General features: G+C 43.7%; 4 protein-coding genes across 6 annotated transcripts; 3 read left to right on the top strand and 1 right to left on the bottom strand.

Moving 5' to 3' along the window:
• Window positions 1-20,212: 20,212 nt before the first annotated feature.
• Window positions 20,213-24,089, bottom strand: htr7a (5-hydroxytryptamine (serotonin) receptor 7a). The gene is made up of 2 exons (XM_063192210.1): window positions 23,258-24,089; window positions 20,213-22,990 (listed from the first exon to the last, which is right to left on the bottom strand). Exons 1-2 carry the CDS (start codon window positions 23,872-23,874, stop codon window positions 22,189-22,191), a joined length of 1,419 nt encoding a protein of 472 aa, XP_063048280.1. The 5' UTR covers window positions 23,875-24,089; the 3' UTR covers window positions 20,213-22,188.
• A 1,191-nt stretch (window positions 24,090-25,280) lies between these two features.
• Window positions 25,281-28,162, top strand: zgc:65997 (uncharacterized protein LOC794398 homolog). Its single transcript, XM_063192260.1, has 3 exons — window positions 25,281-25,645; window positions 26,275-26,452; window positions 27,414-28,162. Exons 1-3 carry the CDS (start codon window positions 25,322-25,324, stop codon window positions 27,698-27,700), a joined length of 789 nt encoding a protein of 262 aa, XP_063048330.1. The 5' UTR covers window positions 25,281-25,321; the 3' UTR covers window positions 27,701-28,162.
• A 1,987-nt stretch (window positions 28,163-30,149) lies between these two features.
• On the top strand, window positions 30,150-57,740 carry pank1a (pantothenate kinase 1a). Of its 2 annotated transcripts, none has more exons than XM_063191610.1 (7): window positions 30,150-30,710; window positions 38,275-38,627; window positions 39,189-39,442; window positions 43,543-43,719; window positions 48,662-48,785; window positions 52,292-52,417; window positions 53,177-57,740. In XM_063191610.1, exons 1-7 carry the CDS (start codon window positions 30,467-30,469, stop codon window positions 53,234-53,236), a joined length of 1,338 nt encoding a protein of 445 aa, XP_063047680.1. In that variant the 5' UTR covers window positions 30,150-30,466; the 3' UTR covers window positions 53,237-57,740. The 2 variants fall into 2 exon arrangements, with proteins under 2 accessions (XP_063047680.1, XP_063047681.1); XM_063191611.1 differs by lacking the exon at window positions 30,150-30,710 and adding an exon at window positions 31,389-31,578.
• A 241-nt stretch (window positions 57,741-57,981) lies between these two features.
• Window positions 57,982-70,613, top strand: slc16a12a (solute carrier family 16 member 12a). 2 transcript variants are annotated; one of them, XM_063191609.1, is made up of 7 exons: window positions 57,982-58,068; window positions 61,162-61,709; window positions 63,033-63,136; window positions 63,957-64,100; window positions 64,684-65,890; window positions 68,706-68,965; window positions 69,468-70,613. In XM_063191609.1, the coding sequence occupies exons 2-7, from the start codon at window positions 61,567-61,569 to the stop codon at window positions 69,671-69,673; spliced, it is 2,064 nt and encodes a 687-aa protein (XP_063047679.1). In that variant the 5' UTR covers window positions 57,982-58,068; window positions 61,162-61,566; the 3' UTR covers window positions 69,674-70,613. The 2 variants fall into 2 exon arrangements, with proteins under 2 accessions (XP_063047679.1, XP_063047678.1); XM_063191608.1 differs by lacking the exon at window positions 57,982-58,068 and adding an exon at window positions 58,347-58,567.
• The last annotated feature ends 770 nt before the right edge of the window (window positions 70,614-71,383 follow it).

The following is a 71,383-nucleotide window of genomic DNA, read 5'->3' as shown; positions in this document are numbered from 1 at the left end:
AATCCAGTTTAGCCTCACCGTAGCACTACATTAACATTCTGTTGTAATGATTTGTCAGTTCAATTTGGAAATCGCTTTCTCTTCAAAGCCTACAAGCTCACTTTGTCCCCAGGCGGCAGAGATAACGCTCAACTGTGGGACACTCTTTACCCTCAGAGTACTCTCTTCTTTTGTTTGTTTTTCCTTCAGACACATTGCTTGTTTTGTTTACCAAACCGCACCCGCAGAAGCATAACTCCAATATCCAAAAAGACACTGAAGGTCCTTGAGCGTCTGGGAACCTTTTAACCACAGTGCTAAAGATGTTTTTATCATGTTTTTCTAGAGTAACTCCTCCAGACTTGGTTCACCTCCGGGTTCGCAGTATCTTTCTGGCATTCTGTTCTAAATTAGTAATAGACCAGACCAGACTGGCATCATAAAAACAAGGAATGTTATTTTCTAGTGCAGTCCTAGTATACATGGGTTCGCTGTGTTTGTAAACACGATGCTGTGAGGAGGGGCAAGAAACTTAGAACCCATGTATAGTCCTAGTACAGTCCAAGACTAGTGCATTCAGAGTGTTGGTGCAACACATTGTCTTTTTAAGTCGTGGAGGGGAACTCTACTGAAAAGCAGTTTTGTCACATGACCAGGCTCATGTGAGGCAAGTAGTTTTTCCAGCGCTTGTGGCAGATTTCTGTTGCTAAATGCGAAAATGCTAAGTGCTCAGACCAGAACCATCCCTCACCCTAACCTGTCAGTAAAGCAATGTTTCTGGAGCTTTACTTTTGCCATGAACAGTGAAACAAGCAAGGAAATTGGCCCCAGACCAAAACCTCCCCTAGTCCTAACCTGACAGGGAATTATGTGGCATGGAGGAAAATGCAAAAGTGTGGTCCACACGATAGATGGTTCAAATCTGCGTTATATTTATTTCTACGCATTATCATGATGCCATGTTACACGGACATATTTCAGAGCAGTTGACAAGCTACAGTACAGGTGCTATTCACCTATTCATAAATGAAGCACTAAATATCTTCTGAGGTTCAACCTTACAATAATGTTTTTTTAAGGAACATCAAACCTGTCAAGGGACAAAAAATGGAAATTAGCCTCATGGCTATAATCTTGTATATTTAGCATTTTGTTTAAATGCTAGTAATATATGAAGAGCTCTTTTCCAAAACGCTATATCCACCATTTTTTACTTTTTGCATTTTAATATTGGAATTGACTGTTAAAAAGTCCTATCATCTATGTGTGAAATCTTGCCATTGAAATGTTTTGAGAACATACTTTTTAACTTCTATGAAATGCATTTTGCAATGCAATTCAATGGAATGCCCAATACGAAAATGTCAATTTCCCAACATTTTATCAAATGGATATATCTCATTTTGGAAAAGAGCTCTTCATATGCTGTCCCCTTGTTAAATAAATAAACTTGAAACTTGAAACATTCTTTTAGAGGTTCATTGACTTACGACAGTTTGAAAGACCATGACCTGTTAACTCACTATACATGTTTGGAGTGGTCTGTAGTTCTCTGACGATTCCACTTGCAACCTGAAGGTTGACCGAAGGCAAAAATGATGTAGGTGTCTCTTTAATACAGCAGTCCTGTTGACCTGGCCTTGAACTCTTAGGTACCCCTGCACTAGAATAATAGCAGGATACACTCTGCTATTGGTTGTGCGTAAGCATTTGGAACTCTGACAAAAAGGTACGTACTGTGTAGAATTCCCCTCTGTCAGTGGCAGATTAAAAATACATTGAGGGTGCAAGCTGCGCGAAACCCACGTAATCACATTGAAACATCAACGGTGATCTCTGCTCGAGAAACACATGCTTTTGCATGCATGGGTGGTCTCCAAAAACCTGCGTCAATGTGTGTGAATGACAACATTTAATGGATGCAAGCGCAGAGGGCTGACTGCAGATCATATAAAGCACCAATAAAGTTGTCACCACAAGAGCAGCCTTTACCAACACATGGCTTTAATGGACGTGGCGGGCAGATGTGAAAGGGAAAGTAAGGTGGGGGGTTATGCTGGGACTGGGGTTGAGGGAAGACATTGAAGACATTGACATTGAAGATAACAGAGGCAGATAATGAAGACAGAAAGAGGTGTGGAAAGGCAGAAAAAACCCAAAGACAGGCTTGTGTATATGCGTATGAAGTGAGAGGGCCTAACCAGGGGCCGGTTGTACCTAAAGGGGACAGAGAAGATCCACCGATGACAGCTGTGACGCTGGAGTGATGCAGGGCCCGTGGTGTCCTTTGTAATGCTGCGCCATCTCTTTCTTGAAGCCTGACTGTGAGTCACACTGTGTCTGTCACATCACCCTCTTTCCCGAGGAGGTTAGTGCTGCCAGGACTGGACTGGGGGAGAAATAGGACCCGGGCACTTTTGGCATAAAGGGGCCCCTCATAATTAGGGGTGCAGAACGGACTCACCGGTGGGCCCCGTACCCTTGTGGTCTCCTATTATATTTTACATTTCTGAAAATAGGGGCCCACAAGGGTGCGGGGCCCACCGAGAAATGCCCGCTGTGCCAGATGGCCAGTCCAGCCCTGGTTACTGCGAGAGACAACACCAATTCTCATCCTAAGCTACTACAATGGAGTTGGGATAGGGATGTGGTTGAACACTTCAAGGGCTTCATCAAGCAGAAAGCAAGTGGGCGTCAGGATTAGCCTATCTCTAGAGTCTTCCACCGTCGTCATCACCAGCGTCATCATCATCATCATTACCCCATTGCCCCTGTTATCTTCGTTGTATTGTCGCGCAAACTAATTAGGCTGATCTGCTGATCCACATCTAACAAGAGACTGCACTCTGTTAGGTCTAACCTCATCAAGCCTTTTTGTAGTAAGTCTGGTGAACTTTAACTGAAGTCTTATAACTTTTTCAAAAGTCAGTTTTTGTTATTACCATCCAAAAACAATATTGAGCACACCATATCAAATGGATAGGGGGGAGACTTTGCACATTGCCTCCACATCACCTCTGAAATCAAAGTTTCATCCATGCATGCCTGTGGTATTTGTTGCTGATTCACGTGTGTGAGGGGTTAAATAAATGTCGTACACTCACCCTTCATAAATCATACTGTGAGTCAAGGCTGTGAAGTCCCACTATTGCGCAACACAGTTTGCTAATGCGTACAGTACATATTGGGTTGTGGGAGGGTTGGTATTAAGAATTAAGCTTTACACAGAGGCACTGCCTTGTCTTGTCCACAGTTATAGTTTGCTGGGAGGTGTGTTCGGGGAAAAGGTACATTTACTTGCAAGGCGAAAAGTGCAGAGAGAGACGCAAGCCTCTTCAACATCAGAGCTCCTATCTTGGCAATGTCAGTGGCCCTTGAGGGAAACGGAGGAGTGGTGAAGTGGTACGAGGACTCTTTTCTTTACACAGAGGCACTGCCTTGTCTTGTCCACAGTTAGTTTATAGTTTGCTGGGAGAACAGAGATAATTTCCTAGGCCTAGAACAATCATATAATTTGTTGGAGGAGTTAGGGGAGACAGAAACTTTAAAAAGAACAGTCTGTTGTTGACCTCAATTAGTTTGCTCCTAACTTCTTTCCACATATTTTACTGGGACACAGCAGATATTTGTTCCCATTATGAGCACTACTAACCAAATGATTAATAGCACAATTATATTATGGTTTCTGACTTATTCATTAATGAATTAATTAATTTGTTTTTTATTCTAAAAATGTGGAAGGCTTCATAGTGACAGGATTTGAAAAAAGAATTGCAGCCTGCTTGTGTGCTCCCTTTGAATTTGCTAGTAGAATGGACCACCAGCAAATGACATCAGACTCAATGCAATTAGCATGTGTTTAGAACAAAGAATTCAAATTGCTTAATTTTATCATCTTGTGTGTGTCCAATGCCCCATTTAGCCTATTTGTCTTCAGCTGTTGAGTGAATTTGTGTGTGTGTGGGTGTGTTTGTGTGCGTGTGCGTGTGCGTGTGCGTGTGCGTGCTTGTGCTTGTGTGTGTGTGTGTGTGTGTGTGTGTGTAGCCCTCTGTTCTGTTTCCCATATATAATGTGATTGATGTGAGGAAGTCAGTCCACTAATCAGATTTGCAGTGCACATAAAGAAACACACACACACACACACACACACACACACACACACACACACACACACACACACACACGCACAATGAGAAATGGTGTGCTATAATTATATCAGTAACATGGCGCAGAATTGGCCGACAGGGAATATGTTGTGCTGTCATGTCATGCTCCACAGCACGCATCTGCTGTGTGTCTCCTCTTACCGCCACCAAGCACCAAGCAGAACTGCTCTCTCTCTCTCTCTCTCTCTCTCTCTCTCTCTCTCTCTCTCTCTCTCTCTCTCTCTCTCTCTCTCTCTCTCTCTCTCTCTCTCTCTCTCTCTATATATATATATATCTCTCTCTCTCTCTCACTCTATCTCTCACTTACACACACTGTCGCTCTCTCTCTCGCTCTCTCTCTCTCTCTCTCTCTCTCTCTCTCACACACACACACACACACACACACACACACACACACACACACACACACACACACACACACACACACACACACACACACACACACACACACTTTCTCTCGCTCTATCTTATACCCTTTCTCACTCTCTCGCTCTCTCTCTCTCTCTCACACACACACACACACATTCTCTTTTTTTTAATTGAAAACTGATAAATGTATATATTGAAATATGACAAAGTTGTCACGTAGGGCCTACTTTCTGTCATGAAGCGATAATGCATGTACAGTCATGCATAATGGCCTACGTCATAAATAAAACCTGTCAGCTCCAGACAAAAAATGCTCCCCCCTGCAAACCAACTCATCAAATAAACACAAACCCGATGCTAAATCATTGCATAATTAAACCAAAACATTACACCATGTTGTTTTCCTCCTGTGAAGCAATAATGTTTGCTATATATCATATGGACTTTAAAATAAAATCTCTGGTGGTACCTTTTAATCACTGTCGAATAACTCCCTGTAATAAGGCTAATCAGATTCTACACCAGATATCATATTTGATTATAGTAGTGTGACGTTGCGTTCTATTGCTGAGCTGTGTTGCTCTGAGGCAGCTGAAATAGCTGTAGTGATGCAGATCCCAAAGGGGAAGGCAGAGAAACAGAGCGACTATCGCTACGTGTAAGGTTGTTGGATGCAAGGATGTATAGTCAGGAAGGCAGAGTGATGGAGGTTGGGAAGGATGTAAGGGCACAAGGATGGTTATTTAGGACGACAGTGTGATGGAGTGGCCATCGCTAAGGTTGTAAGGAAAGATACAAGGATGTGTATTTGGGAAGGCAATTTGACAGAGCGACCATCACTGAATGTAAGGTTGTAGGGAAGGATGCCAGGATCCCTATTCGATAATGCAGAATGATGGAGCAACTATCACTAACGTTATAGGGAAGGATTCAAGGGCACAAGGATGTTTATTTGGGTAGGCAGTGTGATGGAGTGAGCCTTACTTGGGATGTAGATTGTGGGTGTGCTGTGACTGCCATAACAACGAGCCTGGCCAATTGGTAGTAGCCTGGTTTTTCTATCTCTGACTAATTTCATTGTAGTACTGAGGGTTCTGGACTCACCCAATTGAGAAATGTTTCGTGGAAGAAGGGGGTTGAACTCTACTGAAATTTGAAATACGCATCCTATTCTATTACTGATTCTTGAGAGGAGGCTAAAATGGGTTTTAATTCAGAAAAATAAATTAAAAAAGGTACTTCAAAGTAGATAAAATCCAAAATGTAGTGCTGTATAGACAAAGGTCTTGGCCGTTAAGTAATGTATCGAAACAACCACCCCATATATTTTTTTCATAAATAGGCTCTTCCTTGTTTTTGTCCACACCGTCAGACACAACTAAATGTTAAAAAAAAACACACAGGAAAACTCTTTTACATAATATGCATAGTTTGTTATCTCTCTCTCTCTCTCTCTCTCTCTCTCTCTCTCTCTCTCTCTCTCTCTCTCTCTCTCTCTCTCTCTCTCTCTCTCTCTCTCCACATTCTCTGTCTGTGTTTCCTCTCACATGCTCTCCCTCCTCCATATTGCTCCTACTCTCCTTCTGTGTCTCACCCTCCCCTCTTTCCCCACTCAGTGTAGTGAGCTGCAATCATAGATGGCTTACCGTAAGGTGTGAGAGTAAGGGTGGGTGGGTGTCTCAAGTGTGGACATGCTGTGATACTGTGATTTTGTGCTTGAGGCTACATTAGTGTACTGTGTGTGTGTGTGTGTGTGTGTGTGTGTGTGTGTGTGTGTGTGTGTGTGTGTGTGTGTGTGTGTGTGTGTGTGTGTGTGTGTGTGTGTGTGTGTGTGTGTGTCTGTCTGTCTGTCTGTCTGTCTGTCTGTCTGTCTGTCTGTCTGTCTGTCTGTCTGTCTGTCTGTCTGTCTGTCTGTCTGTCTGTCTGTCTACGTGTGTGTGTATGCATTTGTGCATAAACACATCAATATAGGATTGTGGTTTAGTGTTCACAAGTGTGTGTGTGTGTGCGTGCGTGCGTTTATGAGTGTGTGTTTGTGTGTCCATGTGTGTGCCATGTGCGTGCGTGTGTGCATGTGTCCGTGTGTGTGTGTGTGCATGTGTGTTTGCAATAAAAAAGTGTGACGTCCTCCTGGGTGTCACAGTGGTAATTAGGGAGGACTACATTTGCCTTCTGCAACCCACCATCCCTCCCACCAGGAAAGAGGGCATATGCCATCCCCTCGGGCCCCTGCTGTTGGCACTGTCATCTCCCCCTGTGGTGCTGCCACTCGAAAACTCCCTCTGATTAACCAGCACCCAACGGTGTCACCAACGACAAACACAGGACAGGTGCAAAGCAGCAACCAGCCCCTGATTCCACCGGAAGAGCCACTTGTCTGTGAGGGAGATAGAGAGAGGCCCCGCTGTATTGTAACTGTAGTAGTAGTACTGGACAGGGACAGAGTGTGATATCATGGGCCCCTGAGCACCACCTCACAACAAGAAAGGGCCCCCCTCCATGTTTGTTCAGAAACAATACGAGAGTTTAGCATAGATTTAGATATCCTTTTGTTGGTGGGGGTTCAGGGACTTGTCCACCGAAAAAATAAATAAATGAAAATATGGGTGTTAAAAGTGCCACTTAAATGCAATAGGAGAATACAAATATGGATAAATATCGAATAACAACCAGGTATATCTCTTACATGACAAAGCCTTTTTCTGCAGTACTGCATACAGTACTGTGCTGAATATTGCACTAAGCCTACATGGATTGGAGTAAAGAGCAATATAGAGTATGCCATATTTGTTTCCCCAAATATATTACATTCATTCCTGTGACACTGTGTTATACTGAAGTACAGACATATCATTGCTATTCAGTTGCCAGTTCAAGTGCCCGTTCAGATACCAGCTGACTAGCATTAAGTGCTTTCATGACCCAATATGGTAAATGGCCTAATTGCGGGGCCCTTTGCTAATTGGATAAATGTTCACAGTCTGTGGTTTGGGACCCCTATGACATATTACACACAATACTGTTTCACAGTGGGCCCCTTTTACATAACAGGGATGAATTAGAAAACGTACGATGGAGGGGGCCTATGAAGTCATATTACATAATGCAACAGGATGTTGGGATGCATAAGGTTTCAAAAGTGATATTGAAGTCGTAGTGTGGAAGCTTGGGCTTCAGGGCCCCCTTGGGTCTTGGGCCCCTGGGCCTTGGCCTGGTAGGCCTGTGTAATCTGCCTTTAGTAGTGGAACACTACACAGTGGACTGAGGCATTGTGACATTGCTTTCGATGCACAAGAACTGCACTGCTGCTGATGGGTCTCTGTCAAACTCTGTCTAACAAATGTGACGAAGGAGAGATTGGTAAAATCACTGTAGTGATGGTAAGCAAGTTTTTAAGGCATCTTAATGAAGCTAGATATCAATCCCACACATGATATAAATAAAGTAAAATAGTACAAATATTTTTTGCCCTTTTTGCCTTTATTTGGCAGGATAGTGAAGGTAATGTCAGAGTGGGAAGAGAGAGACTGAGAAGGGTCGGCAAAGGACCCGGACCGGGTTGGCCGCCTAGCAGACGAGTGCCCTACCATTTGCGCCACAGTAGGGCCTCGATTTGCTCTCTCTTTTTTAATGAGTCTTAAGTTGCTAAAACCTCCCTGAAGTTAAAAAGTAATTAAGAGTGTGTTGGATGTGATAAAAAGCCCAACGTACAGTTAAAGCAAAGATACACTGAGCTGCTGACCTCTGCATCAGCTTGAGCTTGGCTTCTCTGCAGATCCCCCAGTAAATAATGATAATTAGCCAGAATCGCTCTGACACATCTTTTTTAATCCGAATTTGCTCTTTGAGTGCAAAGTCAACAGACACACAGAGTTGCTCCTGTGTGAGTTCTGAGCTTGGCTCTGCTGTGGAACCCCCACAAAACCCAACACCATCTCTCCACCCCAGCCCTGTTTAGATGATACCAGCACCCTCTCTCCACCCCACCCTGTTTAGATTAGACCAGCACCATCTCTCCACCCCACCCTGTTTAGATTAGACCAGCACCATCTCTCCACCCCACCCTGTTTAGATTAGACCAGCACCCTCTCTCCACCCCACCCTGTTTAGATTATAGCCTTTTGGCTCCGCATTTTAATAGTACATCTGCTGAGGCTTGTGATTGGCCCATAGATGTTCAGTTCCAGTCACGTTCACTTTCATATGCTGGCCAGCTGAATATGTTTCGTTATTTATTTTCATTATTTATTTTAACAAATTACTCTCTTTAGCCATACACATAACATTATTGCAACATCGCTTGGCCGTAAACCACTTTTTATGACTCATTAAAGTTGCCACGACAGGCCCGCAAGCAAGCCGTGCAAAAAAACACACTTGTTAATCCTCACACAATATCGTCATACACGTTTTTCTTTTTTTTCCTCCCCCTTCTCTCGCCGCGCTGGAGAAAATAAAATCTGTGAAAGTGACCAACCATGGCCACTCCAGCTGTCCTGTCAGCCTGTGCTGGTGGTTGGTCGGTGGTGGTTACTTCCAGACCCAATGTCATGGGTAAGCAGTTAGGGCGTCAGACTTGTAGCCTAAAGGTTGCCGGTTCGACTCCCGACCCGCGAGGTTGGTGAGAGGAGTAATTAACCAGTGCTCTCCCCCATCCTCCATGACTGACGACGTACCCTGAGCATGGTCCCGTCCCGCCGCACTGCTCCCTTGGGGCGTGTAAGAACCCAAAACGTAATAACTGCCCATAACGTAATAACTGCCCATAATGTAATAATTTGGGCCCATTTGAAACGTAATAAAACCCATAATGTAATAACTTGCCCATAACGTAATAACACTTCCCTACCCATAACGTAATAACGTTCTGCCCATAACGTAATAACTTATTACGTTATGGGCAGGTTATTACAATATGGGCCTTACTAAAAAAAAAAGCGTTGATAATGTAATAACGATGCCCATGACATAATAACTGCCAGTAATGTAATAATTTGGGCCCATTTGAAACATAAAAAAGCCAATAGCGTCAAATAGCAACAATAGTAAATGTGTAGCCAAGTGTTTTAAGTTAACATTAGCTAAGGTTGGTTGACAGGTATTGCTAACCATGCTAATAATACTAAATTGTTAACTATCTAAATTTTATTCAGTAAATAAAATTTAACTAGAAGCACTCAGAGAGCGCAAACTTCCGCCAAGGATGCTGCTTGATACATTTGACCATGTTACACCCTAAGTCTTTCTGCCTTGTGTTAGTGCTGTTCTCGCAATTCAATTTCTGGTCACTAGGGAACGACTAGATAAGTCCGTCTTTTGAAAAGTCCTGGTTCCAGTTCGTGATCCGGATCACCACCAGAATTTAATCACTTGTTCCTTGGGTCATTACTAACAGCTCCACAAAGTTTCGTCCAAATCAGTTGATTCGTTTTTGAGTTATCCTGATGACAGTATCTTCCTGGTTCCGGTTCGTGATCCGGATCACCCCCAGAATGTTGTTTTTATGCCCTGATGGAACGGACATCTAGGGGCTGTGACAATGTAGTTTAATGATGATATTAAACTACCAATTATGGTAATATTGCTTATTATGTTATGTTAATGTGATATAATTAAATATATATTTTTATATTGTTTCTAAACTGAAGCAGGTTAGCTGATATGATTACTATACAAACTATCTTAAAAATGCTAATTATGGTACAAAATGAACTGATTAACTACGACTCTAGTCTTATTCAACAAAAGTAGGTTAACAAAGATACTAATAAGTTTAATTATTTTAAGATGTTTTATTGGACTGTCTGTTAGGCTATTTCACTGTTTTCAATGCTATATGCAGTAGCTCAGACCAGATGGTTTATGCTAAATATGCTACTGTAGCACTCAGCACCACACACAGCATTTTTTGCATTTTCTGTGGGAATGCAGTCTAGTTATAACTTGGGAAATTCCATGCTGCCTTGTCCAATCATTCCAACGTGAAAGACCTCATGGAAACACTATACTTGTGTGCAGTTTGTACCATTTTACCAAATTAAATTAACTCGTGACAACATCTGAACATCAAATATTATCTTATTGCGATGCATTGTAAAATACATTTCCTGTAGATTTATTTATTTGAAATAGGCTATATTTTACATTTGAGATTGAAGTGGATTAAGAGAATAGATTCATTAGAATCGAGGGGGCTGTTTTCCAGCAGGGGCCATTTTACTATTTTGCTTGAAAATAAAAATAGAACACACTGAAAAGAGTCTTCACAGGAAGCACAAGAGTCCTAATAGGAAGCACAAGTTCCTTTTCAGTTTTTGTGGGTATATCAAACAGTTCGGTCCGGTCCAACGTATTCAGACCTAAAGGTCTTGGCCGGGGTTCCTGTCACTGTGATTGTTCTCATTGTTTTTGAAATGAGTGTTTCCTATTTTACCATTTGTCCAAGCTGATGGATGAAGAATGTTGATGCAGGTATTTTTTATGTACTGTATACTGCTTTATCATTGCGTCTGGAGATAGTGGCTGATCTATCTGTTCATCCATTACATATGAATTGGAAGGGGCACATCTCTCTGAGTTTATTGAGAAGACCTGGGAGGGATACCTACTGAGAATGGCACAAAACGGCACATATGGGGATCACTTAACTCTCCAGAGAGCATCCCAATTGTTTAATGTTAAATTTGTTATAGTGTTGAGTCTTGGTTTAGATGCCACCTCTGTAATATCACCATCTGGTATTTCTATGAAGACTTGCCCAGTTTAACTCTGACATTTTGCTGAGGGGCAGAGTGAGCATTATGTCAGTTTAGATGGTAGTATTCACCCTTATTCAGTCCTTCAGGACACAGAAATGCACAGACTGTATGGTCAGCTGCCTTAAGGGCCGTACACACACGTCGCTACTAGTTACTCGCTCAGCGAATGAAGTCAATGGAATGTCGATGTGTTCCAGGCGAGTAGGCGAGTACCGTACAAGCGATGCGATGTGGGCGGAAAAAATATTTTATCTTCGAGCGAGGCGAGTAAGCGAGTAACCAATTGGAATGCAGAGTTCGGTACTTCTCGCCTGTTCATTGGCAGTTAAAGCCGCGGGAACTTTCAGCGAACGTTCCATGAAAGAGTGGCGAGTAGGCGAGCAAGCGAAAAGCTAGCTTTGTGTGTGTACGCTGCTTTATGTTCATGGTGCTGAAGCTGCCTCCTTGTCTGATGGTGACTCTGTCTATGTCTCTGATGTTGATCCTGCCCCTGTCCCTGATGGTGACCCTGCCTCTGTCCCTGATGGTAACCCTGCCTCTGCCCCTGATGGTGACCCTGCCTCTGTTCCTGATGGTGACCCTGCCTCTACCCCGGATGTTGATCCTGCCTCTGTTCCTGATGGTGACCCTGCCTCTGTCCCTGATGGTGACCCTGTCTCTGTCTCTGATGTTGATGATGCCTCTGCCCCTGGTGCCGAAAAACCCATGTGTCAAGGTGCTCCCTATTAACTTTCAGAGGTTTTACAGAAAAGTATTGGCTTTGTCCTTGAACAAGATATGGCCATGCTTGGGGCATTTAAAGCGATGGTTCGGAGTAGTTTTCTGCCATGGTGCTGAAGCTGCCTCATTGTCTGATGGTGACTCAGTCTATGTCCCTGATGTTGATCCTGCCTCTGCCCCTGATGGCGAAGCTTTAGCAGGACAGAATCTATTCAGCTTGAGTTGATAATAATAAACTCCTGCACTATTTCCAAACTTCCAAATGCTTAGTTTGGTGAAGAGACCATATTTGTATACTGTAGAAGTTTGGTGTCATGACATGTTCATTTTCTGAGGTAAGTTTGGAGATGTATGTGAATGCCCAATAGCACTTAAGCCAAGCTATTCGGAATAGCCATACAATAACTCGGTAACTCTGCTAATGTTCGCCCAAGCCAGAAAACACTTTGGGTGGACTACTGGATGGATGTCACGGTTCAAATGGCATTAAAAAAAAAAAAAATTGAAAGCCCCATTGGGAAACTCCAACTCCCATTGTCATTGTGACACAGCACTCCACAGCACACAAGTGAACACTGCACACAACGGAATTGCATTTATGCCTCACCCGTGCAAGGGGGCAGCCCTCAGTGGCGCCCCATGGGGAGCAGTGCGGTGGGACGGTACCATGCTCAGGGTACCTCAGTCATGGAGGAGGATGGGGGAGAGCACTGGTTGATTACTCCCCCCACCAACCTGGCGGGTCGGGAGTCGAACCGGAACCCTCTGGGATGCAAGTCTGACGCCCTAACCGCTCACCCATCACCATTAGGGTGAATCTACTCTGAACCATCGCTTTAATAGAGTGTCACACCTGATCCGTCAGCTGTGCACCATGTTTAATCAAAAAATATATATGAGATGCTCTTGTGGAGAGCCTACTTGAAGGCGACAGTGGAGGTGACATAGGCCTATCAATAAGCATCATGAAGCTGTACAAGGCTGCTTGACGCAGCAGCGGTCTCAGCACACGACTGAAAGGCTTATTATGAGAGAACAGCCAATGGATGAAAGCGTGGATACTTCTTAGTCATGTAGGCTATGGAATTTACAAGATCAAGGACATTTACTGGAAAAAGTAACGTCAGTATTACAGTATGTGGATGTTATTCTACCTTATGTTTATGTTGAGTACGCATATTTTGTTTGTTTACATTTTTTACATTTAAAACTTTGAGTCAGAACAAAGCAAGATCACTGCACACTCCAACACTTCAGCCATGATATTTATGGGAAGTAATGCCAATTTTATGTTGTACTCATTTTACCTAATGTTTATGTTGAGGATGCTACAGTATGTGTGTGTTTTTTAAATTTCAATATGATGAAAAGTATTCTGGTAAAACAGAATTTTATACAGAATAGCAGTCTGTCATTTTAATTAATATTATTTTTTTTATAACAAACAAAAGACATTTAATTTCACTATTCGTGTAGTTCATGTATGAAATTTGCAGTTCAAATGTTTGCATTAAAGGAATTGAAATTGTGAATACTGTAGGCTATGTGTTTGTCATTATTATAATAACTAAAAACTTCGTAGTTAGACAATTGGATTGAACACATAGGAAATGCAGAGGATAACAGATTAAAATATCCAGTCACTGTTATTTGCTGCAACAATAGAGGTCAGACGAAATATGAACAGTACAATAGTAAAGTGCATTGCAAATACTGAAGTCATCTGTGCGTTACTGGCAGTTATTATGTTATGGGCATCGTTATTACATTATCAAAGCTTTTTTTTGTGCAAGGCCCATAACGTAATAACATGCCCATAACGTAATAACTTATTACGTAATGGGCAGAACGTTATTACGTTATGGGTAGGGAATTTTTATTACGTTATGGGCAAGTTATTACGTTATGGGTTTTATTACGTTTGAAATGGCCCAAATTACTACGTTATGGGCAGTTATTACGTTATGGGCGGTTATTACGTTTTGGGTTCTTACAGGGCGCCATTGAGGGCTGCCCCCTTGCACGGGTGAGGCATAAATGCAATTTCATTGTGTGCAATGTGCAGTGAAAACTAGTCACAATGACAATGGGAGTTGGAGTTTCCCAATGGGTCTTTCCTTTACATGCCTCTCTCCGCTCTCGATCTGGCTTGCATGGGAGAAGGCTGGACGCATTGACTGGCCAGCGATGGACTTGTATTTCATGTACTCGAGTATTGTCTTTGTATAGGACTTAACCCACACACTCATGTTATTAGTAAGATATCTATTAGTAAAGCAAGCAAGTCATTTACAATTTATAGTACACATGGTATCAGAAACTAATCTCTCTCTCTCTCTCTCTCTCTCTCTCTCTCTCTCTCTCTCTCTCTCTCTCTCTCTCTCTCTCTCTCTCTCTCTCTCACAAAGACACAACACAGTCAAACACACAAATGATTTCTCTAGGGATTCTAACTAACTTAATTACTGGCGTCAGTACATATTTTAAAAGTCTGTACCATAGGACTGCACCATTTTAACGCAATGCCAGCCCAGTTTTGTTGGTTTTACGCATCGTCTTTATGCTAACCCTGACCTACAAATAAATCACAAAGAAGTTTCGCAGCAACATCCGACCAGAAATGATTTCCTTTGGGGAACACCAACACCTCTGCAAAGAAATGTTTAATGTGGTAGATAACTTGCTGTATCATCGAGAAGGATAAATTTAGCAACCCGCACCTCAGAGATTCAGATTAATGTAGCACTACACTGGAACAAACTTTTCTCAGAAACTCTGGGATGCTTTATCACATTTCACCCTCGTCTGTATCCTCATTGGTTTTTTTTACAGTGCTCTTGGGTTCCGTAGGTGTCGCCAGAATGTTTCACAGGTGTGTTCACATTCATCTGTGGATGTGTGGTTGCTTTTGTGTGCATGCATGTGTGCGTGCGTGTGTGTCCGTGTCCATCCACATGTGTGCGTGCATGCGTGCGTGTGCACATGTGTGTTTGTTGATTAATGCGTGTGTGTGTGTGTGTTTGTTGATTAGTGTGTGTGTGTGTGTGTGTGTGTGTGTGTGTGTGTGTGTGTGTGTGTGTGTGTGTGTGTGTGTGTGTGTGTGTGTGTGTGTGTGTGTGTGTGTGTGTGTGTTGGGGTATGCGTGCGGTGTTGACAGCTGGCAGTGCACAGCTGGCCCACAGACCCCCCCCCCCCATGTGGGTCCCATACGCCTCTGTGTTCCCTCTGTCTTCCTCTGCATCACCGGAGCCGCCTAATCCAGCCAGTCTCAGCCTCATGGGCCCCCCTCTGCTCCTGACATCCACAGTGTCAAAACAAGTTAAGCAACTGATCGCTCCCTAGAGATCCGCGGTGGCAGGAGAGGAAGCATCCGAGGTCATTATGGTTCAGGAGAACTGAACTGCTCTCTGATACCATTGCAGTATATTTATAGTCTGTTTTCTAACCCAAAAATGCTGTCAATCTCTGGGAAAGGGAACACTTTTGTCAATGAAGGCTATAGCATTCAATAGCCCCATTGCTGTGAGACATCTACCCAGGAAACTAAACCCAGGAGGAACTCAAACCTTAAACTTAAAACCCAGGACTGTTCTGGTCTTGTTGTAGAAAAACTGTACAGGCCAATATCCCAACATGATGATTCTAAATAAAAAGAGTGGTAGTGGTTTCTTATTCAAAAATGACTCGATTCGCACAGATTCTGTAGGTTCTTTTAACCACCGCTGAGACACATGCTTACTGGTGGCCCTGGGAGTTGAGGTGGAAATGCTGCCTGGTCCAGTAACTCTTCCAGGCACTGAAGTTCAAGAATCAGCTTTGGCCCAGACTATGCCTGAATAGGGTTTTACACTTGTACTTCCACATAATGTGTACAAACGGTCACTGGTTAGGTCACGCTAGTAGGCTAGGTCTTGATGTTATAAAATTAGGCTATGTTTCGATCGCTTCCAGCGTAACCTGCCTGTTTCAGGACTATTATTACTATCTTTGTGTGTGAACATGTGTGTGCATGTGTTTCTCACATGAACACTGGATTCATGGCATTGTATGGCAGCCTCCAGAGCTGGTGTGTGAATGTAGAATTCTGTATGAGTGTATGTGTATTTGGAAAGCGCTTTGAGACAACTTCCTTGTCATGATACTCTTCTATAACAATACATGTAGCATTGTATTGTATTGTATTGTATTGTATTGTATTGTATTGTATTGTATTGTATATCTTACAAATGCTTTATGCCAGCTCATTTATGGTATGATGATATATCCATGGTAAAAGATTAAGAAAGTCTGCTTGCTTTACTTTGACATCTTTGAAGCATCCAAATTAATTGTTAATTGTTAAGTTAAAGCAATTCATAATCTTTTTAACCCTGAACAATTCAAAATATAGATCCATGTGGTGTATGTCCCCAACCTGCTACAGCAACCAACATATTTCAAGATGGAACCCATGTGAAACTACAAACCAAGGAATAGGCTACTTGGAAATGGTTCTACATATTCACAGGTTTGTGAACCGGAAACACATTCATAATAACTGGACCTAGTTTATATTTATTCTAATGAGGTATTTCACATTTTACTATTTTGATATGCTATAGAGAGAGAATGCTTAATACAGTTATACTGTAGATTTTATGTCCATCGTTTGTTTGTTTAATGGTCAATGTAAAAAAAGGCTTATTTTGAGATATGCCAGCATTGTAAAATGTAGGTTCATGGTTATCACTTCAACCAGATAGGCATGCCATTCTCAAATATCACTTTTCAAAAGCATGGCTTTGACAACCTGAGTGTAGAAAATGATACCTGCACAGGCAACACACCAAAACATCTCCAACTGAATAGCAGTGATTTGGTTTAATGAGAGCTGGCACAAAAACGGCACATCTCAGTTTACAACAGCGCATGTGAATGGTGAGAGGTAAATTGATACAGATTGACGGAATCCATGGAGTACTCAGTGCTCTTCTCTGCACAGTTATACACAAACTACAGCATCATAGCCAATCAGCTCCACACAGGCATTACAGAGAGGAACAAGCAGAGGTTGGAACAAAACAGACAATATATATTTCATGTATATGTAATTTATATATAATATAATATATAAATTACATATACATTAAATATAAATAATAATTGTTCCTGCGTTGCTGTTGACTATTTGAGTTTCTTTGTTCATTGGGTCAGAGGTGGGCCCCGAAAATGTGTCAAAATTTCAAGTGGGCCGCAAATTGGAAAAGGTTGGCAACACCTGCTGTAGGTTTATCCTAGAATACAAGGGCGACTGTGAGTGTCAACATTTTACATTCTTGTTTATATCGGCCTTCTTTTGCATCACCAAAAATGGCTTTTCAAAATGATGAGGGAAAAACTGGAGTGTGGAAAATGATACCTGAGCATACACCAAAACATCTGTGAATAGCAGTGATTTTGTTTAGTGAGAGATGGTAAAACGAGATTGAAGATCTCAGTCTACGACAGCACCTGTAATTGGAGTGTGATGAATTGAGGTTTAGAAAATGTTCAGATAGAGTGTGAAGTACTCAGCACCATGGCCGTAACTACCATTGAGGACACAGAGGTCATATCCTCTGTATTTTTTTTCAGTAATGTAAAATGTATCTATTGATGAAAACCGATATATGATCAACAATGATAAATTCAGTCTATATACGCCACCCCCATTTATCCTCAAGGCAGTGATTAATGAAAACAAACGTAAGAGTTTGACTGAGGTGTTTGAAGCATTCTAAATGTACAGTATACAGTAGAGCACGCAGTACTTGACCTCAGTATTTGAACATGTCTGGTTACAGCCCTGCTCAGCACTCTTCACGTTGCACATCACAGACTACAGCATGTCAGCTAATCAGCTCCGCAGTGGCATTACAGACAAACGCAAGCAGAGAGGTTTGGGGAGGAAAACAGACTTAGAACAAAAAAATAATAAAAAATAGCAGCTATACGAAATCGAGAGAGTTTATGGGGTGATCCTGAGGTCATGTTGTAGAGTTTCAGCAGGCCATATTGGGTGTTGCGAGTCCGCAATGTCCAATTAGGATTAATAATGCAGACAAATAAATGAAATTGCTCACATTAAGAACGGAGTCAACACCGCTGTAAACAATCACCAAGAGAGATTATTGGAAACAATAAACTTTTGTTTTTCATTTCTCGAGAAAACATGCAACAGACATATTCTTTTTTCAAAAATAAATGAAAAACAGGCAAAGTATACTTGGGCTTTGTTGTTTTGTATTATAATGAATACATTTAAGTCTGACTTTCATTATCTGCTGCTACTTTGGGTTCTTTCGTAATATGGATAACATTGATATTAAAGAAAGAACAAATAGCACAGCAGATATTCAACCACAACTCCCCTCAACCCTATCCGGGTCCACCCAAATACATTTTTTTGTTTTGTTACAAAAGAATCCATAGGAGGCGTTGGCCGTGGCTTAAAGGACTAGGGCACTGTACTGTTCTGCCGGAGACCGGGGTTCGAGTCCGGGCTGAGGACATTTCATGATTCTCCCTCACTTATTTCCTGTCATGATCTCAAACTGTCCATCATAAAAATAAAAAAAATCAGTATAAATAAATACGTTAAATAAATGAACACACACACACACACACACATGCACACGCACGCACACACACCACACACACACAGTATAAAAAAGGATCTATATGAGGCTAATGGAAAGACATCCTTTGACACCTCTGCATCCTCCTCGTGCAGCCTGCCACACACAATAAAAGCAGCCCTTAATGTCTTTTTGCTTTTGGACTGTGAACACGGCTGAATAGTAGCAAATAAGAACAGCCTGACATTAAAGAAATCATTCAGCGCTGCACTTAAAAGCATAATTTGTTGCAAAAAAATAAATAAATAATGGATTCTACAGTGGTGCTGTGCTACTTTATTGTTCACCGAAGTCTGGCCCTGAATAAATATGCTTTTAAAATGAAAAGATGGCCTGGAATAAAAGAAGGATGTGATTTACATATCCTCTTGCTGAAGCTGGGTAACTTAAACATGTCTTTGAATCGGGCATATTAATGTAGCTGTATGGCAGTGCAAGTAAAATAATGACCTGCTCCTTTCTGCGAAGTGAAAGCACACACTCTCTTTTTTTCCTCCTGTCTGTCTGGCTTAAGGCAGTGCTTAACAAAAACCATTTTTCTTCCTCTCTGACAGGTAAAGTAGCTGTCAGAGAGAACCAGGATGAGGGACTCAGGAATAGACCCCTGGCCCCCAGCCCCCCCAGCTCCCGCGACCTCACCATCCCCCTCCCTCAGGGCGGCTTAAGTGGACAGAGGATTTGAAAAGGTAGCTCTGTGCATCGGACCATAACTGCACACCTAGCCTTCCATCCAATCACACCCGACCCCCTCCACACACACACACACTAGTTTCCTCCTGCCAGGCAACACAGGTGCTGTGTCCATTGGTGGTGGAGGAGGTTTAGTTGCCTGGTTAGCCCCATGGCCAGTCATGGCTAATGGCCTAATGCTTCCAGCCTCTGCTGGCATCTCCCCTGTGCTATCTTTATTTACCCTGTCCAGCGGCACAATTGAGCTGTTTTGTTATCTACTGTGGATGCGCAAATGGGAGGGGGAAAAAAAAACATTTTTTTTTCCTTTCTCTGACACATCGACACTGATAGACATGTTGGACATACTGGTATAAAAAAGATTTTTAGCCATCATTTTTTCCACCTTATTTTTTTAACACCGTCCTTCAAGGTCACTCTCTCAATGGGTATTTAGAATTACACTCTTCCCACAGTCAAAGCAAAAAGATTTCTGGGGTTCTTCAATTTGCCACTGTGGGAGAACTTTGATAAGATCTTTGAGGAACTTGCATGAAAATGTTGGGGTTCCAATCAATGTGCCTTTCTCCTAAAGGTTCTGGCCAAACCCTATAGGTTCAACTTTTATAGGTTTTCCCACAGTGACGAACTGAAGAACCCCCTCAAAGTTCTTATGACGCTTTGTATTTCCACAGTTCACAGCTATAGTTTTCTGCACGACCTTGTCTGAAGATAACAGAATTACTGACACACAGTATTTTCTTGTGGTCTGCTTAATCATATTTATAATAAAGTTTATCTAATACTTCTGTATGATATGAATGATAGAAACACAATTACTGTAAAATGCTTGCTATTAAATGAAAATATTTTATTGTTGCAAATGTGAACATAAATAAATAGAAAAAATACAACAAATAGGTGCTTACATAGAAAATTCATGGAATTTTCCACAATCTCATTTAACACTGAAATGTTTTTTTTCACTATGACTGACATGCTGTACAACAGGCTGTAAACTTCTCAAAATTAAATAGGTACATTGTATGAAAAAATAACAACACGTCACAGTCTATTACAACTTGTGCCTGTACATCTTCCAAAAAAATTAAACAAGAAAAGAAATACTGCTCGCCATGGTTGATAATAAACATTCATGTTTTTAAAGTCTGTTGGTGTGAAGAGCACTCCATTACGTCCTCCAACAGACCTTGTTAGATGCTCCCTCGGGAGACTGCATCTGTGTGTCCTGTGAAGGTTACTGGTAATTCAAGAGTGTAGCCATTAAATGGCCCAGAGAGAGTGTACATGGACAAAATCACAGACACAGATCAGGAATCCAGTTTCGTTCTGCCCTACACTTAACCTCAGTGGGTTGGTGCTAAATACTAGAATGGCCTATGTCGTCACACCCACACAGGGACACTTGGGGGAGAGAGTGACGAGTTTGTTTGGTTGGTACAGAAGTGCTTTGTAGACGTCAAAATGCAATGGACAGATAGTCAAAAGGAAGATGCTTTTGCACAGCCCAACATCAATAAAACCATGTTCATTAAAATGAATAAGTGCTGACACTTGACGAATAAGGGGTATGGGTATGGGTCAATATATGTCCCAGATTGTTACAGTGAGATGTATTCCCTTAAGGAGTTCTTTTTCCATACATTAAAAAAACAGTACATCACTATGACACATCCTGCATACTCTGTGTGTCAAAGTAGGCAAAAAGTACAGAGAAACCCCTTTAAGAGCATCACAGCTGACACGGCTGCCGTGACACACTAAAGTCACGGATGATATTGACAAAAACAGCCTTGCATTCATTTAGCTCAAACTAAAGACTGCTCTGAAAAGATAACAGACCAAGGCCTAGTGACTCACCATACCCAATTCATGCCCCACAGCATGCCTCCCTCAGGAAAGTGGGGGCGGGGTGACAAAGGGGTCAGTTGTCACGACTCACGAGCCTAGGGAGAGGGGGGCTCCAAAATGGGTTCCTCATTACACTTTATGTATTGGTATGGGGGGGGGGCACAGCCAAAGCTGTCAGGGCCCTTGTGCCCACCCTGTGTGTGTTCACAATGCCAGCTGCTGCTAAACAATTTGGGACCAGTATGGATAGAGCATTGGGGCGCTATCTTTTTATCTTCTCAGGAGTCCTGCCCGCAGCGGCGTCGTGAGTGCAAGATGCATTTTAATCAGTGGACGAAAAAAAATGATCTTAACCTTGTCTTGCATCACCATACCTTGATCTTAAGTTTAACGCTGTGCATGAAGTGTTGATGAAACACACAGGCTACAGAAAACCCTGTCCTTTATACATTTCTACATTATCCCTCCTAGGTCTCTTTGGATGAACATATTACAGCCCCATGAGCTGTGGGGATAAATTAGGATGTTATGTCCATGACTTGTCAAAACAGAATGGAGCAGCTTTTCCTTTTGTCCCGCTCTCCTGCTACATCATCAATATAGCATGTTTCAATTTATAACGCTCCACGTCTAGTTATTGAGCTCCACTTCCTAAATGAGCTGTTTTATACGGATATATTCAACCTGCTCCCTGGGGGTTAAACCTGTGTCTCTGCTGGGTGCAAAACTACACCATAATTGAGTGCCTGCAGAGCATCTGTGTAGAAACTGACCACTTCTTCAATTTCTTTGAACCTTGATGTTCAGAAAATGAATCTGTGTAAGCCGGTTACACTCATGAAATGTCACCGTGGAGGGCCAGATAGGCTTCCATCTAGGCAATCCTTAGTACTCTGCCAAGCTTCAACAGTATCTTTCAGTTTAGTCAGAGAAAACTGTTTTCATTTCCATAGGGAACAATGAGAGAATTCACCAGAGGTCACCAACAAGTGTTTTCTTTTAAACCACTAGATCTGGCCTTTCCACTAGCTTGAGGGCCTCGTGCATTCCAGCAGCAGAGAGGCGACGGTTGATATTTCGGTAACGGCACCTTATAAGGTTGTTGTAAGTAGTGCGCAGGTCGCGATTAAAGAAAGCGTAAACGAAAGGGTTGACGAGGGAGTTGGCGTAACCAAGCCACAGCAGCGTGCGCTCCACCCAAAGCGGAACGCAGCTGCACTCGGTGCCGCAGATGAAGGGCCGCGCCGTGGACAGCAGGAAGAAGGGCAGCCAGCAGACAGTGAAGGCGCCCACCACGACACCAAGCGTGGCCGCCGCCTTCTGTTCCCGCTTGAAGATGGAAATGCTCTTGTGGTCGTTGCCACTGGCCGCCCGCAGCAGGCGGGACAGGCGCGCACAGTCTTCCACCTCGCGGTGTAACTTCAGCGCCACAGACACGCAGTCCACACCTCGCTCCTCGCCGTCCGCGTCTGCGTCGGGCCCCTCTTCCTCCACGACTGGCCGAGGGAAGCCGGTGATGGTGTGCTTGGCCGCACTCAGCTTGGCCGCGCGGTATATGCGATAGTACATGACCAGCATCACAGTCATTGGGATGTAGAAGGCTACCGCGGTGGAGTAGATGGTGTAGCCAAAGTCCTGGCTGATGAGACACACTCGGTCGTCATTGACATTCTGAGCCCAGCCGAAGAGAGGGGGGAGGGTGATGGAGGCTGACAGCAGCCACACGGAGAAGATCATTTTCGCCATGCATCTCCCACTCTGCCTCACGGGATAGGTCAGGGGCTTGGTGATGCCGAGGTACCTAAATTGGGGAAAAAAGTGCATTAAAAACAGGGAAATGTGGCGCATTACATGGCACATTGCATTACAGTAAGACATAGTTTTGGAGGATATACGTAGAGTTCAGACACCATGCGTAAACTAACTCCACAGCACACCAAACATACGCAGCGCGTAATCTTCAACACAATATATTTGTTATTAATGACTTGAATAAACAACACAATAATAAACCCATATGATATGTTGTCTATGCAATACAAAGCTATGTGCGAAGTGAGAGACTCACCTGTCAATGCTGATTACGCACAGCGTCATGATGGACGCGGTACAGCACATCACATCCATGGCAATAAAAACATTGCAGAAAAACTGCCCAAAAATCCATCGGCCACCTATGAGGTCCGTGATGCTGACGAAGGGCATGACAGCAAGCGCCACGGAAAGATCTGCCAGAGCGAGGGAGACGATCAAGTAGTTTGAAGGCTGCCTTAACTTCTTCACGAAACACACGGAGATCACCACGAGAAGATTGCCACTTATTGTGATAAGCGTAAGCAGAGTCAACACTATGCCAATAATGGCCTTCTCCACTTTGCCGTGGCTGAGAATCTGCTCACCACAGAGCGAGCCGTTGGTCATCTCCATCAGTAGACTCGGAGAGCCGGAGGGCAGGATGCCGTCGGACCCCGACGATGATGCTGCTGCTGCAGCCGCTACCACAGCACCTCCAGCCTCGTGCGCAATGCTGATGAGCCGTGGCACCAACGCCTCGGATATCAACATGTTGGTACTGGCCGCCGCGCCGGGGTCGGATAGGCGCTCCTCGATCACAATGGACTTCATGCTGCTCCCCGTGCTCAGTGCGCCTCCCGTGCCGGTTCCGTTGGAGTCGCCCAGCACCATGGCGCGCGCCTTTTATCCATGAACTTAACAAGCTCGCCTGATGACAAAAACTCACAGATGTTCTTGCGCGCTGACTAATGCGCATCCTATTATCGCTCTCGCCACACTGCCATTACGCGCGGCCCAATTTTAACCAGGCTATTTTCTGATTCTCTAGTTGCTACATGAATGGGTTCAAAACAGGAGCGAAAGTTGTCATTGTGATGAAAAGAGGCGGTGGGTTCCACTGCTTGCGACTGAGATAACGGCTTCCCACGAACTTGTATATGAGAAAGAAAGAGAATGTGTCTCGCAAGTGACGTCAAACTATCCACCTCCCCTGGAGATGCTGGAAACTGCTCTTCTGCTTCCAATGAAATCCTGAATATCTGACTACTGAAATGAATTATATGTAGCAGCTAGTGGAAATAAAGAAGCCCTGACAATTAAAATAAAACCATCAAGATATGTTTTAATTTCAAGTCTTGCATTTTGGGATATAGCAAGGGTCTTAGGCCCACATTTTAGCGTGCTCGATATACTACAACCGAGATGTAGAACACATTTTCACAAGAAAGGTGTTGTGCTGATGGCTGCAGCAATAGCTGCAGAGTTTACATATTTCCACTTACAAAATTACTTTTCGATACTAAACATTTTAATTAGCAGTGAGACCGCCGTGCAGAAATACAATCACAAGGGGAAAACACTTGCGTAAAGATGATCTGCTTCAAAATATTTCCTGTTTTCCTTCTGTGGTTAGGCCTATTGCATGAAAATGCATCTATAATGTAGTATGTTTAATTGATAACCCTTATCCGTATTCCCATTAGAGCTCAGAGCATATTCTATAGACCTATTGCGTCATCTAGTGGTGTAATAGTAAACCATCGGGCATGCATTTAATTGGAGAGATCAACATTTTCAGGGCTTGGAGTGGACATAAGAAGGGAATGAATATGAAACCAGAATGATCATTATTGCCGTGTAATAACTAATAACAATGTTTTGTTTAACCCCACCCCCACCTCCAATAAATCGACCCTACAATCTGTGTAGGCCAGTGTGAGTTCATGACATAAGTCTCGTTCATATCTAAATGTATCAAGATAGCTAGGATCATCGAAACGTAAAAGATCAGAAACCATCGTACCACATATCGTACTGTTTCCACTCACAACCGTAATTAATTGAGTAGGTGATGCTATCCATTTCATAATGTGTAATGACAATTCCGGTCTGCATAATTGCAATCAATATCTTTCATCAGTGGCAATCGGAAAATATTTCAGGTGAGCATATTCGGTGGACTGTTTGAACATAGGCCTGTACATTGAGTAACAGAGCAAAGTCTAGTTACCAAACAAAAACCACGTGCATTGTATAAGTGTCCTCCGCCACCCTGTAGAGGGCATCATAGTATTCTGTAACCCTCCCCTTCGGCATTCATCCTTTTGCTACTACTGTCATGGCTGCGGTCGCTCTCGTACAAGGAGCGAGCAGAGGGCTCGGTTTAGAGTTTTGCAAACATGTTTTGACACATAAAGCTCCCGCGGCAGTGGTGGCAACATGCAGAAATCCGGAGGGCGCAACGGCTCTTGCGTCCTTGGCCGCACAGTACCCGGGACGAGTCACTGTTTTAAAAGTGGATGCCACACAGGAAGATGACATCAAAGGCGCGGCTGAAGTGGTCAAGAAATCATTTGGAAAAGTGGACTTGATCATCAATGCTGCCGCGATGCTGCATCCCACTGGGAAAGGAGAGACGAGTTTACGGGATGTATCTGCTACGGTAAGGACGACCAAAGCATGACACCCCGTCTATAATGTTGACAAAGTCATTCATTCATCGTTTGCCAGCAATTGTATCTTGGGAAAGTTCCCAAGGAATATGATTCCCTGATTGACGCTCCCAACCCAGGACGCTCCCCTTTCATCTCGCTCCCACTAGCCAGACTATCGGTACCACCGCCATATGACGGAGCTAGTTATGTTGTTGATGTTAGTTTTTTGTTTCTAACCCTAACCCTAACCCTAACCTTAACCCTAAACCTAACCCTAAATTGCTTGTATGTGGCAGTATATGATAATACGTGAAATATAATCGGGTGGGACCGCACGTCCGGGAGTGATAGAAACACCTGGGACCGCACGTCCGGGAGCGATCTCAGTTGGGAGTCTCCATCCCCTTACCAGGAATATGATTACAAAGTGTCTCCCTGTAAAACATGATTTAAAACGTACAAGAACTCAAGTTTCCATATCAGCAAACTAGTCATTGCAGTTTTACTGGAGAGCCCACACACAACCTTCACCTTACCTTGAAGAAACTGTACTGTGCTGTACACTCACATACTCACACATTTGTGCCTCTGTTTTGATCATCCTTCCTTCTCTGTCTTTGCCTTGTATTTTCAACAGGGGACTGTCTCCACACTGATCACGAATACTGTGGGACCTCTGGTTATGGCCAAGTATTTTGCTCCTTTGCTGCAGAAGGGGAGCGGAGCCTTTGGTCAGCAGCCTCCAGAGAAATCCAAACAGCACAGTGGCATCATAGTCAATATGACAGCAAAAGTGGGATCAATTGGGGACAATGGTATGGGTCACTAATTGCATTACATAGACAACCAGGATGAGAATGTTTTTTAAAAAGTATTTTTTGGGCTTTTTGGCCTTTATTACTACTGGATAGTGTGAGAGTGGACAGGAAATGATTGGGAGAGAGAGATTGGGCTGGGCCGGGAAATGACCCTGGCCGGACTCGAACTGGGGTCCCTGTGGGCAATGTTGGTAGCTTAGCATGCTGCACCACATCGCCCCCAGGATGAGCACATTTTGTTGTAGGAGTGATGCTGTGCATGCAAAATACCGTCGGCTTGTGTAGATTGCAAGCTAAGGAATGATCCGTTTTGACAGTCCATGTAGGCTGTCATGGCCTGACTGTGAGTGTTGTTATCAGTGTCAAGAAATTGCACAAGCTGCTTACTGGGAATTGAGGTATGCATGAGCTGAAGTTAACAAAAGCATATGTGCTGTCTGTTCGTTTCGTATTGTACATTGTAGACTTGTAGTTGTGGCCAAACGGACACCGTGTGACTGAAAGTAGGCTACTGCTACTCCTGTTTTCAAGGAATTTCTGTCCTCTCAATTCCTGGGCTTTGAGAGCCAGTTTTTCTCACATAACAGCAACTTCTCATTCTGGCACAAAATTAGTGAATCTGTTTGGGAAAAAAAACCTAATGAAAAACTTATGGTCCAGCTGTGGCGTATTTGGCTGAGCACTGGACTGCTATGCGGGCGACCTGGGTTCGATTCCCGACCCGAGGTCATTTCCCGATCCTACTCCGTTTCTCTCTCCCACTCACTTCCTGTCCCACTCTTCACTGTCCTGTCTAAATAAAGTTGAAAACCCCCCAACAATTATATATGTATATATATATATATATATATATATATATATATATATATATATATATATATATTTTAAATAAAAACAAATAAAAGCCTTTATTAAAACTTAAGTAAACTTATATTGTTTCTGTTTTGTCTCTTGCCAGCACTGGGAGGTTGGTACAGCTACAGGATGTCCAAGGCTGCGTTGAACATGGCCACCAGGAACCTGGCCATCGAGCTGAGCCGAGGGCGACCCAAGGTGCTGTGCGTGTCCCTGCACCCCGGCACGCTGGACACCGACCTCTCGCGGCCTTACCACCGGAACGTGCCAAAAGACAAACTCTTCTCCACAGAGTTCTCCGTGCAACACCTCATGGCTATCATAGATGGCCTCAACATTGAGAAATCTGGCAAGGCGTATGCCTGGGATGGCTCCGAGATACCTTGGTGATGATAAACTGAGACACAAATTATACTCTACTCTCTACTCTACTTGCAAACGTCTGGAATTTCCTGACAGGGTTCACTGTTGTTGAGAGACCTTTGAACTTCCAGGAACTCTGACTCTGCTATCAAATAGTACGAAATTGTTTTGTGTACAAAACTTGTGGGAATAATGTGTTGTGTTGAAGAAATGTCAGACTTCTTGGCATGTCAGAACAGATAATCTTCATGTCTGTTGTAGACACAACAATATACAGACAAAAGTGTTAAAGCTGTGAAAGAGAAGAAAAATCTTCATCGTTGACGCAACAGAGTTAACCTTGAGAAATAATACTACATGGGATGTAACACTGTCACAGCCAAGTTCACTGCCAAAGCAGTGCGTAAAGCAAACACACTTGACAGCTCATTTGACATTATCAATGAATAAAATGTTCTTACAGATAAAAGCGAATATGTCAAAAGGGAACGACTCAATATGTTTCTCTGGTTAATTTGTACTGTAAATATCACAAGAAATACATGAAAAAACAAACAAACAAGTAAACTACACAACACTGCCATTTAGGTACTGCAGTTCAGTGTAGCATTTTCCATATCAACTCAAATTGTTATTCCATGTTCACGTGCACATTCAAAACAATCAGATGGCAACCTGGCCCCTGCACATGATATGTCTTTGGCGACACCCACAGGCGAGGCGACACAAAACACTGGCCAAACACACAGGGTGCATTCCAATATGCGACCTTACGTCCTCCACTTGTGCTTGTGGCCTTGTACCAGGAAGTAATATGACATGATGACGTCACTGATATCAGCATTATATCAATATCTTGCAAAAGCCATTTTCTCATTTGTAAGCTAGATGGTGAATGAAGAACAGTCCCCCAAAAATTGTTGTGGCTAATTGTTTTCTCCACGGAGGCGGGGCATTAGCAAAGCATGAGGCCACAAGCACAAGTGGAAAGGGTGCATATTGGTACACACACACACACAGACAGGGTAATTGAGAGTTTAGCTTACCTGGCTGGCTCAGCCACTTGCAGGGGGCCAGGTAACAACCAAGGACAGATCATGACTCCGTGGGCCACCTTGGCCAGACAGCAAGAAAGGTCCCCCCTCCATGGGTGTTGCAAAAGAGATTTAGGGCTTTATACCAGATATTGGAGACCACATAATGTTGGGGATTCAGGGTTTTTCCCCCTGAGAACATTTGAAAATACATTTGTTAAAAGTGTGATTTTTATTGGAATATGCAGGAAAATACAGGCTTGGGCTTCAGGGGCACCTTGACTCTTTGGCCTCTGTGCATGGGCCCGGTAGGCCAGGCGTGTGGTAATCCATTCTTGGTGACAAGTTGGTTGAACATTCAGGCTGTGTCCTTGTGATTCCATTGATTGCCAAGCAGTAGGCTGTCGACCTAAACTGACCAGTCTAGAGCAGGGGTTACCAATCTTCACCTTGACAACGCCCTCCATATACCAGTAGATTCCAGTCAAGACCCCCCTTAGCCTACATGGATCGCGCCACACTATTTTTCTGTGTACCCTCTTTCACACCCGGAGTCTAGGTTTGTCAGTCAGTGCCCTACTGGGATATATAAAATAACAATAACAGTAGTATCTCAGAGATGTAGAACTAGGCAACAGGGATGCAATATAATAATGCAGCTATACTAATGGGAATACTGTTAAGCTTATTTTTGGTGTGCATTAGTTTTTTCATTCATTAAAATATTAATTTTGTTTTGCTATAGGCCCTAGGCTTTTCCTGCCAACCTGCCATGGCCCCCCAGCAACCCCTCACGCCCCCACTTTGAAAACCACTGGGCTATAGTATCTGTTCAGGGCACTCAGTGGCCTACAGGTAATTGACTGGCAATCAGTATGACAAATAGTTTCAGTGAAAGAGATATGTGACAGAAAGTAGGCCTAATAGCATTAATAGTTAAACCGCTGCCTCAAACCATGAAACCATAGGCTACACCCACACTCACAATTATTTTCCCGTTCAGATTGAGACACAAAAGACAAGACAGCTGATTCCAAACAGCACAGAATCCGTGGATGAGGGGTTGGCCAAATCAATTGTAGGCTATTCTATAGTCTGCAAATTGACTGCGTGATAGCGGTTGGATGTAGGGCATGGTCCAAAAGTAGAAGAGGTCTGTGTTGAATATGTAGGCCTATTGATAACAAAACCTAGCACAATGACATGAAGGTATTGCAGAGGGGGAAAACAATATGTTATCTTATCAGAACTCAAAACACTGCACTACACAGACGCACAGAGGACCGATAGGCCTACAATGCTGTGACTGCATTTAATCGGTCTTCTGTGCGTCTGTGTGCAGCCGTCCTAAGCTCGCCATATAGTACTTCACTGCCTCCGAAAGAAGGCGAACGGGTTTAGTGAGCGTATCAGTGACGTAGGCACCGGCTGTCTGACCGAGAAGCTGCAGTAGCAGGCTTGTGGTAGGTAGTGTGCTAGTAGTGCAAGGCTACAGAAAGTAGGAAAATGACCGACAGTGACCTCAACGAAATGATGTGATAGTTCTTGTGTCTAGCCGTCGTATTTGGTGCCAAGATTTGCCACAGAATTAACAAATTAACGTGGCCTTCGTTCATAGTCTGTGTCGAACGTTTAGCAAGAGCTCGCCATTTATACGGGAAGCTTTTCCCTCCGGCGAAGGCTGATCACTGGTTTGCAGTCAGTCAACTAGCAACGTGCAAGCAATCTAGGTTAGCCAGTCAGTCAGATAGCTATAGCTATGGATAAAGCGAAATCAAAAATGGAGCAGAAGGGTTCTGGTGCATGCTATTCGAATGGATTGAAGACATTAAGGTCTCACTTTAGTGACAGCGGCTGCAACCCCCACAGCCCAAACGGCGGTTGCAGTACCAATGGAACTGACAGCTTCCACCATCTTTATTATGATCCAGAAACTAATGGTTCGCCTGCGAAGAGATGTCGACTCAGGAGACGAACGGAGTCGATTAAAAAGAACAGACCACGTAAGTGAATAAATTACCATGTTTTCCCATTGCAGACCAAGCACTAGGGTGTGTGTGTGCATAGTGTCATTGGGTCAATATGACATTTTATTTCTTGACAGGGAAACCCAACTAGTAACACGAGTATACTGCTGACACTCGTCCAGTGACTGTCAGTTTGTCTTTGCTGTTACTTTTGAGGTTAATTCATGTGCATTCACGGAAGACCTTTACAAGAATACTGATGCGAATAATTTTGCAAGATTACCACCACTTGCTACAATCTCCAGGACAGCGTTTTGACTGGCTGGAATGCTATGCATGGTGTCCTTGTCAATGGCGGAAGAGCAGTGTCAGTCGGTGACACTTAAAAAAAGTATTTCGCCTGTTTATCAGATAACGTAACATACTGATATGTCTTCGGTGTTTTGTTTTGAAGGTTGTTGCGTGAATAAGAAGAACCACCATGCCCTTTTGTTTTTGTGGAATCTGAGAGATTGTTCAGGACTTTCTGTGATTGGACAGCAGAGAGTCAGGAGGTGTGCTGAAATCACTTGTGTCAGAAAGGCTTGACTTGTTCCAGCCAATGAGGTGCCTGAGCTGGGCTGCGCGAGGCTGTGTTAAAGGGGGCAATGAACTACCTATTGTAAATATGCAGAATATCCCCCTTTCCTGCTACTTTCCCCTAAGTTAGTAACATAACCTGTGGATGCTCCTGAACACTTCACGGAAACTTCCCTGAGGCGAAAAACTACTTTTTATTGCCAGATTTAAGGATTTATTCATTAGAATTTACTACAGACTAAACACTGGGTAGTTTGGATCTACTGTAACATTGTTGGCTCACCTGAGCATCCCACAATGAAACTAATTAGCATCAAGAAACCAGGTAAGTCCTGCAAGATCAACTGTGTACAGGTGCCACATTCTTATCGCACCTGACAGCCAGCACACTTCAGTGGAATGCAGCTCAAATACACTTTGGTGATAAAAATGAGCTCTAGGGCATACAATATAGCTGAGTTAGTGTACAAGTGCATCTGTCGCTGTGTGTTGATACTGGAAACAACACCAAGCTTTGTGCAGAAGGATTTACAGTGACTTCTGTGCCTTGCCAATTTATTAATTTGCCCCAGCCTGTTCGCTGGGATTCCGTGTATTCATCTCCTAATTGTGTTGGGTTACTAGGAGTTAGCTGAGATGGAGGCTGCACAGTACTGTAGCCTACTTCCCGCTACTTCCATCAGGATTGGGTTGCACTGTTATTGTTCAATGCGCTTATTTTTTCTGATGCATTTCAGACCCGGCACCTGTCTGTCAGTAGCCTACATTACCCTTGGCACCTGTTTCATTCCAAGTGGACTTACATGAACTTGGTGTACTTGGAGGATATCAATGAAGAATATTTAGGCTTCTGGGATGGGGAAACATTTCTATTTTCTATGTCCAAATGTTTTTCGTTTTTCTTGTCTCACTTGCGTTGCCATACCTAGAGAAGGATCATATCAGATTGTACGTGCAATGTCCGTTCGCTTATTCAGTAATTAACATTGCTCAATTTGCACTTTTGAAATCGCACCCATCAGTTCAGCAGCTCTAGTGTGTAAAACAGCTCTGTCCGCTTCGCTTCGTTCTTACAACATGATGTTAAACATTCAGGCAAAGGTTGCATTCTTGTCACGGTGACCCCCATCTAAAGAATGAATTCTGCTGGTGAACTACAGTTAAGCCTGTCACGATATACGATAAGTCAATAAATCGGACGATAACTTTTTACAAGAACGATCACTTTTCTGGCCCCGATAAGTAACGATAAGTTATTTGCGTGATGTTTTGTTTTCCCTCTCTCCCTTTCTCTACCGTAGCCATAAGACTACTGATGGCGCGTTATAGGCCAACGCAGCGCAATGGCGCTTAAATGTTGGTGTAATTTTAAGTTTCAGTACAGTTCTGGTTGGAAAAAAGTGCATTGATCTGGCTACTTGCGTCTTTTAAATAGAACGCTGGTGTTCCCGCGCGTCGCTTATAAGCCTCGACAAAGAATCAGCGCTAGAGGAGCGCAATATTCTTCCAGTCTCGGTCAGCGCATCTGCAACGTTCCTCAGAGAGGGGAATGAACAGCTCCAACACGGAGGCAAATGTTCATTTTGAAACATGCGCAGCAACCCAATATCCACGACGAAGACGTGTTTGTGCAAACATGAAATAGTGGTGCCGTCGCGACAAACTTGCTCTGAGGCTGTTATTTTAAACCTCGCCGAGTTTCCACTATCATTTCAATGCGCCTCCTACCCCGACGTTCGTTGTCTGTTCTTTTTGTGATTTTCGCTATATTTCTTGTTTATTTAGACCTAACAATATGAGTAGGCAGTCCGCAAGCAAATCATGAAGATAAGATTTGTGGATTTAAATCTGTCAGGAGAATGTGAACGGTTGAGCGCGCTACAGGGGAAACAGAGGCGTGGCGACTCATAACTCATAAGAATCAATGTATGGGCGTTCATAAAGGACTTTAAAGTGCGCAGAATTGCAACTTCTTCCAGTCGAGGGTATCGGAGAGAGAGAGAGAGAGAGAGAGAGAGAGAGAGAGAGAGAGAGAGAGAGAGAGAGAGAGAGAGAGAGAGAGAGAGAGAGAGCTGGAACTTGCATCTGTTCATGCTCTTTTGCTTTTTGCTGATGTTGAAATGCCTTCAACAGGGCTGATTTGGGTTTTGACTGACAATTAGCCAGTAACAACGTGCATTTGTTTGAAATAAGCTGTAATAGCCTAATTTGTGAATTAACAATACCCCACCAGTAGGTTATTTTACATCACACCATGGATAGGCCTATAAGCCATTCAGTGTGCTTGAGAAAGATAAATAACAGAAAATGTTAAAGAAAGACTATATAACTTACCTTAATAATACATAGGCTACAAAAAAGCCTATTTAGAGTCTATTATGCTCCATGAGGATGTATTTAAAAACATATATATATCCCCCGCCGTGATGCTTTAAAAATGTGAAGGGGTGTAGTCACATTTTTATTGCATTTTTACGTCATTATATTGTTTGACACATTTCTTCTTGGAGCAGGCGTCAATCTTAATTATTTAAACCTCTGAGTCTGCTGGCCCAAATGTTACATTCAATGTTTCAAGAAGGAGGCCGCACCTTGCATAGCAGTGTTTTTTATTGCAAATTATATTGTTTGAAAATGGCGAGAGAGACAATATTATCGATTATCGCAATAATTTCTTGTTATCGTTATCGTCTGGCAAAAATTGTTATCGTGACAGGCCTAACTACAGTAAACTTTGGCTTGGTCTACCTCAGTAGTTGCGTATGTGTGCAGACAGGGACGGGCACACACAGAATCCCCAGCCGATTCCTCATGCTGCACCACACTTATGGAATTTGAGTGGACAAACACATTGAATAGAATGGGGATTAGATTTCGGGCCAAAGTGTTTTGTGTGTCCGGTTGGTTCGGTCTTTTCCTTCAACTTCTTTTTTTTCCTTCTTTAATCTCTCTCTCTCTCTCTCTCTCTCTCTCTCTCTCTCTCTCTCTCTCTCTCTCTCTCTCTCTCTCTCTCTCTCTGTCTCTCTCTCTCTCTCTCTCTCTCTCTCTCTCACTCTCTCTCTCAACCATTGTCCTCTCCCTAATTATGCGTTGGTTTCTTTGTTTTATGTGAACCTCCCGGTTTGGCCTGCTCCACCAACACCCTCTTCTCTCACACCCTCCATCCTGTCCAGTCCCATTCAGTTTACTCCAGTTTTTTGTGCTTCCCTCTTTCTGTCTTGTCCCTTGTAACATTTAAATATAAAAGTGATATTCTAAGATGAAACCGATCTTATTTCAGGCCATCTCGATTACTTTTAAGTTCTTTGAATAATTTAATGAAATGTGGAAAAAAATGGATTGAATTTGAATGATTCTCATCCCAGCCTTCCTAATACACCTCAGATGACTGGACCGCCTTCTCCACTGTGGCTGCTTTCAGTCAGTAAAAGGAGCATAGCATTCTGGGGTTATCAGACTTTTGGGTGTTGGTCATCGGTCCTCAGTGGACATTGCATAAGTACACCTGTGCAATTGTAAAACAAAGGCCAGATGATAGGTTGTTACTATTTCAGTGATAAGGTTTTACAGTACTGATATGAGACTGTTAACCAGATCATTGCCTTATAAAAGAAATAGGCCTTCCATGAGCCTTGTCAGGTGAACTTTAAAGTAGGGGTGGACGATATGACGATATGAAATCATGAATCGTGAAATCAAGTGAAAGATCGTCTTGAATCTGCCAAAGTGGAGAAAACGTATAGATCCTCTTGCAGTGAGGATGTTCACTATCAGTATTAGAGTGATGTCTACTTAGTGTTATTGTCTTCACTTTTATTCTTTAGATTATTGTATATCAATTGTGCACTTCATGATTGTCGTCATTGTGTGTTTACATTGAATTAATTGCTAATTATAAATTGCAAGAATATAAAATGCCTGTTTTTTTCTGTCTTTATTTTTTTGATGGAAGATAGTGATAGAAAATCGGAATCGAGATTTTATGTTAAAAAATCGTGATATGACATTTTTGCCATGTCACCCACCCCTACTTTAAAGTGTAGTGTGCATGCAACAAGACACATTGTGATGCATGTGATGTAAGTATCCCGTTTATCTATGCCATATCATATCACAAATTCAAGGGATGCGTTTTGCCATGCATCTTTACACATAACCACAGCCGAAGCATAGAGATCAGTAGCATTGTCGCTGCGTACGTGTCAACTATCTAAGCCCCCTGACTCGCCATCCAGTGGCCTGTTGCATGGCAATAATAGCCAGGTGGACTTGTCATTACTTCTATTGGAAAAGGTAATCCTAAATGGCGTCATCATCCTCCTTCATCTAACTCCTTTTCATCCTCTTCATTTCCTGTCGTTGCTCTCTTTTGCCTGGGTTTCCTCCCTCTCTCCCCATTTACACTTCCGCCCAGTCAGTCTGTTGCACATTCATGTCATAGGCTTAAGCAATTCCACGGTTCAGGTTATTGTTCCAGGTCGAGGCAGACATTACCAGGGAGCTAAGGTACATGGTTTAATCTTTGCCATGAAACAAGGAAATTACTTTTTTGTGGAATGAGGAAGAAACTACTTTCCTTGGATGTTGGCCCAGTGGGTGCGTGCGTGCGTGTGTGTTATGCCACTAAATGGTCAAACATTTGGTCTAGTCATCGTTCCTCAGCGTTTTCAGGCTGTGCTGTTAAGTTAAATGTGTTGCAACCTGCCTGTGCCTTAAAGGGACAGTTTGGTCAATTTCAACATGCAGTTGTAATGCTCACACTACCCTGGACTTGTCAGTGCCTGAGATTTTTTTTTCTTCTTCTTCAGCCGTTTCCGAGATCCTGGTCATTGTAATGGGGGCAGCTCTTTGTTTACATTTCAAAAAAACATTTTTATTTATTCCCAAAAACATCCAAAAGGTTGTAAAACATCAGCAGACAACTAGCAAACAGCAGTACCTTTTGGGAAAATATTTGGAGTTGGCCTATGTTTCATTTTTTAAAAATGTAAACAAACGCTGCCCCCATTAGAATTGCTCATATCTCGGAAAGGGCTGAGCCGAAAAATGTGGCATCACCAGGTACTGACAAGTCAAGGGTAGCGTGAGCAATACAACTGCATGTTGAAATTGACCAAACTGTCCCTTTAAGGCAAAAGTCAAGTCAAGTCAAGTCAAGTCAAGTCAAGTCAAGTCAAGTCAAGTTTATTGTCAATTTCTTTACATGCACTGGTCATACAAAGAATTTGAAATTGCGTTTCTTGCTCTCCCATGCAGACATAGACTAATCTAGGTAAGGACATAGACAGTATAGACATAGACAGTACTCATACATGGACATAGACAGTATGGACGTAGACATTGCTCATACAGACATTTAAAGTGCAAGACTGGACAACAGAAGACTTGTAGAGAACATACATTAAGAGGAGGTATTTTGTTGTGCTTTTTCTAAAAGTCCTTTATAGCGTTCTGACATAGTAATAGTAGCATTTGAAGAAATAAATAATTAAAAAAGGTTTTTATTAAATACACCAGCAGCAGTATGTGTGTGTGTGTGTGTGTGTGTGTGTGTGTGTGTGTGTGTGTGTGTGTGTGTGTGTGTGTGTGTGTGTGTGTGTGTGTGTGTGTGTGTGTGTGTGTGTGTGTGTGTGTTTAGTGCAGGTAGAAAGTGCGGTGTGCGTCTGTGTGTGTGTACCTGTGTATGTGTGTGTGTGTGTGTGTGTGTGTGTGTATGTGTGTGAGTATGAGTTGTGTGTCAGTGTGTGTATGTTTGGGTTTAGTGCAGAAAGTGCAGTGTGCTTGTGTGTGTGTGTGTGTGTGTGTGTGTGTGTGTGTGTGTGTGTGTGTGTGTGTGTGTGTGTGTGTGTGTGTGTGTGTGTGTGTGTGTGTGTGTGCATGTGTATGTTTTGAGTTAGTGCAGGTTGAAAGTTCAGTCACAGATGTAGTAGTGCAGGTGGAATGTTCAGTCGCAGATATGGTGGTGGGGATGAGGGGGGGGCGCGTTGTCAGTGGCCTGGCTGGCTAGAGGCTGACAGTGAAGGGAGAGTGGGTTGAGTGTTCAGTATCTTGATTGCTTGATGCATCGTGCTGCTTGCAAGCCTGGTGGTACGGGAACGGAGGCGCCTGTACCTCTTTCCAGAGGGCAGGAGGCTGAACAGTTTGTGTGCAGGGTGGCTTGTGTCTTTGATGATCATCAGTGCTTTTCGGGTGAGGCGTGCGGTGTAAATGTCCTGCAGGGAGGGGAGTGGCAGTTATTATCTGCTTATTACCTCACAGCTCCCTCAAATATTACAGTATTAAGCAAGATCAAACACAAACAGCAGCAATCACATTCTATAGTGCTTGTGTGGCACTTACAACAATGTTCAGCTCTTGACTGAAAGGGAAAGAGCTGTCAGACATTGAAGACAGACGGCTGGTCTGACGTCAGACATGGTTTTAAATGTATTGTTGTGAAGCTCTGGGTATTCCCCAGCTTACCCCTTTATGGTTCTTACTAATCTATAAAGCTGGTGCTGTTTACTTCCTAAAGGTCGGTGCTAAAAAAAAGGCTAACAAGCTGAGGGTTCCTGTTAATCTGACATTGGTGGATTGAAATAATTTATGGTCAGAAAATGTAGTTTTGCAATTTGATGTGTGTGTGTGTGTGTGTGTGTTTACGCACTGTGTGTAAACTGTGAGGGAACTATGAGACATTGTTGGATTGAAGTAAGTTACTATCTCCCCGCGACCCACCCCCTCAACGTTCCTGTGGTTTGGTATGGGCATGGGGGGCAGTCAGAAAGGGTTAATTTAATGAACTCACTCATGTTTCTGTCGCTGTTTCCACAGCGATCCCGTGCTTTGGCATGGACATCAGAGGCAGTCATAAAGTGAAATTAATCAATTCATATGTGTTCACACCTGTTCTCTCTTACACATCTAGCTAGCATTCTCCTGGTTCATCATGGACATCGGTGGCAGTCAGAAAGTGTAATTTATCCATTCATATTCATAATTAATTCACACCTGTTGCCTCTGACCCACCCCTCCTCTCCAGCGTTCCCGTGGTTCGGCATGGACATCGGGGGCACGCTGGTGAAGCTGGTGTACTTCGAGCCCAAGGACATCACGGCGGAGGAGGAGCAGGAGGAGGTGGAGAACCTGAAGAGCATCCGGCGCTACCTGACCTCCAACACGGCCTACGGCAAGACGGGCGTGCGCGACGTGCACCTGGAGCTGCGGGGGCTGACGCTGTGCGGCCGCACCGGCACGCTGCACTTCATCCGCTTCCCCACGCTGGCCATGCACCGCTTCATCCAGATGGGCAGGGACAAGAACTTCTCCAGCCTCCACACCACGCTCTGCGCCACCGGCGGAGGGGCCTACAAGTTCGAGAACGACTTCATGACGGTGGGTGGATGAGAGAGAGAGAGAGAGAGAGAGAGAGAGAGAGAGAGAGAGAGAGAGAGAGAGAGAGAGAGGAGAGAGAGAGAGAGAGAGAGAGAGAGAGAGAGAGAGAGAGAGAGAGAGAGAGAGAGAGAGAGAGAGAGAGAGAGAGAGAGAGAGAGAGAGAGAGAACCTTAATTATATTGTTTATAAAGTAAAGTAGTAATGACTCAAAATTCTTCCATGATGGTGGGTGGTGGCTTTTTTATTGTTCTTTTATTTATTTTTTTAAACATTAAAAATAAACATTTTCTGTGTATATTTAAGCAACCTCCACAAAGTTGATGAATAGGTATGTATGGGCGTAGCCATTATATAGACTCAAAAAGCCATGGAGGGCCGTGTGTGCTTGCCTCCATTTTGATGACAAAGTTTAAGGCAATATGCAGTAAACCAACAAACTTCTTTCTTTCTTTCTTTCTTTCTTTCTTTCTTTCTTTCTTTCTTACTTACTGTCTTTCTTTCGTTCTTTCTTTTTTTCTTTCTCTATATTCATCTCTCCCTCTCCACCTCTCTCCAATGCAGATGGCTGATCTGGAGTTGCTGAAGCTGGATGAGTTGGACTGCCTGATCCACGGGCTGCTGTACGTGGACTCGGTGGGCTTCAACGGCCACCCGGAGTGCTACTACTTCGAGAACCCCTCGGACACGCAGAACTGCGTCAAGCGGCCCTGCAGCCTGGACAACCCCTTCCCCATGCTGCTGGTCAACATTGGCTCGGGGGTCAGCATCCTGGCCGTCTACTCCAAGGACAACTACAAGAGGGTCACTGGAACCAGGTGATTAGTAGCAGTGGAGTGAGGGGGCTAATTAGGTCCTCATAACTTACGTACTGTACGCATATGTATGGAGTCAACATCGGATCAGGGTCAGCATCCTATCTGTATACTCCAGCAGTGAGGCGCCTTTTTCCATCGAAAGGCCATTTCAAATTTTATTAAGTCCTCCGAGGGCCATACTATGAACACAGACCTGGATTTCTGCTCTCGAGGCTTAAATTGAAGCCTTCAATAGGTCCCCTGAAAATATAACTTCATTTCTAAGATTGCTTTACAAAACATGTCATATTTCATGTGAAACTGCATAACATTGCAGGCCCTAAACAGCCCCTGGGTCCATGCTGCCCTACAATATCAGAACGCAGTATCTTGAAAATGGTCGAAAATGGGTTTAGACCGGAAATTGGCTTTAAAATGCCTTCTTTTTCTTGTGTTAAAAAATGTTGGTCCAACTTGGTCCCGTTTCAGAAAAAACGATAAAAACTGATTATACTGCGCTTTTTGGTTTTAGGAGGTTACGTCGTACTAGCCAAGAACGCAGTATAATGCGCATTATACTGCACTTCTCCATTGACACCGTGGTTTTGGTGTAGACAGTAATACCACAACAGAACGCAGTATAATTATTTTTCAGCTAAAAAGTAATGAGAATGTTGGTTTTTTTTGCTTTTTTCTTGTGTGCATAAATTTCCACCTTAAAAAAGTATGATATGGAAGTGTCATCACCACTTTACCTTCAACACAGTTGCGTGACCAGAAAGGAAACTTTAAAGCCATTTTTCTCAGTTTGCCATTTTGAATTATACTGCGTTCTGAAATTGTAGGGCAGCATAGGTTCTCAACCCATGGTATACTCTAGGTCAAAGCCAAGAGGCTCACTGGAACCAGGCGGTTAGTATTAGTGGGGTGAGGAGGCTGGTTAATTCATCACTATCTGGCCCACGTTGGAGGTTTGGCCAGGAATTTTAATGAACCTGTCTGTCAGAGAGTGTGTTTGTTTGCCCACAATGTGTGGTTGTTTTCTGTAAGGGAGCTAAGCACAACACGCCACGACACTGAGCCACTCTTGGGAAACACACACACACACACACACACACACACACACACACACACACACACACACACACACACACACACACACACACACACACACATACACACCTATGCGTCATGTAAAGGTCACTTGTACTGTGGTGTTGGCCAGGGGGCCAAAACCACAGGTGATCCCAAGTACCAAGAGTAATGTCCTTTTCCATTGAGTCAAGACAAACAAAACATACAACTCCTGTTCTTTTTCCAAACAGATTTGTTGCTGCAATTGTAAGGCCAGTTGTTTGGTCTCAGTAGTCTGTCTACCAAAATAGGTCACTGAAGTCTGATGAGTGACCGTGACCATGTGTGTATTTGGTGTATACAAAGGACACTTGTTGATTTTTGGCTTTGTGGCGGGTAAGAGAGCCAAACTCTATTTGTTTACACACAAAAAAAAACAAAAACAAGGTCCACTATTAGCGGTCACTTGAGCCAGGTGGGTGACCTTTGCAGTAGTTGACCCTCTGGATGCCAACAGGGGATCACTCACTGGTGACTGGGAGGGTGACAATGGCAGTGGCAGTGAGAGTGCCATAGGGAGGTTGTGAGTATTGTGTCACTGGGCTGCCCAGAAGACCTAAACTTGTACAATGGGAGGCCAACGGGGAATACAAAGGGGTCAGTCATCCTGGGCCCAGAACTGGGTCCTCAGTACATGATGTATTGAAATGGGGGCCCTTTGAGATGACTTTGTCCCAGGTCTGGCCAAAGCTGTCATCAGCTAGGGGTTTCAAAATCGTCAACCTTCAACCTTCAGTAGAAGCAGTTGGTCGCCAGAACTTATTACCATTAGGTCTTCTAGTAGTAGAGTGAGAGCTAAGCTATGCATATATACACACCAAAAATGCACAAAGAAAATCAGCACATTTCAGCACATTTTTTGTTTTGTTCGCTCAACATGGACATTGGAATATCTGACATAGCTTATCAGTGTGAAACAGTAGTTACCATACTTATACATTCCAACTGGGTATCATCTGATGTATCTGAACTTACAAAGTTAACGGAAATGAAACTTCTCTTACTCACTCTAGTCCCTCACCCTCGAAGCTTTGTGGCATGGAATATAACAAAATGTAGTATGCCCCAGTGTATGTAAAATTTAAATCGACAAAGTGGTGTTGAAATCACACGCGTAGTTGCAGAAGTTGGGGGGTCGGTCAAAAATAGGAGAAGCCTTGCCCTATATGGTCTTCCTTTACATCTTAAAAATAAATGACAGTCTGCATCACTGAAAAATGCTCCTGAATCTCGTGATATTAAAACAGTGTGAGCATTTATCAGTGTTGTGGAGGACCTTCATGCCTTTTCAGTGCAGGTGTTTTTGGTCCAGCACCTGTGACTACTGATATGCACACATTCTTTGTGTCTTTTGGACTTCATGTCCAACTCTTCACTAGCTGTAGTAATCTGACCTCTGCGTCTGCTCACCCCATTTCAGCAGGTTGACAGTGCAGAGGTGAGAGAGGTGAGAGGTAAAGATTATGTAATGGGCTTGCAGCTTGCCCAACATCACTCTTTGGAGTTTGTTTAACCCCTCGACTCAGCTGTCTTCTCACACATATGTTCTGTGTGTGTGTGTGTGTGTGTGTGTGTGTGTGTGTGTGTGTGTGTGTGTGTGTGTGTGTGTGTGTGTGTGTGTGTGTGTGTGTGTGTGTGTGTGTGTGGGTTGTCTGTGTGTGTGTGGGTTGTCTGTGTGTGTATATGCCTGTATCTTTTTGGCACTTGGTGTGCATGTATGTATGTGTGTGTGTGTATTTGAATGAGTGCGTGAACCCAAGTCGAGAGCACACTTGGCTGCTCTACATGTGAGCGGCAGGCGTTCTCGCTATGGTATGTTATTTTGTGATGGAACAGAACACAACACGGGACCGGTTTCCACAACGTGACAAGCTCTCTCTCTCTCTCTCTCTCTCTCTCTCTCTCTCTCTCTCTCTCTCTCTCTCCCCTGGCTAAATCAGTCTCCCACAGTTGGTCTGAAGCCACCAGAAATGTGACGTGGCTCTAAAATAGCGACGACCCTGGGCACGGAATTTCTGCCTGCCTGGTTGACTGACGTGTGTGTGTGTGTGTGTGTGTGTGTGTGTGTGTGTGTGTGTGTGTGTGTGTGTGTGTGTGTGTGTGTGTGTGTGTGTGTGTGTGTCTGTGTGTCTGTGTGTGTGTCTGTGTGTGTGTCTGTGTGTGTGTCTGTGTGTGTGTGTGTGTGAGAGCCTTGTGCCAAGCAAATACACAGTGGAGTCCTGCCGTAAAAGGGTTATGGGAGGGGGTTAGAGTAGGATGTTCCAAGCTCAGGTAACAGTTGCAGAACTGTGCTCACGGGACTTTGGGCATGTGCTTAAAGCAACACTGTGTAATTTTCCTGTTTAGTTACCCTACAGTTCAGAAGTGGAACTGCCTCAGAAAGAATTGCATAGAGGCAGCCTGCTCTTCCAAACTTAATTTGTGCTGTTACAGTCCATGGGCGGCAGCATAGCACCCCCAACCCCCCCGCCCACCCCCCCAAACGGTCTGTCATTCTCTCTGTCTCTGTCTGTCTCTCTTCTCTCTCCCTCACTCTGTGTATCTTCTTTCTTTCTATCTTTCTTACTGTCTTTCTTTCTTTCTTTCTTTCGTTTTCTCTCTCAGTCTCATATCTCTTCTATTGTCAAAGGAACAAGATGGTCTGTAAATAGATTGCAGTGCAGTAAATGTTTTCTCAGGTTTGATGAAATCTAGGATTCTTACTGATTTTCTCTTTTATATGTATTGTACAGTATGTGTTGGATATTGACATGTTTGTTGGGAAGTGGTGATGTGGGGAAGCCCTTTGCTCTGACAGATGGAGATTTGATCTTTTTTTTGGGTCAAGATTTAGCTTACATATTTTTGGATTGTGTTGTCCCATTTTTAAGGAGCTAATAAAATAAAGTGCTTTTAAAAATAATATTAAACCTCTCTCTCTCTCTCTCTCTCTCTTTCTTTCTCTGTCTCTCTCTCTCTCTCTTTCTCTCTCTCTCTCTCCTCCCCAGTCTGGGTGGTGGGACGTTCCTGGGTCTGTGCTGCCTGCTGACGGGGTGCGAGTCGTTTGAGGAGGCTTTGGAGATGGCCAGCAAGGGCGACAGCAAGAACGTGGACAAGCTGGTTAAAGACATCTACGGAGGAGACTACGAACGCTTCGGCCTGCAGGGCTCCGCCGTGGCCTCTAGGTGAGACTCAGGGTGCGTGCGTGCGTGCGTGCGTGCGTGCGTGCGTGCGTGCGTGCGTGCGTGCGTGCCATAATGACTACTTGTACAAGCACTTTGGGCTGCAGGGCTCTGCCGTATCGTCCAGGTAAAACTTGCTTGCTGTGCGTGCACTTGTTCATGTGTCTAGCCATGTCATTGTCCAAGGTTTATGGGTCACTGTGTGTGTATTTTCATGGCACAGTGACTGCAAACGTGCACAGCATAGTTGAGCTATTGTCATTCATCAGAATAAGATCTGAACTGGAGTCCTCGAAATCCAAGTATATCGTACATGTAAGCACGGTAAGAAATCGAGTTATTGGATAATGCATGTCATACTCCCGGCTGCAGACTCCTCTACTTGTAGGATTTATATAATATATGGAGGCTACTAGCTAAGCAAATGGATCTTAACATGTCCTTCCATCAGGAAGAACACACAGTTGCTGTGAAATTGTCGATCTCTCTACGCAGCAATCAGTTGTACTACCAACATTAATCACCTCAATAGCAGATTACTACTAGTGGTAACTGATAATGACAAGCACATTTTCATGCAAACAAGTCGATTTTTCTGCGCAAAGCAAGCAGCAAAATGCTCAGAGGTGCTCATTTCTCCCTTCTCCCTTCATTGCGATTCGCACAGCCGTCTTTAAAAAAATGATGAGAAGTAAAGAGCAGCATGGGCGCCCTTCCTCTCTCCATGTAATATGCACAAGCTCTTAGTTTTCATTGATAAAAAAGGCTTTGGTCATCGGTCATTTGGTAACTCTCATAAAGAAGAGTGGATGCAGAAGGGGAAGTGGCAAGCCAATAGTCTGACTAAGCTGTATACATGCCAGTATAGCTTGACTAAGAAGCACATTATCTGGCAAGATTTCTCAAACTCCAAGTCAGCTTGACTAAGGTGTATACATGTTTTTTTTAAAGGTTTAAACCTTGACTAGTCGCACTAAGTCAATTCTTTTCTGCACATACCCACTCTTTGTGTGTGTGTGTGCTTATTGGTCTGCATGGCTCAGTTATACTGTAGTCTTGGAGTGACAAGTACTGTGTGCGCACGTGTGTGTGCACGATTAGGTGTGAGGAATTGCATGTTTTGGATAGGTTTGTTTGAATGTTGGTGGTGTGAATGTTGCTGGGTGTGAGTTCAGCATTGGGTGTCATGCAGTTTCGGGGAGTGTGTGTGTCTCTGGTTTTTGCATATTCAATAATCTAGAAGATCCGCTTTCACCTGTTTCCAAAACGTGCTTCCTGAGAACTGGATATGCCCTCTAGTATGCAGCATAACACAGGAGTGTCTTGATGTACAGCTGAACAGTCTGCTTCTTTGGAAACCAGTCTCTTAGTGTAAAGGGGTCTGCCGGCCCACTCACTATTTACTGAAAAGAATCAACTACCGTACATCATGACAGCGTGGCTTGGACATTACCTTTACCATACCAAGTTACCTTAAAGGGACACTGTGCAGGAAATGGTCAAAAAAGGTACTGCAACTATGCTGCTCATTGAAACTAGGCTACCTATTGCCAAATTTGATCTTTACATGAAAGTTTACTAAGTAATAAAGAAATATTTTCTAGTTTGGTCCAAGTAGAGTAATTTTTGCAGCTAAAAATGGCTATTTTTGGAAATTCAAAATGGCGGACCATGGAGAAGATCCCCCTTTTCATGTATGAAAAGTGCAATTTTTCCAGTCATAATGAACACTTTGAATTTGATGGTGGTGGTAAATATTCATGAAAAAGGTAACATTAGTGAATGGGTAGCATGAATTCTGGAAATAAACAACTAAAAATCCCGCACAGTGTCCATTTAAAGATCTTCTTTCGTCATCATTTCATTAATATTGCTTCACCATTATTATTAGAAAAAAAATGTTCTGGCTGCTTTCAAGCCGTCTTTGTAGGCTAGTTAAAGACAAATGACAGGGTTTTCCGGTCTTTTTCATGCATATCCGTGACGCAAAACTGAACCATACCTGATTGGCTCCCTCCCCCTGTTCTGTGTGTGTCCGAGAATAGCAACCAGCTGATAGCCAGGCTAATCAAGGTTTCATGCCACCAGCTGCCATTTGTTTTGAAAACTTGTGGGGGAAAAGAAATACTCAACATGTCTTAAGAAATATAGCCAAACATCTGCGGACGTGCGTCAACCCAAATAAGCAACGCCTTTTCGACAAGACGGAAACTGTACAGCCTCTTCCCGATTTGCTCCATGCTCTGTATTGTTATGGTGAATGGGAAACACAGGGCTCGTTCAGGATGAAGCAGTGATGCTTTTGCTATGCAGCGCGTGCATTTTGCCAGTCTGATGCATTCTGGTTCAAACTGGCAAGGTGTGCAATAGCAAAAGCAGCACTGCTCCATCAAAGGCCACAGCCAGTGGAGGTTAACGCACCACTCTCAGGTGCAGCATTAAACTAGAGGTGACCCTCCATATTTCAAAAGGAGCGAGTAAAACTGGTTTTCAGTGGAAGAAGGTCTTAAAGTAACAGATTAAGACAGATTAAGTGTGGTGACAATAAGGTTGTAGCAAAGAAAGGTTTGAAGGTAGACCAAAACGTTGCAGTAAACCATGCAAATGTGAACAGTGTGCTTTCTATGCTTTAACGTTGGTGACCCAGGAGTTCCACTCCTACGCACCTGACCAAGGAGGTGTGCAAGAATTCTTCACTTAGTGACAATAAGGTTGTAACAGGTAAGAGGTTTTGCACACAAAGATTTAAATAAAAAGTCATAATGCGTAAATAATACATGGGTGTTTGGATTTGTCCCCTCCAACAACAAATGCTCAGGTCTTCATAATAGCAACAGGCCATGAAGAATGAATGGCTGGATTATAAAAGGAACAATTATGTCAACGCTGGTTGATTGCATGTTACTTACGGCCCAAACACACCCTACCATTCAAAAGTCACAATGTTGACTTTGGAAACCACTCGTGCATATGGTGGTGCAAAAATAGAGCTCTCTATGTGACGGAGAAGAAGCATTGTCTCTGAGTTATGAGTAGTGTCTTGTGTTGAAACCTTGACTCGCACGTGCAGAGGTGTCTGACTGCACCGTTGAAGAATGTCGTCCTGTGGTTATGCCCAATGCACGTGTAGTTACCAGGCCCTCAAGGACGGCTTGAAAGAAGGCAACCAGAAAGTTTTTTTTTTAAGCAAAACCGACGCATAATGCACTTAATAATAATGGTGAACACTGTAATATTAATGAAATGACGATGAAGGAAGATGTTTGATAATGCTAAGATCTATCAAGTAAGTAAGTAAGCTTATCGGTGTGCAGAAGAGCAAATCTTGAGTTTAAGAGAGTGACTCTGAAGTGGAGGTAAAAGTCATTCATCCTAACACATGGGACCTCAAGCAGACGTATTTTGGTTGCGTTCAACCTCTTCTCACCTTGTTATTTAGCTTTTAGTGGCTTGAATGGTGCAAGTTTGATGAGGGATGGAGTGACTGTGTGTGTGTGCGTGTGCGTGTGCGTGTGTGTGTGTGTGTGTGTCAGGGCTTAACACTAACACACGCCAGGTAGCCAAATGCGGGTGAAAGTCGGCGTTGGCTAGTAGATACGAAGGTTCACTAGCCATTCTGGCGGGTCCGTCACCATTCTAAATGATGAGGCACCGCATTTTGTAGTTTTTTTTCCCTCGGACCGTCTTTGCTACAAACGCAATGCAATGCGATTTCGCGAGCCTACAATACCCATGAAGCACCTGTGTCACATGTCACCTGTGTCTCACGCATGACAGGAATCTGATAGAGCTTGTGCGGCAGCGAGCTACCGGTCCGGCACATCAGCGCGCGTTTTGGAAATGTCACTGAAAACCTTCGCCTGAAAATAAAGTAGTGAAGTTCATCTCAACTGACCTGTTTTGGGATCTGTCATTAGTACAATGCATAGTAGTAGTGAACATTAAAATGACCAAGGCGAGAGGAGAACACCTCAGTCTTGTGAAAGTCTTGAGACTAATCAGCGCAGTGATAAGACAAGGACACATGCGGCATTAATAATGTTCGGTTTAAATCATTTTCTGATTTGCCTGTATGTCTTCATACCTTAATATTCCTCCATGTTTCTTGTGCCGTTGTTCCCGACTGTCAAACGGGGCTTAAACAACGTGCAGTAGTAGCCTTCCAGACCGCACAAAATCATGTCCCATGTCCCTTCGCATGTGCCCATCTTGCCTTGCGTCCGTTTATGTTTTAAACAACTCAATATTAAACGGAATGAAAGGAAGTCGTAACTCCTTCTGTAGTTACCGGCCGCATATGTGTGTGCCTTCTAGTGGATAGCCTAGCCTATTTTTATGAGAAAATATTCCAGAAGATGTGTTATTCCACATCCATGACCGAGGACATGCGAAGCTTGGCAATGACTTTGCACTATCTACTTTGCGCATCGAAAGTGCCCTTCAGATCAAAGACGGAAATATTTTGCTCTCATGTAGCTTACATTTGTGCCCTTCCACAACACTGTGCTTGGTGTTTCTGCACGGCTATGCACATCCTCAGATAAGTTCATCTGTTCTTATAGCATGCATGCATGCATGAACCAGTTAATAACAATTCTATTTATTAGGCCCTATATTATATTAGGCCTATATTATATTATATGATATTATATTATATGATATTATATTATATTATGTTATATTATCCTACATTACATTATTACAGCCTATTATATAATTAATTAAAGCTGCTATGATGGCGAAGAAAATTATGGCTAGTGAAAAGGCCCAATGGCTAGTGAGTCAGGAAAACCACTAGCCAAAATGGCTGGTAAGCGAAAAAGTTAGTGTAAAGCACTGGTGTGTGTGTGTGTGTGTGTGTGTGTGTGTGTGTGTGTGTTTGTTTGTTTGTCTCTATGGTACTGAATTTTCTTGTGTTTCCCGTGTTGTTTGTTGCGTTGCGTAGCTTTGGCCACATGATGAGTAAGGAGAAGAGGGAGAGCATCTCCAAGGAGGACCTGGCCCGGGCAACGCTGGTCACCATCACCAACAACATTGGCTCCATCGCACGCATGTGCGCCGTCAACGAGGTAATCCAGCCACCCCAATTACAGTAACCATGATCTTGTGGTCTTGTTGTAGCTTGGACCACATTCACTGGTGCGTTAGGGTAGGAGGGGGAGTTTGAAGCCCTGTCACAGCCACTGTAGCCTAGGGGCCTCCAGTGGTGGTCAAGCTGTACAGCTGTACAGATTTGTGCAGCATGCACAATCACAATGCATTCTGGTTAGAAATGACAATGCATGCTGGTTAGTCATTTCTAACCAGAATGCATTGAAATTTTGCTGTGCAGATTTGTGCAGCTTGCGCCATCACGAACATGCCTATTGAATTTATCCAGTTTCTTGTCTCATCGTGCTAAGCCTTGGTTGCCATGAAAAAAAGAGATCATAATCTCTAGGGGTGGTTTTGGTTTAGCTTCAGAATGAGTTGATTTTCTAATGATTGCCACTCCCCGTTTTTATTCCTGCTGTTGTGATGCTCAAAGCTGTCGCTGGTTTGTATGGCAAGCACACATTTCATTGCACATTAAGTACATGGGAAAATATGACTATTAGAATAGTATTTGCGCATCATGGATACTTTTTATCTTTTTTATTTAACGAGATAACAACAATATCGATCCTCCTGTCATTCTGCTTCAAAGGCCAACTTCCGATAAAACTCAGTTTTACTCACTCCTTTCGAAGATCGGACGGTCACCCCAAGTTAAACTCACTTGCAAGGCTCTCATAGCGGTGCGTCAACTCTCCTGGCTGTGTTTCCCGGTGTTTCCCAATTTACATAAATAATGCAGAGAAACGAGCGAATCACGAAAGCCTTTCTGTGTTTCGTCACGTCGAAAGAAGGCGTTGCCCACAAAGGTTTATATCGACCCATTTATCTAAAAACATGTCAAGTATTTTTTTTCTGCTTGTTTTCAAAACAAGCAACGTCTGGTGGCCCGAAACATAGCTTAGCTTAGCTATCAGCTGGTTGCTACTCTCAGGTACACACACAGCACAAAGCCTCATACATAAAGCCAGCTCACTCTGGTTGCTCCGTGCCTGCAGCTCGCCTAGGGGTCGCTGTCGAAAGAGCACAGCCCTGAATGGAGCCTGCACGCCTCCGTTGGCGCCCCTATAGTGCAGTACCACCCGGGGAAGTGGCGACTCTGTTTCCCATTACATTCTCTCCAAGAACTGGAGGACTGAGCCAATCAGAGACTAGTTTCTTCGAGAGCAGGAGGAGTGAGCCAATCAGAGACGCATTTCCACGAGAAACACGGAACACTCTCTCGTTTCTCCACAAGCCACCTTGCCAGCTTGCAAAAACGTCTTGAAACAAAGCAACCAGAACATTTTTTAAAACAGGACCAACGCGTAACACATTCAATAACAATTGGGAACACGGCAATATTAATTAAATTACGTTGAGAGGCCATCTTTAACATCATGCAAGTATGAATACAGGAGTGTACAGAGGTGAGCTGCTGCCCCCTTGTGGATGAATAATGTATGTGAAAGTGTGAAGTCCATCTACACACCGGTACTGTATATGTGTGATGTCTAGGCAACACATTGTGGTGGCCTTTGTACTATGCTTCTAGATGGTGTTCTGTGCGACTCCTTGCATCATCTAATATCATAACCACCTGAACACATTATGATGTGTGTGCAATGCATGCCAATACCATGCCAGACAACATTCCCCTTCTCAGAGATTGAGGTCAGTCATGATTGTCAGGCTTGGCCATATCATGGCTATATCAGACATGACGCAAGTTATTTTCTGAAGTGCCCATGTCATATCAAGTGCCATAACCACTCCAAACATAGGTTTTAGATTAGACATGCCTTTTTTTAGGTACATGTAATTCATTTATTATTATGCTGCTTACAAGCTTATTTTTTGTTTTCAAAACTGTAATTTTGGTTTGTCTTTGGTTTTCTTTGATTGGTTAAGAGAGGGAGCAAACATATCTCGATAATGTTACAGTTGAGAGAATGCTGTACAATGTCAGCTTCGTGGTAATTTGGTCGTAGCCAAATTTATTTGTAGCAAAAAGAGATGCTTTGGTTTTAAGGTGCCCATCAACTTGTGTGACCTACTGAAGGACTTGGAGTGTTCGATAGCCATCTTTACAGTCAGTTAAATATGGATGTTACTTAGTGTGAACTGGATGTTTCATATGAAAGTGAGTGCATGTTGGGGTGCTGGCTGCTGTTGTTAGAGGTGTTGTTAGGGGCTGTTGAGTGACGTTCAAGCAGGTTAGCTCTCTGAGACACATCAGAGACTTTGTAAAATGTTATATCCTTTAACATGGAAGCAGATTAGCTCTCTGTGATGGCAGAGAGAAAGAGAGAGAAAATGAAATATTTAGAAAACGTGTATATTGGTGGGAAAGCAGACTAGCTCTCTGTGCTCTGAGCTTCTCTACAGTGTTGCCTTGTGGCCTTGCGATCAAGCAGCATTGTACAGGGCTAACAGAGCGCTCAGAACGGCAGCCGCTCGCAAGCAGAGACGTCCCAAAGTGCTTCTCTGGAGAACACAAAGAGTACACAACACAGAGCACGCACACACTGTTTCAGTCTTGTGGTTATTTGATTATCTGATTATTTGCAAGGTAGTTTAGGTGTGTGTGTGTGCGTGCGTGCGTCTGTGTGTGTGTGCGTGTGTACTGTTGTGACAAGGTCACAGCTTGGTAGTCTTCCTGCCCTCTCCTCCAATCGTCTTTCGTCCTCTGACCTTCCTTTGCTGCCCCCTGTTGGACATCTTTATGTCTGTCCTTCCACATGGCATTTATTAATCCGTCTTTTCAATCTACAAGGATTTTGACACAGACGGTTTGCGGTGTGCATAATATAATTAAACATGCATTGCAATGAACATGTGGATTTGTATTGCACAATAGATATGATTTAAAATTCAGGTTATGGAATATAGATGCGTAATTGAATTTAAAGTCGTGATTTTGTCACTCTTTTGTCACCACCTGTTCCACAGAATGACAACTGACAGTAATTCTGGTCCTGCTGACAATGCAAATTACTCACTTTTGTGCTCTCAATTCTAGTGTCTCCATACACTTTCAGTGAATTTTGCAAGTCTCACAGCTCATTTTTAGTATAGCCAATTCATGTTAATAAACTTTACAGAGATTTTAAGTGTGTACACATTTTTGGGGACACCCTGTACACATAGGCACCATTATATTTAATAGTGCATATAAATAAAGGTAGGACACATGATGTACAAGGGATAAGCATGGTTGCTGATAGCCAAGGTCATAAACATTCAAGATATAACACCAGCCAAAAAAATCAGCTGAGATTCTCCGGAGTGGACAATGGACAATGTCACTTTCTCTTAGTGATGACTCAGCTTTCTTTCACATGGATGGCGTTGCATCACCACCGTATCTTATCTTGATGTTCACTTTATGTAACACTTTCACACTTGCTGGTAGTACACTGATAGGACTTATGAGCCCATAAAAGTGCTTGACATCGTGATATATATATTTTGTTTGTTTGTTTGTTTCTTTCCCCACCAGAAAATTGAGCGTGTGGTGTTTGTGGGCAACTTCCTGCGGATAAACACGGTGTCCACCAAGCTGTTGGCCTACGCCATGGACTTCTGGTCGAAGGGGCAGCTCAGGGCTCTGTTCTTGGAGCACGAGGTAAACGCTTCATTTGGAGCAGGGAGGTTTCATAGGGCTGAACTACAGACATACTGTAAATGCCCCTTTTCCACTGCAGGTTTTCTGGTAGGCGTACAGCTTGACATAGCGCAACTCGGCCGCCACTTTTTGCTTTTCGAATAGGCACGACACAGCTCAATCAGAAAGCAAAAAAACTGGCAGCCGAGTCGTGTTGTTTCGAGCTGTAGGCCTCAGCAGAAAGCCTGCAGTGGAAAAGAGGCATTAAGGGCCGTACACACACGTCACTAGTTACTTGCTCAGCGAATGAAGTCAATAGAATGTCAATGTGTTCCAGCGAGACGAGCAGGCGAGTAGGCGAGTACTGTACAAGCGATGCGTTGTGGGCGGATCCCGAGTTGAAAATATTTTAACTTCGAGCGAGGCGAGTAAGCGAGTAACCAATTGGAATGCAGTGTTCGGTACTTCTCGCGAACGCTCCTTGAGAGAGTGGAGAATAGGCGAGCAAGCGAGAAGCTAGTAATGTGTGTGTACATAGCTTTAGTGACTACAGTAAAGGTCTGTTTTTAGACCACGAGGTTACTATATACAGTATATATATATATATATATATATATATATATATATACACACACACACAACCCCCCCCCCCACACACACACACACACACACACACAGACACACACACACAATGTCTTTACATTATTACTTTTTTTTTTTTTTTTAACAATTGGGAAGTTGAGCTAGCCTCATGATGTGTTGTTTGCGTTTGCTCCACAGGGGTATTTCGGAGCGGTGGGGGCACTCCTGGAGCTGTTGAAGTCCTCCGAGGAAGTTTAAGGAGAAGGAGGAGAAGGAGAAGGCAATGGCAACGGCGGGAACTGCTGACCAGGCAAAAAGCTGCTGAATGGTTTTCCATACGGAATACTTGCACACAGGAAAAAATGGGAATTCTGGGATGGGGGGGATAGAGACTGGGAGTACTCTGAGAAGCCATGTAATTATTAATTCAAGTGTAAATATTTTAAACACTATTTCCCCCTTGCCCTCCCCTTCCATTGCTCCCTACTCCCACTTTTTCAAAGACACTTTTTAAAATAACTAACTTTTAAAGCCTTGCTCTCTATGTGAGGCACCTGAGATTTTGGGTTTGCTTCCCCTCTTCTTATGTGTGTTGTTTATTTGGTACCTGTTTGTAAATATTGATTTTGTGATTTTTTTTTTTGGAGTATTCCAGAAATGCCAAACCCTGCTGAGATGTTGAAGTGTTGGAACCCTAGTCAGCACACACACACACACACACACACACACACACACACACACACACACACACACACACACACACACACACACACACACACACACACACACACACACACACACACACACACACACACACACACACACACACACATACACACACACACTGCACTGAATGCCAGTAACAAAGGCCTTCCATCTCAAGGTACAATGTTTCACCCCCACTGGAGGCTTTTTTCTTTTTACCACAGTGCGGCGTCTCATACACAAGCATACAGGCTGACAAAGCTGCCAGTATAGTTTTGATATTTTTGTTTGTTTGCGTTTCTGTTATTTGGTTTCCATGTTTCGTCTTCCCGTCTTCTGTTAAGTTTTTAAGATGCGAGACCAGCAATGTCCGCACTCTGCTGAAAAGAAGTGATCTCACTGTGGCAGGAAGGGTCAGTTAGGATGTAGCCGCTTTTCATCTGAATACAAATGTACATGTGTACACTGACATGTACATGGCCATGTTCATGCATGGCATTTGAGTTTCGTGCTGGTTAGACTTATGTCAGGGAGTTGATGAATGGTAAAATCAGCAGGTCTCCCGCTAGGCTAGGATTTTGCTAGTTTCACAGAGAGACTTACTGTGAATGAGAGACCAGTTCTTCTACTATGCCTCTGGAAATGGTGTGGGACCAATGTATATGAGGGACATACGGTACACTGTATTAGGGTTGCCACCTCTGACAAAAAACAACAACCCAATCGAGCCACATTGCTCTTCATGCAGTGTCCAGGTGTCCAGGAAAATGTATTTTCCTCCAGGACAGACCATTAAAAACCCAGACAATCTGGTTAAACCGGGAGAGGTGGCAACACCACACACTGCATACAACATCCAGATTTTGCTATTATTGTCATGGACACAAGTGAGTGGTTTCCATAGCTACCCACAAAACCCGGAAGTGCTCTTTCCATTCTCACTCAGACTAATAGGCAGCAGGTCACCAGAGATTCTAAGAGAACAGTATCATATCAGGTCTCTGAGGTCACAGCATGACCGCAGCAAGCCCAGCACAGTTTAGGTGACAAGGGGGTTGTTTAAGTTACTAGGTACAAAATGCATGGCCTTGAGACCCTCTCGGACAGTCACTTGTAAACAAATCCAAGGAATTAATTCTTTGTGGAACTACAACATTCTTCCTGAGTACTTGTAGCAAATGAGATACGCTTTTCCTTCCACCTATCTCTTCCTCTCAGTCCAGTCTGCCTTGTCATCCTCCGTGATTATTGCTGGTTTACTGTCTCAACTGTCCCTGTACCTACTCCAGTTTTGTTTCCGCTACCATTTTTTTTTTGTTACCTTTTGTATTTATTTAGCAGCATTTACACTTCCATTGGCTCACAGGCCTTTCGTCGCCAGTTAGTGAGGGTCTTTAGTGTGGCTAACATGTGTAACAATGTACACCACCAGTATCTTTCAGCCCGTAGATATGAACCCTGGTGTGTTTAGCCTTTTGGGGTGGCCCAACCCCAGGCGCTGCCATCTTGGTCCGGTATCCTATGTTTTTCCATAGATGTTGTTACCGCCAGGATTATGTGCACATGGCCTTCACCAATGGATGGCAGCGTTATACTGTGTAAACATGGTGCCGAGCTGACCTGAGCCATTTGTTCCAATACAGTACAATGGAGTGGTTTCTATAGTATCATATCTATGGTTTCAACTGACACAACTTTGGCTCCATCCTTGGCTGCCAAACTGTATATCTGTTTGATCATCAAAACTTTGATGTTGATGTAATTGTGGCCATTAAGTATCTTTACTGTCATAGGTTATTTTATTTTTGTTTTGTTGTTTTTTGTTTTTTGTATGGTCCCTGGCCCTTTTTATGCTCCACCTCTGGTGTTGCCTTTCTGTGTTTGTGTTTTTCTTTGTGCTCTCTCTCTCTCTCTCTCTCTCTCTCTCTCTCTCTCTCTCCCTCTCTTTCTCCCTCCCTCCCTCTCTCTCTCGCTCTCGCTCGCTCTCTCCTAATCTCTGTATCTGTCCCCCTTTTTTTCAGTTGTCAGCCGTGTCCATGTCCATGTTAACCATGTCCAAACTCAAACACTAAACTGTGTGTGCCCATAAGACTGGGAATTTTTCTGGCCTTCTGTGTCATTTAACACAGGCAGCCTACTGATTTTAGCTTACACACACAGGATACTGACTTTCGTGTTCCTGTCAATAGGTTTTTGTGCAGAACAGAGCAAAGTCTACTGACGTTCACCCTTCCCAACTAACAAACAGGTTATGGTTGCCTTTTTATTTCTTTCATTTATCATATGTGCTGTACGTCTGCTTTTGGTTCTCTTTGAGTTTGTATCATTGTGACAGTGTTTGTGTACTGTTATGTTTTGCCTTTTTAAAAACTTGTATTTAATGCACATAATGTCAGTGGTTCGACCACAGAGCACAATATTATTGACATGAAGAAATTGGAAGTGTTTTTCAGCAGTTGGACACATGGACAACTGTCACATTATGGATATGAAAAAACACGCACACTGATCTGAATGATGAACTCTAGCGGAAAACACCTCATTCAGCTCTTGTGTTGGTTGTTGATGTCTGTTGGTCTGCTGCATGGTCACTGGGTAGAACTGGAACTCTCTGCTGGTCTACATGTGCACACTTTAAAGAGCTCAACAATCTTGTGTCCCTTCCTCGGTACCCCTATACTCCTTGGTGGAGTTGGCCTTTCTATGTAAGCAGTGTTTGCATGCATGCAGCCAGCAATGACTGCACCTGCTTTTGTAACTCTGCGTTGCATTCATTTGGATTTCATGTTCATTTCTAGGTGTTTACGTCATGTTTACGTCATGTTTTCAAGGCATATTCAGCAAGAATAGTTATGAACTACAGCTAGAGCGTTTGCTGCTGTTGTGTTTTTGAAAGATTGTGTGCGAGTAGCGCCACTGCCCTGTTCCATGTTGACTTCCTGGTGATGCTACTCATATGTGGATCTGAGTCTGTCTTTGGTGTTTGGTGTGTCATCATCACAACTAGCTTTTGGAATACAGTGGTGAAGTCGATTACACATTGATATCATCTTGGATCAGTATATTAATTCTAAAACTCTGCCGTTGAGTTTTAGGCCTTTTACACAGGCCAAGACGAGGGGAGTTACATAATCTATACAGACAAGTGAACTATGCAAGTATCAGAAAGCATAATGGTTTGTTCTTTGTTCTTTCTGATGGTGGGCTGCTCGAATGCCACTCTGTGACTCCCCTGAGGGTCTGAATAACAGATTTCAGTTGTCTCCAAAACGAGACTTCCTCACAGAGATTGGCAGAGTGTTTTAGTATGTTTTCAATTAAACGACTCTCGCTTCGGCCCAGAGGGAACATGTGGCCATTGGCATTGATAGGCGCTGTCACAACACAACAATTTCAGAGATGGCGATTTTTTGTACATTGCAAATGTTCTATAAACACCATTTATTTTCACAAAGTTACTTTTGGCCTTTGGAAAAGGGAGTGTGTGTGAATGTCTGAGTGTGTGAGAGAGAGACAACCTTTGTGTGTATGCTTGTGTCAAAGTGTTTTTTTTCTGTGCCGATGTTTTATTTGGACCTTGACCGTTTGTTTCATTTTGTCTTCAGGCTTTGTCTTCACATGCTTGCTATGCAGTCATACTCTTCTCTTATCCTTTGCTTATTTTTTTGGAAGTTGTTGATAACACTCTAACTGTGTGTTTTGTAACAATTGTGTGTCTGAAGGTTGCAAATTATGCACAGGCAAAGTCCCTTCTAGCGTGTCCAGGTGTTCTGCGTTCCATTGGAAGTAGAACTTGTTATTCCGGCTGTCCTAGGGGAGAACACGGTACTATCCCTTATTTCTGGAACCAATAGATCTATATCCTGTGTACCTGAATGTACAGATATTTTTGTAAATATCCTTCATCTATCAATCCTGCTGTCTACTAATCAGTGTTTCTGTGTGTGAACGCTTTCAGTTCTGGTGGTACTGTAAGGAAATACTGAAAATAACTGATCTGATGGGCACAGTATGCTTTGGATGTAAAAGAACATTAAAAAGAGACATATATTGTAAATTCCTGTTGTCTGGGTCTCTGTGTTGTTTGTTTAATTACTGTTTTTCAAAGGCCTTGGTGATTTTGTGACGGTGACCACCACCTTGATCAAAGATTATTTATTATGGCAATTGTTATTGCATTGTTAGATGTTCTATTAATTAAATAATTATTTACAGGAACAGATGTAGGGAGGGCATAGTCCTCGTTTGCCCTCACATAAGAAGGACAGGTTCATGTCCCGCTTTGAGTGCGCATATGGCGCTCCTCCTGCCCTCTCCATCAGTTATGATCATGATGCCTACCACCCAGACCTAACGGACATAACAAGCACAGATGCCGCTGTATTGTAAGTACATTTTTTCACCGGATACCGTTCTTCATTTACATTATGAAAATCAAATGTAAGATTTTTGTTGTGGTTAGAATAAACTGTGCGTCGCAAACTCTGAACATGGACATTCCAGGCTGAACAAACCTTTTGTCACCTGGGGAAAAAAAAGTTATTTCAATAATTGTTGCAACTCTGATCATGTGTACCACCACCAGTAACATTTTGTATAAAAGACCGATCAGGGTAATGGGTTGTCCTTGTCACTTCCGAATCACACAGACCAGTGTTTGCGCTCATCGTTGTTCTCTGAGGTACAACGAGGGTACGCAGGACAGAGGGGTGCTTGAGGATTTCCTACGCAGTTATGAATGCGACTAAAGCATCACTTCCGCTGAAACTTAGTGCAAAAATACTGGCGTAACATTTGCGACTAGCAAACTCGTTGCTTTAGGAATAATGTCTCGCATTGGAGGTTTGCCACCAGGAATTACTGACGAGGTTCCCAACATCTTCAGTAAGTGACATAACCGTTCCATACTTTCTGTAACAGCATGCTACTGTGTATTATTTTTATTTATTGCGCACCATTACAACTAAATGTAACCTGTTTCATATTCTTAATTGCGCGTAATTGTGCAACAGATAACGGTTTGGCTGTTGCCATTACGCACGGTCTTGGATGCACCAAATCAATATTCAGAGTTTGCCGGAGTAATGTACCATGAGAGACAAACTAGAAAGTAGATATAATCCTAGTAGTTCAATGCAGTTTAATTTCTGTTATTTGCAACCTGGCCTGATGAGGAGCCGATACGCTTTAATTGTTGCGCCATTTGAATCCATTTCACAACCCCCATAGAGAATACACAGTGTTCAGACCATTTTCCCCACAAAAATATTTACAACCTTGTTAATAATTAGCCTGCACGAGTGGGGGAAGTCAAGGTGATGTCAATAAGTGCGCTCTTTACTTCATTCGACCTTTCCCCATCTCAATAGGTAGGCAAAGGCATGCTAAAGTGGTCCACTGGAACAACTTTTAATTGGGCACGCCACCACCATCCATGTACACGTTTTTTCTAGTCTCTAAGCATGAAGTGTTTTTGCAATCATTAAACGGTAATGTAATTTCTGCCAAATGCCTGTCTCATGAATTATAAATGAAGAAAAAAATCAACGCGGCATGTTTGGACGCTACTTTCCTAAACTTTTGCTGCGTTAGAAGGAATACATTGCAATTTCCGACAACAATGCAGCACCCTTCGAGTCCTCATTTTTATTAACCCTACACGTGTTCCGGGGATGGTAATACTGTATGTAGACCGGTGATTCTCAACTTTTCTCTGCTTGGGGCCCGCTGCCCACTTCAAATGTTCTCAAATGTTCGGGGCCCATCTTTGACCCAGTAAGCAATACAACTCCAATGAATAGTCAATAGCAAAACAGCAACAAATATTATTCAGATTTCTTTAAAACGATTTCAGGGACCACTTGGAATATCCCCGTGGGGGGTCCCACGGCCCATTGGCCCCATAGCTTATTCCTGCACTCCATGTGCCGACATTTGAAAGAAATTATTCAAATATAGGCCGTTATCCATGTCCCCACATTTCCGAGTAAACTAAGAGAACGTGCCTTTGGAACATGGGGCCTAAATTGTAATACATTCTTAGAAATGTGGGAACATGGAGCAGCAGGAATATACTGTGGCACCAATGGGCTGTGGGACCAATGGGCCTAAAAAAATAATGTTAAAAGTCTTAGTGATGTGGGACCAATGGACTGTCTCAGCCAAAGGGTGTCTCAGCCAGACCATCCATGACCAACCTCATAGCCAAATATCAGCAGCATATAAGCAGGTTACAGCAAGGTCCAGGATCCAGCATGCCCAAGATTCCAGGCATCAGGCTAGGAAAGTGATATCAATCATTATGTCAATCATTATATATCTGGAGATGGGGAAGACCTCTGTTTTGTTTTTCGGGCATTGCTTCTGACCGTTACGAGCAATCACCACTGGCCACTTAGGCCACATGCCCAGTTGGTTACCCTTGGCATTTTCATGTTACTCTTTGAAACCTCCATTCTTATCACATGAATAGACAAGATGTCCCTTACCACCCCTTTCAACACACACACACACACACACACACACACACACACACACACACACACACACACACACACACACACACACACACACACACACACACTGCTCATCTAGCAGTCCGCATGGCTGTGTCACAGGGGGTGCTGGGACTGGGAGAGGGGGGGGGGGGGGAGTGTAACTTCCAAGTGGACGGAGCCGGTCACGTGGGCGTCCAAGGGGAGGACCTGCCACCAGAACGGGGCACAAACATTGCCCAGTCACGTTTGAAAGAGATAATCAGCTTCCTTGTGCGATGCGTGCACGCAATGCTGCCTGCTCCCTGATCCCGACCGGCAGCAGCACAGCACAGCACCCCAACAAAGCTCTGCAGGATGGTGCACTGGAGCAGCCGCAGAGCGACGCTTTAGAATCCCCCTCTTTGTGTCATTGCCGGCCGGCTGGTCTCAGATCAGTCCAAGAGCTCGCTTACAAACAACGAGTCTTTTTTCCCCCTCTCCCCTCCCCTCCCCTCCCCTCCTCTCCTCTTCCCTCCCCTTCCCTCGGGCCCTATCGTTTCATAGCCTCGCCTCACGGCTGGAGTCTGGGGGGGCCATTGTTTGGGATTCACACTGTCATCACTATCACTGGATGTAAATGGAGATGCTAATGCAGATAGCTCCTCATTGAGCTGGGCCTGCTAAAGTAAAGGGGCTTTTAAGGGGTGGATGAGAGCTGAGTAAAGAAGACGCAGGAATCCCAAAGGCACCCTGTAGGGATGGGGGGTTTGCCTTGTCAGGGCAATCATCGAGTCAGGATGTCAGAGGTGTTAGGTTGTGGTGTACTTTTTTACGTTAAAATGCGCCCTCCTGCCACCAAGCATCAATGCGGTCTGTCTGTCTGTCTCTGTGTCTGTCTCTGTGTCTGTCTCTGTGTCTGTCTGTCTGTCTCTCTGTCTGTCTGTCCGTAGGTCCATCCATCCATCCATCCCACTAATCACCTTTCCATTTGATCATTTCCAGGTGTCCCCGTTCTCCAGGTGTCCCTACTGAGCATCTGTAACTGAGAGAGACAGAGAGAGGGGGGGGGCAGAGTCCATGACATGAACAACCGGAGACCCAGGAGTCGTGGCATCGGCATGCGCAGAGACCCAAGGCGGGCGGGAACCAGCGGCTGCCAACCCCATAGCATAGTCATCAAGAAGAGCCTGAATACATGATAAAAAATAAAAGCTGAGAAAAGAAAAGAAAATAGAAAAAGAGAGAACAAGGCACAAGGATACAGTAGGAGTTGCCAGGTTAGAGCAGGGGGGGTTGAGTGCCCAGTACTTCCAAAAGATTGAGTGGTCACTGCCTTGACTGCCGGGGGTGTTATTATAGTCACACAAGGCTGTGGTGTAGTGAGGTGAGGGGACAGAAGAGAAGAGCATGGCTAATAAGGCCACCAAGCACCCCAGCGGTGGTGGAAGTGCCACTGCTGCCCCTGCTGTGGAGGCTCCGGATGGTGGCTATGGCTGGGTGGTGGTAGCCTGCTGCTTCCTCACCACCGTCTGCACCCGAGCAATCACCAGGTGAGTTATCACCAGGTGACACACACACACACAAAGACGCAGCGACACTAGCGCCGATGTCCAACATAAAGTCAAAATGATGCTTTCACGCACACGTGTATACTCACTCATGCCCATGCCCATGCACCTTCTCTTTCTCTTTCCCCTCTCTCTCTCTCTCTCTCTCTCTCTCTCTAAACAACACACACACACACACACACACACACACACACACACACACACACACACACACACACACACACACACACACACACTCACACACACACACACACACACACACACACACACACACACACACACACACACACACAGACACACAGACGTATAGTGCATATAGTCAAATGAGTGCTTAGTTCATAGTTTTGGAACCCTAAAGGCGGTGATTAGTTTTTTTTTCTTTAATAATTGAACATGACTAAGAGTTTGCATTTACATTCAACCGTAATAAGGTGTACATGCATATATTTGGAAACTACAGAACACAGTATTTCTGTAGCCTCTCACTACAAATGGGGTTGCCGGAGGGCCTATTCACTATTGCTGAAAATATTCAACTACATCATAACAACATTGCTATGACAGTACCGAGAGCCTTAAGTAACCGATGAAGACATAGGCATTACACTTTTGGTGACAGCTAAGGGGTTAAACAGCAACTGTTAACTGTTTTCCACACTTAATGGGCCTAATGACCTTGTTCAGCAGTAAGCTGTTAGTCCTACAGAATTTTTTAAACCAAAGTGTTTAGTAATGTGCTTCCCTCACATGACATCCCATTTCCTCACATATAAACCTTCACATTTGTATCACTATATCAGGGATTTGACACAATTTGGTGTGCGTGTGTGTGTGTCAAGCTGTTAGTTCATTCTCTCTCTCAAGGCACAGGGTGTTACAATTCCTTTGTTCACATGTGGTTCCTTTGTTCACATGTCACATGCTTTAAACCCCCTACGTGTAACATTTATTGAGCTTAAAACCCTTGGTTATTATGTAAAATTTCAAACCTTGGCAAAGTTTTAGCCAGAGAAAGCCATGTGAGTAAATAAACATAGATTTTAATAAGTAAACAAAGTATATTAGGGTTCCATTTTCAATCTTTTTAATGTTACACAAAGCATACTATTTTAGGATTCTTATAAAGCCATAACAAATCCATTAATATCTTTTTTGAAACACATTTTTTGTATTACCTGGTTATTCTCAGGTTGCATTTTAATGACAGGACCAAGGATGTCTATCGTTTGGTGACAACTTAGTACTAAAGACGCTGGGCATTGACAGTACTGCTTAAATTATATATATATATATATTTAATTTCAGGTGCATCTCCATCTTCTTTGTGGAGTTTCAGTACCAGTTTGCCAAAGATTACTCCACCACTGCTTGGATCCATTCCATCGTCGACTCCATGACCATGTTATGTGGTGGGTGTTAGGGTTCTTTGCATCCTGTGTCGGCTCTCTTCGTATCAGTGCTATAACACATGATTGCTTACTGGTATTGCTACACATATGTGTCACTTTATGCCTTTATAGCTGGAATATAGGAATGCTTGCGTAGGGTGGAAAAAGAGGAACACAGCGAACTGTTGTTGCTTTAAAGGTGCACTCTGTAATATTTTTAATAGTAGCGATAGTAGTAGTAGCCTTTATTTGTCCTAGTATGGGCAATTGTTTTGCAGTGGTGGTAGACCTCTCACACCCACACCCACATACACACACATAAAACATTTAACAGACACAAAGAACATTTAAAAACACATAAAAAGGTTAAGGGGTTAAGATAAATGAGTAATCTATAAGAAATATCTACAGAGTAAAGCTGATAGTCCATTTCCAGAATGCATGCTGCCCCTTCACAAATGTTACCTTTTTTAAAACAAAAATGAAGAAAAAAATAAAGAAGTATTCATTATGACTGGGAAAATTGCACTTTCCATACATGAAAAGAGGGATCTTCTCCATGGTCCAGAATTTTGAAAATGGTTAGACATTTTTTTTTACATTTTTTACATTTACTGTACTTTGGTCATGCTCGTAAAAATTCGTTCATAATTAATTCATGAAAAGATACAATTTGGTGATAGGTAGCACATCAATAACCAGCATAGATGCAATACCTACTGGCCACCATCCTACACAGTTCACCTTTATTGTCTGCAATTTTACATCACTTTTCATCCTCTCTCATCCAAGATGGCAATGTGAATAGATGTTGATGCTGTTGTTGCCCTGCCTGTTGCAGCTCCGCTGGGTAGCTTCATTGGGAACCGCCTGTCCCACCGAGCAGCTGTGATGCTGGGAGGCTGCCTGTCCTCTACCGGCCTCATCATGAGCTCCTTCGCCACCAGCCTCGAATTCCTCTACCTCAGCCTGGGTATCGTCACAGGTGAGTGTGTGTGTGTGTGTGTGTTTATGTGTGTGTGTGTGTGTGTGAGAGAGAGAGAGAGAGAGAGAGAGAGAGAGAGAGAGAGAGAGAGAGAGAGAGAGAGAGAGAGAGAGAGAGAGAGAGAGAGAGAGAGAGAGAGAGAGAGAGAGACCTTTAAAAAGCCTTTTATTAACACCATTCAGCCATCATTAGCACAGTACAGCCACTGCCCAAAAGCAGACCAACACCCCCCCTATATGTTCACAATCAGCTCTCCGTCCCCCCCAACCTCACACAACACACCCCCCACACACCAAACGTTTGAACATTTCTCCAAATCATTGACCAAGTGATAATACATGTATTCCACCTTGATGCGACTTTTAGCAATTCCCAAGAAACCCTCTAAGGGGTCTACATACACCAGGTTCAGCATTTTCTGCTTGCGGGTCAGCCAAATGGCTAACTTTGCCATTCCTAATAGAACATTTACCAGAGAGAGAGAGAGAGAGAGAGAGAGAGAGAGAGAGTCTGTGTTACTGTGTCTTCTTGTAAAAGTGTATGTCTGACCCCTGTCCCCTGTCCCCTGTGTCCTATCCTAAAGGTCTGGGCTTTGCGCTGAGCTACACCCCAGCGGTGGCCATGGTGGGCATGTACTTCAGCCGGAGGAAGGCCCTGGCGTACGGCCTGGCCATGTCGGGCAGCGGCATCGGCACCTTCATACTGGCGCCCGTGGTGCAGGAGCTGATCGAGCTGTACACCTGGCGGGGGGCGCTGCTCATCCTGGGGGGGCTGGTGTCACACCTGTGCATCTGCGGAGCCCTGCTGAAACCTGCCGAGGGGCTCGCCGGCGAGCGGACAGGGGAGGGGGTCGAGGATGACGACGATGATGATGACATCAAGAAGGAGAAGGGACAGTTGGTGATCTTAGCTGACGGCAATCAGGGCGACGTTCCGTTGAAGCACGACGAGTCGTCAGACTTGAAGAAGCAGCTCGCTGATGAAGAGGCTTTCGGTGAGATTCTGAAGGGGTGTGGGGCGACGGTAGAGGACGAAGGAGGGGAAGAGGAGTATGTTGAGAAGCAGAGTGAATGGAAGTATGCAGCTGATGGTGTGGATGAGGCAGATGAAAATGTTGACAAGAGCTGCTATTTGCCGACGTACGAGGAAACCATTCAAGGAAGCGACACACAACCAGCATACATCTATCCAGGAAGCGGAGTGCCATCCGACACAGAGGCTGACACTGCGTACATGATTGATGAGACATCTGACAGTATGAGCACTGCGTCAGCCCATTCTGAGACAAATCAGGTTGAAGACGAGAAGACCACCTGTACCGATTCTGAGACGCCGGCCCACGCTGAACACTCCAAACCAGCAGGTCCGACATCCCAGACATTACCCTTATCTACACCAAAGCAAGCCGATGTTCACCAACCTGACTCAAAATTACAGGACACTAAGCCTTCAGAGACAAAGCCTCTCGATGAGGCCTGGGTCCCAGTACCAGTCAGCAATGAATGGACTGAAAAGTGTGCCCCCATAGCCACAGACGGGGGTAAGGGAAGCTGCCTGCGCCGCTGCCTGCCCCCTACGGAGGAGTACGGCTTCCTGCTGATGACGGACTTCCTGTTGCTCTCAGTGTCCTTCCTGTTCCTGGCCTACGGCTGCAGCGTGCCCTTCGTCTACCTGGTGCCGTACGCGCTGAGCATGGGAGTAGGCCACCAGCAGGCGGCGCTACTCATCTCCATCATGGGCGTCATCAGCATCGTGGGAAACGTCACCTTCGGCTGGATGACTGATTTGAAGTGAGTTCCCAATACGCAGTGAAAATTTATTTTCCAATACATCACATGAAAACTTATTGTAATACGTTGTATAAGCATATTACATTGTACTATATAACGAAATACATAGAACGTCACCTTCGAATGGATTACGGATTTGAAGTGTGTATACGCAACAAATATGCTTTTCAATACATTGCATGACAATATTAAGTAATATTTATTATATGGTTGTGACGTCATCTGTCGAATGCTCCATTCATTTCAACGGGGCTCCCCAACGTTCGGACGTCTGTTATTTTTCGATAACGGACGGGTTGGTCTATAACAGACCGCTGTCAATGGCAACAAGACTTTTCACTGCTAAAGCGACTTTTCAACAAGACTCTAATCAACTGCTGTGATAGACAGCACCCGTTGTCCTGGCTACCGCTGTCAATGGCAACAAGACGTTCACTGCTAAAGCCACTGGCTTGTATACAAGTCAGTGGCTAAAGCGAATGTTTCATATCACTCCGCAGGGGGTCCGGTCTTTTGTCACTCTAATCAGCTGCTGTGATAGACAACACCTGTTGTCCTGGCTAGCCCACAGACCTGTATTAACCGCGTCGGGGTAACGCAACCGCATTCCAATTGAGAGGCCCGCGTTCAATCCCCACTGTGCGCAATGACACAACTCAATCATCAACGGGAGAACCTCGTCCAAGCTTCGAATGCCACCATTTCAAAAAATAAAATGTGTGCATCATCTGAGGTGTTTCAATTTTATCTTTCAGAAGAATTTGTTTTCGGATGAAATAAAGCATAGCCTAGGTAAAACGTTAGGCAGAGATCATTTCTTGAATCATTGCAATGCAAACTCAAGCGTCGGCATCTGTATGGTGGTTGTGAAGACGTTTTTTTTTATTGCTTATGCTGTAAAATATTAAGGCCTAGGCCTACATTTAACTGTAGGCCTATTGCTTGATAGCAAATGAAGGCAGCCACAAAACGACGTCAAAGGAGAGATTAGGCAAAAGTAGCCTATGTTTTAAAATTTCCATTTCTATAACCTGTCGCCATACAAGACTTGAACCCGGGGCGACCACACATTAAGCGCACCTGTCCACTGGGCCACTCACGTCTTCGTCTTTGTTGAAGGAATTGTTCAAGGTGATAGGCCTACTAGTAAATCAACACTATAAAAGTTTTTAAAAATGTGCTGATTATCAGAAATCCCCCCGAAATGAAAGACAATGGTAGCCTAACTATTGTATTTTTTTACTGGCATTATCACATCATAGACGATTAAAATCGAGTGACTGGTTCACTTTGATCTCGTAAAATGATGGCGGGAATTAAGCGGAACGTGCCCACTGTTGCATTGTTTCCTACAGGTTCATTTTTTTTGCAACACTGATTCATTTAGCCTAGTGTTTAACCTGGGAGCTACCAGGTTAGAGTTGGAGCATTTATTACCGTGGCAACTGAGTTACAGGTTAGCAAGGCTGATGGAACGGATCTCTGTCTAAAAATAGCGCAGTTTACAGACTTGAGCTAGGATTTGGGGTAACCGCCGTTGATGGAATGGTCCCCAGGTCATTTGATATGTTTTTGTTTTTACCACAGTGGCAGTGACCATTTTGTAATGTTTTACGTCACCCTTTCATGCTGTCTATATTATAGTAAGCTTGTTATTACCAAAATGGTAAGGGCCAGGTTATATCATTTATGTGAGACCAGTGCTAATGTAATAACAAGGGTATTGTCATGTCGTTCAGACTTTTCAACAAACTGGCACAACCAGATGCCAAGTTGTGGTCTTAGAACTTTTTTATTCATATTCATTTAATTAACCTTATTGAATCCATGAAGACACAACTGCTATTGTAAATGATTATTTCGTATTTACCACCATGGTGGCAATGGCAGTTGCCAAGGCTGCCACTAAATTTATCAGCAGAAAACAAAGTGTTCCACAGGTGAACGACATGGTCAAGGAAGCTGTTCTAATGTGCTGTATCACTGAACTAATAACTTTTTGCACACCTAAACTGTCGTGAATAAAGCAAAATGGTCAGTGCTTAGGAGTTTTATAGTTTTTTATAGATTATAATGCACATTGCACTTGCTGAAACTTGCCAGACTAACTTGAAATGGTTCATGCAACAGCTTGCCTCATTTTATTAGGTTCAGTTATGGCAACCTTTTCTACACTGTGTAGAACTTTGTTCTTTGTGTATAGCTCTTAGTTTACATCCTTGTGCTTTAAGCACCGTTTTACAGCATATATAAAACGTTGTGCTCTGTCAGTCAGCTGTCATGCAGTAGGTTGCCATAAAACGTAACTTTTTATGGTATAGTCTGACAGACAACAGAGACCCTTGTAACCTAGAAATCTAGACTCCTGACCTCAGCAAATGCAACTCACTGCTGAGTGGGTCTAGTGATAAGCTAGAGAGGGATTTGAAAGACAAACTTTTGGCCCGCCCCCCACCCTCTACCTGTGACTGGTTCCTAGACCCTTCGTCAACTTCACCTGATGTTTTGGGGTGTGACTAGGCCAAGACCCTTGTTGACTGAGTGTAACCTGTATGTAGGGTTGCCACCTCACCTCTGTTTGACAAACAACCATTTCAAACTCAATCAACCTTTTTACTTCTATGCAAGGGCATCCTTCATTCAGTGTCCAGGAAAAACCGGGACAGGTGGAAACAATACCTGTTCTATGCTGCTATGCCGCCTGTCCTCGGTTGTCACTGTCCATACCGATTGTAAATTACATTGCCTACTAGCTGAGGCTAAGACCCTCATTGATTGTAAGTGTAAACTGTGTGTGTGTCCGCTGTGTCCTCAGCTGCTTGCGTCCGTACCGCATGGTGAGCTACATGCTGGCCGTGGGGCTGGAGGGCTTCAGCTGCTTCCTGGTGCCGCTGCTGCACAGCTTCCCGCTGCTGGTGCCCTTCTCGCTGCTCTACGGCTACTTCGACGGGGCCTACGTGGCGCTCATCCCCGTGGTGACCTCGGACATCGTGGGGCCCACCTACCTCTCCTCGGCCTTGGGGGTGGTCTACTTCCTGCACGCCATCCCGTACCTCATCAGTCCACCAATCGGAGGTGAGTGGCACCACAGTGTGGCAAAAATGCGCATATCCACCTTATTATCCAATGTAACAAGGGCGGCTCCATTACTATTTTGTTAGCAGTTGCTAGTGCTAAGTCATTCAAAAGGTCTGTGGGTAGCCTGACCAGAACTAGCAGACAGGAAGTGCTGTGGGAGCACAATAAATGTCAAAATGGGCGGGGTTAATGAGCACGGTAATAAGGTGGATACTGTAGGAGCAGCATGTCTCACCCAAACCTGTGATCTGATGTTCACACACACACGCACACACGCACACACGCACACGCACACACACACACACACACACACACACACACACACACACACACACACACACACACACACAGTACACCCGACCATCTGGTTCCTAGTAGTGTATCCTTATGTTATATGTAGGCTACGAATGCATTTTCGGTCTCTCCTTATGTATGTCTCCCCATTTCTCTCTCTCTCTCTGTTACTCCTTCTCCCTAATCGTTTCATTTCACTCGTCAGGTTGGTTGGTGGACCACACTGGATCTTACATGGCCGCGTTCATCCTGAGTGGGTTTTCCATCATGACCAGCTCGGTGGTGCTGGGTGCAGTCTGCCTGCTCAGGCACTGCTGCCGGGGGAGCCGCTCCCCCCTCCAGCCTCCGGGCCAAGTGGACTTCCTCAAGCCAACCAAGCCGCAGCATCCCAGCGCACCCACCATCATCTAATTCAGTGACAGGCAGCGTGGGTTCATTAGTTTATAATCCAGTGCCATATATCCAGTGCCTTATTTTACCTGCCAGTTCAACTAGGTGATTACATGGCTGAATGAATGTCATTTGGAATATGTGGCACTGGATTGTAACTAGCGAATCCAGGTTGCCCATCACTGATGTACCTGTAATTGCACACATGAGGAGCTAGAGTGACTTGTAGACATTTGCTGCCTTCCTTATGAAAAAGGTGAAATGCTTCAGTGTCACTTTGTGACCTGGGGTGAAGTTACCACTGATGCCAGCCACTGACGATGCCTAACGAAAAACTTTGCCTAAGGGCAACATTTAAGGTGCCTTCAAAAAGTGTTGGAAAGCAGAGGTGGACATACCACCCTCAAAAAATATAATTCCTGCCACATGTTCCATGCAGAAAAGTCACTGAAGCAGCTGATTTCAATTAGCCCACCTCATGAGTCAAGTACCGGTAGCTATAAAATGGCATATCAGGAGCTCATTGTAGCGAAGAGGAGTAGAGTTGCCCTGCTGGGACTCAAACCCGGACCTTCTGGTGTACCATACTCCGCCATCCTCTAATCGCTACACCAAAGGCTAGTTGGCTTGATAGTCAGAATGCACCCACAACCCTAGTGATGGCCAGTCCATCACACACATGTGGGCTGGACACCTGGCAGGACCTTTATTTTCTATAAGCTGGTTTGTCCCCCTCTGCTGGAAAGTGATCCAAAAGCATACCCTGTGCAAATCCATTCCCCAAACTCATGATGATTCCAGTCCTCCAGTCTCATGCCTTATGCGTCGCTGGGTAAAGACAGTAATGACCTTTATTTAACATTCAAAATACATGTGATAAATCTGAAAAAATTGCCCTTATTTTCTTTGAAACATACAGCCTACCAGATATCCTCACGTGTCATGATGCATCTTTTTTCAAACTATACAGTATATCACGAAAGTGAATACACCCCTCACAGTTTTGCAGATTTTTGAGTATATCTTTTCATAGGAAAGCATTACAGAAATTTCACTTTGACACAATGATTAGTGACCTTTTAACAACATATTTAACCGCTTAAATTTCTTGTTCACCCAGAAAAAAACAAAATACAGCCATTAATGTTTGAACATGTACTCACAAAAGTGAGTACACCCCAGATTAAAATCCGGTAGAGAAGGGGCTATGTTGGCTCGAATCGTCTCGAAATGAAAAGGGATGACAAGGGAGGTCATCAGTGTACGTTTCAACCTTTCTTTGCATTGAACTTTTAAATTTTGAGTCTGCATCTGGCTTAAATAGATTGGTGTGAGATTTGAATGCAATCCTATGGAGAATATCATGATCTGCTTCAGTAGTCACAGTGCATGTTGACATGTATGTTTCTTTTAGATGTATTTCAGATTGCCAATGTTGACAGCATTCATGCATCCCCAAACCATGTCAGTCCCACTACCATGCTTGGCTAGTGAGAGGATACACCTTTTTTTTGTAAAACTCACTTGTTTACCACCACACATGCTTGACACCATCTAAAGCAAATTTGTTTATCTTGGTCTCAAGAGAGATGAACAGACCAAGGATATGGATCCCTGGAACCATGTCGTGTGATCTGAAGAGACCAAGATAAACAAATTTGCTTTAGATGGTGTCAAGCATGTGTGGTGGTAAACAAGTGAGTTTTACAAAAAAGGTGTATCCTCTCAGAA

The sequence above is a fragment of the Engraulis encrasicolus genome, chromosome 24 (genome assembly GCF_034702125.1).
Source record: "Engraulis encrasicolus isolate BLACKSEA-1 chromosome 24, IST_EnEncr_1.0, whole genome shotgun sequence".
Taxonomy (NCBI): Eukaryota; Metazoa; Chordata; class Actinopteri; order Clupeiformes; family Engraulidae; genus Engraulis; species Engraulis encrasicolus.
The sequence above is the reverse complement of the archived record's forward strand: the minus strand, read 5'-3'. Positions and strand labels throughout refer to the sequence as shown.

Excerpts from the sequence above, each read along its gene's own strand:
- htr7a (XM_063192210.1), bottom strand. The coding sequence starts at position 23,874 with ATGGTGCTGGGCGACTCCAACGGAACCGGCACGGGAGGCGCACTGAGC. Across the intron at positions 22,991-23,257 it reads TGCGTAATCAGCATTGACAG|GTACCTCGGCATCACCAAGC; the intron begins GTGAGTCTCTCA and ends TCCCCAATTTAG.
- zgc:65997 (XM_063192260.1), top strand. The coding sequence starts at position 25,322 with ATGGCTGCGGTCGCTCTCGTACAAGGAGCGAGCAGAGGGCTCGGTTTA. Across the intron at positions 25,646-26,274 it reads TACGGGATGTATCTGCTACG|GGGACTGTCTCCACACTGAT; the intron begins GTAAGGACGACC and ends TATTTTCAACAG. Across the intron at positions 26,453-27,413 it reads GGGATCAATTGGGGACAATG|CACTGGGAGGTTGGTACAGC; the intron begins GTATGGGTCACT and ends GTCTCTTGCCAG.
- pank1a (XM_063191610.1), top strand. The coding sequence starts at position 30,467 with ATGGATAAAGCGAAATCAAAAATGGAGCAGAAGGGTTCTGGTGCATGC. Across the intron at positions 43,720-48,661 it reads GGCTCCGCCGTGGCCTCTAG|CTTTGGCCACATGATGAGTA; the intron begins GTGAGACTCAGG and ends TGCGTTGCGTAG. Across the intron at positions 52,418-53,176 it reads CTCTGTTCTTGGAGCACGAG|GGGTATTTCGGAGCGGTGGG; the intron begins GTAAACGCTTCA and ends TTTGCTCCACAG.
- slc16a12a (XM_063191609.1), top strand. The coding sequence starts at position 61,567 with ATGGCTAATAAGGCCACCAAGCACCCCAGCGGTGGTGGAAGTGCCACT. Across the intron at positions 61,710-63,032 it reads TGCACCCGAGCAATCACCAG|GTGCATCTCCATCTTCTTTG; the intron begins GTGAGTTATCAC and ends ATTTAATTTCAG. Across the intron at positions 68,966-69,467 it reads CATCAGTCCACCAATCGGAG|GTTGGTTGGTGGACCACACT; the intron begins GTGAGTGGCACC and ends TTCACTCGTCAG.